Below are 71,001 nucleotides of genomic sequence, written 5' to 3'. Positions count from 1 at the left end.
CCATAGCAGTTGATTTTCCACAGTTTTCTCAGTTTAAATTAAGCAGTAAGAGCCGCTGTTTCTTCTTAAATAAATTTCCTTTCCACAAAAATACATGCCTCTGGCTATGTCAATTTTCCCGTTTGATTAAAGTGCCAGCAGGCAATTAATAACTTAATGCATTTTAAAGTACTTTTGGAAAAGTAATTTGAATAGCCAAACTTGTATATTTGAATTGATTGTTGCAGAAGATTTAACACACATTCTTAAATCACAGAACCTTGTAAAGGACAAATGAAGAGTTGCAGAAGAAGCAGCCACCATCCAACAATGTCTCCTGAAAACAGAGGGATCTTCTAAGTCTCCTTCTCTTCTGGGATTGTCACCCAGATGTTGGTTGGGAGAGGGGTTGGGGCTTGCAAGGGAAGGGATTTGCTGCCTTGGCTGAGTTCACTGGAGATGAGGTCCTTGGGAAAGGACCTGCTCTGAGAAATGATTGTCCCTTCTCCACTGCATGGACTGGGACATTCCCAGCCCCAGTAGAAGCTCCCAATGGAAGCAGGAATCTGCTCTCACCTGGGTCTCAGAGGGTCCTTGTCGTGATTCAGACCTAATTTCATTGCATCCATCACAGAATCACAGAATTGTTTCAGCTGGAAGGGACCTTAAATATCACCTGATTCCATCCACTCCCATGTGGAGGGACACCTTCCACTAGATGAGGTTTCTCCAAGCCCCATCCAGCCTGGCCTGGAATTTGCTGCGAGGGATGGGGTAGCCACAGTTTCTCTGGGCAACCTGTTCCAGGGCCCCACCACCCCCACGGGGAAAAATTTCTTCCCTATATCCCACCTAAACCTACTCCCTTTTAGTTTGAAGCCATTCCCCCTTGCCTTGTCACTTCATGCTCTTGAAAAAGTCCCTCTCCATCTGCCTTGAAGGCTCTCTTCAGGCTCTGGAAGGCTGAAATTAGGTCACACCAAAGCCTTCTGCTTTCCAGGCTGAGAATTCCCAATTCTACCCATCTTTAGCCATCAAGAATTTCATCATAATCAACCTAAACCTGCCTTCTGCCAATTCAAAACCATTGCCCCTTGTCCTGTCCCTATCTGCTTGTGTAAAAATCAATCTCCAGGTTCACCTCCATGCTCATCCATGCTCTTTCCCACATCTGTCCATGGTCAGGCTCAGCAGGAGCAGCTCAGCACGAGCCCCTCCTGTGATTCCAACCCTTCCCTCACACAGGAACAGGGACCTCAATAAGCCACCTCACCCATGCCTGGCTCTCAGGTGGGATCAGTGACCTCCAGCCTGTAGAGATGCTTGTCACTGGCTCATGAGACCCCACCACATCCCCTGGGCACCCAGGCAGGCTTTGCTGCCCTTCCAAGGACTGTGTCCTGGCTGTAGCTCCCGTTGGAGCGGTTTTCCTGGGAAGCTGTGTGCAGGGGTGTGCTGAGGTCACGGCGGGCAGGTGAACGGGGTGTTTCTCCTCCCACACCTGACACCCTGATCCAGCAAAGCCCTTAAGAGCCCTCATAAATACAACCAGATAAACACCCCCTTTGAGTCAGTGGCATTATTCCTCTGCTTGCCTTAAAGCAGGCGCTTAAGGACTTTGTTGGATTGGATTTGAAATGCTTTAGCCCTCGTCTTTATCTGCCTTAAAATCAGTCTTGGAATAAGGGCTGTCTTGTACTTGTTATTCCTTTCAAGACATCAGCAATCCCATCAACGTTTCCTCCTTTTTGCAGAAGTTGAGGAATGCTGTGGCATCGCCCAGCTGCCAGGAGCTGAGGGCACCATGAGAGACAACTGTGAATTTCACCTGGTGCATCCACCAGCTGGAAAGAGATTATTTTTCTCGATGCTGAGCTGACTTTTCTGACCATCTCGGTGTAGACCTGGAGCCAAGTGTGGGGTGGCAGGAGGGGAAGGGGTGGGTGATTCATGTTGTGGCTATCAGTGTTTCACACATCTGAGAGCACGGCGTGCCCCAGCTGAGAACTTCAATCCACTTAGTGCCAGATAAAATGGCAGCTGTGTTGGATTGATAAAAAATAATAATTGTGATGAAATAATGAGATTAATACCAGCTAGTGCTGTTTAACCAAAAGGTCATTTTGACAGAGGTAACTTTCATCAGGAAGCATCAAAATATCAGATTAATTTTTGCTTTTTTTGAGGAGAGGGCACTAAGAAGACAAAGTGGGGATGTTGAACGTGCCAGGACTTTTCTGGGCTGTGGCATTTGGCTGGAAGCAGCTCCCAGTCTGCAAAGAGCAGGTTCTCAGCTCCAGGGACATCGTGGCCAAAGCTCAGCCACGACCAGCACCAGGCTCTGTGTCCCAGCTGAGAAACTCATCCTCAAACCACATTTCTTTGGGTGAACTCTCAAGGGTTTTATTTTTCTCTAATTTCTTGAAACTGTGGGGTTGTTTCTGATTTCTTCACCAAAAATCACATTTCTGCTTGTCTTGGAAACCCAGTTCAGCATCACTCCAGTTCCCACCTGCCCCTGGTGTCCTGTCTGGTCCCCATGGACAGCCTTGGCTCTCCAGGGACTGCTCAGGTGATGCCAGCACTGACAGCTCTGCCTTTCCTCCCTGAACTGGCTTAGTGCCCATCCTAAGGATGATGGGGCTAACAAACATTTAAATGAAAAGGAAAAAAAAAGAGTTGCAAAGCTCTGCTCCTTGCCTGGGGCTGTGGCAGAAGGAGAAAAGTTGATTGGGAGGAATAAGTCTTTAATTGTGTCTCTCCCTTCTGCCGGTGGCTTTGCTGGATCTCCACCTCTCTGCTTTCCCACCAAGCCTGTCCTGCAACCCTGGGTTTGCCCAGTGAGTCTCATGTCCCTCCTGGAGGAGGGACCCTGCTGCCAGGGGACTCTGGGCTCTCCATCTGTCCTTCCTGCACCGTGGTCTGTGCTTTTCCCCTCCTCTGAAGGCCAGGGTGGTGTCTTTGAACCTCCCATGCACCTCACTGCCATGGGCACCGTGTCCAGGGATGTCACTGCTGGCTTCCCCACACCATGAGCAGCCTGGTGAGCTGGAGGTGTCCCTGTCCATGGCAAGAGGGCTGCACTGGATGATCTTGGAAGGTCCTTTCCAACCTAAGCCATCATGTGATTCTGTGATTCCACGGCAGCTTGCCTAGCCATGCTCTGTCAGCCTCAGGCCCCACGTTTTTGGAAGTTCCTTGGCAATCCAGGACCAGAGCTGGGGGGTTGTCTCCTCCTTTCCTGCTCCACCTGCCACCTCCCTGCTGCTCAGGGTGCTTTGTGTCTTTCTGGGTGTGCACCCTCCAGCAGAGCCCAGTTAAAACCAGTGTACCCCAGTTCAATGAGCGAAGGGTGGAATTGCTTTATTTTTACCTTTGGAAGCAAGAAGTGGTTTCCAGCAAAAGCCAAAAGTGGGTTTTCTCCTGGATTTGGTTGCTGAAGTGTGGGGCTGTGCTGTTTCCATCCCAGGAGCTGCTCTCCCACTGCTCCCATATCAAATGCAAACAGGAGCTGTGGGAGGCCAGCCTGTCTCTAACTGCGTGAATCCATCTGAAGGGAAGAGACAAAATCCCCAAATCTCAAAATAATGAAAACAAAGATATCCAAGTAATAAAATCTGTGAGAAGCACAAAGACAACATAACTCAGATCTCAGCTGGCTCAAAGAAAGTGTCCATTAACAAGGGATTAGCAGGAGGGAAGTACACAACCAGTCAATAGGAAGTGAAAACACACCACACAGTCACCTAATATCACAGCCCAATGCAGGGTTAGGATGAAGGATGTGTTGGTAAAGTCAGAATAACAGCTACTCCAGAAATCTATCAAATAAAAAAAAAGTGCTGCCAAACCTGCCTTTGTTGTGGAGCCTGGTTCTTAAGAAACCTAGAAAAACAGAGATTTTTTTTTTTTTTTTAATTTTTTTTTTTTTTTTTTTTGTTGGGGCTATCTCCTCAGAGACTTGGACCTTTGGGGTGCCTTCTTCATACAAATAGGAATCAAAAATCAGTGAGATTGATTGTGTTCTCCCCACTGCTGTTTCTCAGCTAGTCTGTAAGGGTCCCAAACTCTTCCTTCCCAAAATTGCATTGTAATCATTTGTTTGAAAGGCACTGGTGGCTTGTGGAGTATTTCTTCAAAAGCAGGGCAGGAGCAAGTGCTGTGTAATTAGATATGCAGAGAGCGTAGCGTGTGTGGGTGATACATTCATTTGGAGTAATTCACACACTTGCACTTCCATCGTTATTTAGAGATTAAACCAGTTCAGCTCCTTAGTGCTCACATCTGCCCAACACCCCCGTGGACTGCAGGCACTGGGGTACCTCCTGAAGCCACAAAATATTAAACCCCATCCCAAAATGCTGCTCTGATACGAGTGTTCACAAGCAAAGCCTTATTTTAGTAACTGAGTTTTAGCTGCTCTGTGTCAGGAGGATGGGGGAGAGGCTGGGTGGTTCCCAGCACCCCTCCATGGTGATTCACAGCCCCTTGGGGGGGTCAGCCCAGCTGCATGGGAAACAGGGCCAGGTTCTAAATAGAGGCTTAATCTGAGTTAAAATTAAATGGGCTTAATCTGGTCTTAATCTGAAATAATACCTCCGGTGTTCTGGATGTGTTGGCAGAGGGCTGGCAGGACCAGCCACCGTCCTTCAGGAGCCCTGGGCAGTGCTGCCAGCCAGGCTGGCTGGGCCAGCAGCACCCTGCTGCCTCCCAAAATCACCTCTGGGTCTCTCTGGTGGTGGTCACACCCTCATCCCGACCACCCTCTGTAGACCGGAGACTCCTGAGTGCAAGACAGAAATCTGTGGGATTTGTGGGTTGGCGAATGCCTCACAGGCCTGCCCTGGAGCCAGTGGAGCTCCTGAAGAAGTGCAGGAGCTGCCGTAGGTGGCACAGAGCTGTGGGCCCAGCACCTGGGTGTGACACGAGCTGTCCCGGTCCCCTCGAGGCCGTGGCCACAGGGAAATGGAGCCCTGTGGGCTGTGTGAGCCGCCCACCCTGCTGGATGCAGGAGAAAGGATCCACCTGGGCCTGGGAGAAAAGGAAACTGCAATGGGCACAGCAGGGAGGATGGGAAGGAAGCGTGACAGGCCTCGGGGACAGGGTCACGCTGGCAGCCCAAGCACAGCAGGACCTCGCTGGGGCTCAGCCCAGCACTGGATCAGACGCCTGCACTTCAAACATGAGCAAAAATAGCAAAAGGTTTCAGGAGCAGATGAGAGGCTCTCCCACTACCAAAGTCCATTCATAGGAGATCCTGAGCTGGAAGGGGACCCCGAGGATCACTGAGAGCAGTTCCTGGCCCTGCACAGGACACCCCAACAATCCCACCCTGTGCCTGAGAGCGTGTTCCAAACACTCCTGCAGCTCTGGCAGTCTTGGGGCTGTGCCCATTCCCTGGGGAGCCTGTTCAGTGCTCAGTCACCCTCTGAGTGAAGAACTTTTTCCTGATATCCAATCTAAGCCTCCCCTGATTCAGCTTGATGCCATTCCCATGGCCAAAACCCAGGGAAAGGGAAAGGAAAAGGGGAGCTTTTAACTTCCTTATTGGAGCCAGTGTGCAGCTGAGCCCTTATCCACCCCAAAGCAATCTCAGCACCCATCAGAGGCACCAGCAGCTCCTGCTAAAAACCTTTCCCAGCTCTTCCAGCAACCCCCAGCAAGGGTAGAGTATGCACCCCAAGCCTTGCATGCCTTGCCAGAGGACCTGGGCACCTCCAGGTCAGAGCTTTCTGCTCCCTGGGTTTGCAAACTTAAAGCAAAATTGCTTTTCAGGATGTGTGCCCTGAATCCTACTCTAGCCTGATGGATTTAGGTGAGCATTGGTCCGAGTGGCATCATCTGATATCAGCTGGCACCTCTGGTGACAACTCCTGGGCTGGGGAGAAGTTTCTCAGCTTTGCTTTGGTTTTTGCTTGGCAATTGGCATGCAAACACCCCCTCCCCAGAAAATAATGTACATTGTCCTGAGGATTTATGTGTTGCCAGCTGCAATTTATGAGATTCTGCAAGCTCTGCTGGTAGCTTTGTATACTGGAGGTTTCATTTGAGAGTCATCAGACACAGATTATGACTGCAAGGGGTGCCTGTCTTTAATCTCATTTTTGAAGGAATAAATGTTATTAGTTTTGATGAATTAATGGTATTTAGGTGTGCAAGGTTAGCATGAATTAATGTCCACCTATTTCTGTTGTGTGGCTGACTATTGTAAAAGGACTCTGGTAAGCAATCTTTACACAGTCTCTTTTTTTCTTCCCCTTCATTCTTTTCTAATGCTCTTTTAGGAGCTTAAAAATAATGTTTGAGAATTCTTTTTTTCCTCTTTCTTTTTAAGTAAAAAGAAATATTGAAGATTTTCCCCTGGGTAGAGCTGACATTAACTTAGCCACTGCTGAGTCACGGAAGGCTAACAAGCATTTGGGAGCCCAACCAAAAGGCTCTGATTTATGGATGCTGCAGGTGGAGGAATAATTCATGGCATAGCTCAGCTTTCTGGGGAGGGCTGGCTTTGCTGAAGATTGTGGATTTACTGGCTGATGGAAGAGCACCAAGAGAGGAATTGCAGGGAACCTGCAGGGTCACAGGAGTGCAGGGCACTGGGATCTGCTGCCACATGGAGCCAGGGACCACAGTCCCCTTTATGAGCTGTTCACCTTCTGCTAAAACCATTTTGTTTTAATTTTGCTTCAGAATCGTTGAGCCACAGAATGGTGTGGGTTGGAAGGAACCATAGACACCATCCCATTCCAAACCCCTGCCATGGCAAGAACACCTCCCACTGTCCCAGGTTGCTCCAAAGCCTGTCCAACCTGGCCTGGAACAATTCCAGGGATGGGGCAGCCACAGCTGCTCTGGGCAACCTGTGCTAGGGCCTCAGCACCTTCACCCTCAAGCAAGAATTTTTTCTGTACATCTAATCTAAATTTCCCCTTTTTCAATTTAAACCCATTACATTCTTCTTAAACTTCTATGTTTTCCTCTGATCACAATCAGCCAGCCCTGACAATTACGAAACCTCATTTCCCCTGGCTGATTCATGACCATTGTAACCTGGCTTGTTTGTGCTCCACGCTGTCCATCAGATCAAGGCAAGCAAGCTGCTTCTGCTTGTTTGAGATGGTTCTCTAGAATAACATCACTTTCATGGTGGGGAAAAAACAATCAGTACAAAAATTGCATATTTCATGTCCAAATGGTTGTGACAGGTCATGTTTTGAATTTCTCTGCGTGGTCTGAGAAGGTTTAACTCTGAAATGGGTGGACAGTGTGTTGAAGGTCCTCACTGCCACTCCATCCTTCAAAAGTAAGGACAGAGGGATGTATCTGGCTCTTTCTTTGCCCACCCTGCAGAGAGCTTGGCATGGGCATTGCACAAGGTTATGGGGAAAGATTAGACTGGTCTCCTAAGTTTGGCCTCTCAGAAGGGAGCTCAGCACAGAGGTTTCTGGTGGCAGCTTTGTACTTGTGAGTGCAAACAGCCTTTCTGAAAACAGGCAGCAATATTCACTTCCAAACCTTGAGGAATAATTCTACCAGAAAAATAATTTTCTGGCATAAAATAAGCATAAAATTGGGTTCCAAGTCGATGTGCCATGAACACCTAGACCACACATTTATTTATAGATCCCTGGCAATGTTCAAAGAAGGTTGGAGAGGCTTGGAACAACCTGGTCTAGTGGAAGGTGTCCCTGCCCATGGCAGGGGGTTGGAATGAGATGAGCTTTAAGGTCTCTTCCAACCTAAATAATTCTATAATTCAATGATTATCAACAACCTGAGGACTGAGAGCACTGATCATTAAAAACCCAAGATTTCTCTGCCTTCCCTTGGTCCCATCAACTGCAGACTTGCTCTGTTAAAAGATAATAAGATCTAAGATTTGGCAGTGTTATCTGGACGGAAGGAACCTTTAATTGAGGATTTTTTTCTTTCTTAATGAGAAGTCTCCAGGAACAGGCAGGGAATGCTGGAAGGATCCAGGTTTTATCGTGCTTGCCTTTATGAAATTCTATGTTATCTGGTGGCAGCTACAGAGCCTTCCCCAAAACTGGGTTTGTTACAGTGCATTTGCTGAAAAAAATTGCACACAAAAGATCTGAACCCCTTTACAAGGGAAGCACCTGTAGTATGTGATAGGCTTCTTTCTCCCATATAGGTATATTTAGGAATAACAAAAAGTCTGTGTAAAACTGCCTTGAGCTGTTCTTTAAGTTAATTATCACTTCTTCGGGTACTATGAATGGCTGTTCAATGACACTGTCAGCGAGTGGAATGAACCAAATTACTTTAATTATGGAGTAATTGCACAGAGTGATGGTAATTAAATCTTGATCAGTTTAAGTGAGTGAATTAATTGCTCCAACTTGGAATGCACACGGCAGCAAGAGGAGTTGTTTTGTAGTTTAATTAACACCAACCACTAAATTCTTATCATATCTAAAATGCAGACAATTAATGAGTTTGATGCTGCTCTCACCTTAATAGGAACTAGGACAGAACACATGCTGAGAAAGGTAGTTGTGGTAGCAAAATGACAGAAAACTTAATATTCCTGTCAGTGGTGGAGACACATTAGCTATACTCTCTGCTTTGCCTTGCAGTGAAATGTGCAAATAGAAATATTGCCATATAATTAGCTCCTGGCCCCATTTTGTTTCAATACTCGCTGATCAGGAGACATTGCCAAATTTGTTAATGTTTTCAACTTCAGCTGCCTGTGTTTCCAGGTGATTTTTAACCTCTTTTCCCTGTGTTGTCCAGCGTGCTGCTCCCATCCTGGATAAATGAGCTGCTCTTTCCTTGTGCCACGTGCAAAGGTGCTGCCATGATTTCGGGTGTGTGATGGTCACACAGAGCACTCCTTAATGCAATGTCCACCTTCTGCCTCACCTGACAGCCTCCCAAAAGTGACTCCTCTCATAGCAAGGTCCTTGCTCCTCTTCTTTTCACTCCTGCCATGATAACATCTTCCTGAAGGGTCAGGGGACATAGAGGTTGGGATGTTGATATGTTGACAAAAGGGAGGAAAGCAAATGCAACCCACAAGTGCTTGCCATGCTGGTGACTGCTTAAAGGACACTTAAATATAAAGAAGAAGGGAGTTCCCAGCAGATGACGTGTCTGTGGGTTCAGAGTATTAATTTTTAGCTTAATCATGGAGATCAGAGGAGGGGGGAAACTCCCTGGACTGATCCCAAATGAGGAGCTTGGCTTAAAGGTGCTTTTAAATAAAAAATAGCTGTGCTGAACACCTGCCTGGGGCACTTTAACACAGACAGACAGACAGCTCCATCTTTCATTAACAGCATCAGGAGGTGATAATTTACTCTGCAGAGAAGCTGGTGGAGGTGTGACCCTGAGCTGGAGCTGCCATTCATGAGGTCACACCCACCACCATCCCACCAGGGCACTGATGGCCACTGCCAGCATCGTGGAGGGCACTGGCCACAGTGGGAATGCCATGGCTTCAGTGGCACCGAGGTTCTGCAGGTGTCAAGTATTTAACTGGAATTTGCACCCCTGAAGTCTCTGAATTGGAGCAAACATGGTAAATTTTCCAGAACAGAGAAGCACTCAGCGGTGTGACCGGGGACACTGCCCAGCTGGCAGTGCCAGAGCAGCTGTCTCTTCGTTAGCTCTGATTTCTGCCTCCTCTTTAATTGGTGCTCAGAGCCAGCACTCTCATGGATCTGCAGTGCTGCTCTGCCCAAGGCCAGCTCTTGATCAAATTTTCCACATCTCGTCCCGACCTTGGTCATATTCCCTCACTCCTTCCACACCCCCACTCAGCTCCATGTCTTGGACACAGGCACAGCTCCAGGAGATAATTCCCTGCTGAGTGAGATCTCCTCTGATTTGAATTGCTGTCAGTGGCAAAACACCATCTTCTGGAAGCAAAAGAAAGAACCTGCTGAATTAGAGGTATTTCTCCATCCATTTGCAAGATTTCATGGAGTTAATTTGAATGCATGGCTCCCGTGCCTGCCATGACAAAATCAGAGCCTTAGAGATGGCCAAGGAATTCCCATTTGTAGGGATTTTTGATCCCCTGAGGCATGCTCAGCTTCTGCTAAGGACTCAAGCCACGTAAAGGGTTTAGATAGCAGCTCCCTCCTCCTCCAATACCACCAGATTCACAAAATAATTTTCATATATTTCAAAGCATTTTCCTGCTGTTTTCCCAAAATAACAGGGTAGCACAAAGTCTGGGGCTCACTACCCAGCATCCTAGAATTTCTTTTTAATTTTTTTCTCTTCCTTCTTGGTGACTTTGCTCGTGGACTGGTGCACGATGTTTGCCTGGGTTATGTCCTGAAGATATTTGAAGGCAAAAGGGTTTTTTCATTCTGAAATCTGAGCCTCTTGAGTGAAAGGCCCTGTTGTTTGATTTTTGTCGTACTGGAGTAATTGGCCACAGGACTTGCAGCAGCTCAAGGTTGCTGTGTTGAAAGCAGCATCACAACTTATGTCCATGGCAGGAAGGGCTGCCTAACCTGTGTGACAGGGTGGGAAAGGCCAAGTCATAGAGTCACAGCATTCCAGAATGTTTGGGGTTGGAAGGGACCTTAAAGCCCATTCCATTCCACCCCTGCCATGGCAGGGACACCTTCCACTAGACCAGGTTGCTCCAAGCCCCATCCCACCTGGCCTGGAACACTTTCAGGGATGGGGCAATCACTTTGTTTCACATTTTCCTCAAAGTGCAGGAAAACCAAACTTTTGGCACTCATTCTGCTCTATCCACCCCTTTCTCCACCCTTTCTTCTCTAAGCTTTACACAGCAGATTTCAGCCCTGAATGAAGGAGGCTGTGACAGACTGGGTGGCATCATCATCCCCTTCATCCCCTTTGGGACCTTCATTCCCTTTGCCTTTCCCCACAAAGCACCACCTTCATTTTCATTTTGGCACTGGAGAAGAGGCCACACTGTGATAATTTACTTGTGGGGAGTTTTGAATAAGTTAGAGATGGGATTTTTGAGTTGTTTTTAATTATGTGGTTTATTTTCTTAATTTTTACATAGGTAGGAAGGGTGAGTTTGTTTTACATTGTTACAGGATGGTTTAGAAAGTTATAAGACTTTTAGTTATAAGATTTTTTTAGGAGTTATTAACTAATAAAACATTGTTAACAAAGATATTTATGTTTTTAACTTTATCTTTAAATATTTAGTCTTAAAGACTCGTACTACAGTATAAGTTTTCTTAATCATATTATGACACACAAACCTACAGTACTACATTCTAATATCCTTATTTACCTCTGTAACTACTTTTATTTTTTCTATATCTTAAACTCAAAAATTCTAAACTTTCCTTTACTTAACATGTCTCTACTTTAAACTATAAATCCACATTCTCACTTCTAACACTTAAGTTTAGAAACTTTTCCCAAAGTCTCAAATCAAATCTTGTATTTAATTCTAAGCTTCAACTTACAAACCCAACATTCCAAAAATTCTTTACATTTCAAATTCCAACACCACACACCCACTCCACACAGACAGGGCCCTGTGCCACCCACCTTTGGGCACCTGCCTGAAAGACCCATCACAATGTTTGCCTATGGAAAGACAGGGAAGGAAGGAATTGCTTGTTTTTACTCTAGGGAAGGTCTGGACCCACTTGGACCTGGATTCCTTCCCACTGCCCATCCCTATGGCTTTTCTGCTACTCTCTCTACACCTCCTACCTGGATCTTGCATGGTGCCAACCCTCTCAGTGCCACTGAGATAAGAATGACCAGCAGTGACTTGCAGTGATGCTGGAAAGGTTTGAACAGCCCCCACTCCCTGCGCCCTCAGCAATCCATCCCTCCTGCAGGACCCTGGCTATCAGGAAATTCTGCTAATCCCATGCAGCCATAGAGAGCTTTTCTCCCATTTGCTGGATGTACGAAATCCATATGTCATCAATCTCTTTCTGGTGGCTGGAGCCTGCTCATGAAGCTTAAATCTCTGGCATGTGGCTGGGAGCACGAGGGCCAAGTCCTGGTGCCTGCCAGCACAAGCTTCCACCTCCCACTTCTCCTGCTGCCCTCTTGTCTCCCTCCCCTGGCAGCCAGCACCCCCTGCAGCCACTCTTGGATCCGTTTTAGGGGAACCAAATGGTTCCTGCATAAAGCTGGTGCTGGAGCAGCCCAGATGTGCTGCTGGAGCAAGGAGGAGGCAGAGCTGGGCAGCTGCCTGTGTGCTTTCCTCCGGGAGGATATCACCAATGCTCCAAAATCTTCTTCCCAAACCACCTGCCAGGCCTCAAGCTGCCAAAAAAGCAATAAATGAAGTGCAGCAGGGTCAGCTGCTTGGCCTCCACCAGCACTGGGGAGCTGAGGCTGCTTAAAAATGATGGCATTGCCAAATTTGGGGCCGAAAATCAGCCTTTTGTCGATATTGTCTTTGCTTCAGCGCCCAGCTTGGGCTTTCCAAATTCCTCTCCAGAGGCTGGGCAAAGGAAATGGGCAAAGGGGGTTGGTCTGGAAAACAACCCAGCCCTTCACAGTGGGAATGTGTGGCTGAGGGGGTCCTGCAGTTGGCAGGGGGGAGCTGGCAGAGGCTGGGCACCGTGGAGAGGTGACAGACCCGCTGGTGGGGACAGGGTGCCAGGAACACTGCCCCACCACTGCCAAGCTGCCCCTGAGCCCCAGCACTGCCCAGGCACAGAGCAGATGTGGGAGGATGGGGAGTGCTGCCACAGAGAGGTGCACAAGAACAGGGAATGTGGCCCAGGAACAGCTCAGGGTTGGGATGAGGGGAGAATTCACATGGGGTCAGAGCCCTTCTCCCTTTATCTTTGGGAGATTTGGGTAGCTTACTTTATTTTAGTCCCTTGCAATACATTTATATAAAGCTGCTTTGGGCTGAGTGCTTCTTAGTGCTGGTCTCTGCTCTATTTAAACATAAAATGTTTTAAAGTGCACAGATAGGTTTTTAACAGGGGAAAAAATTGCATGTGAATTACATTTATTTCTTGTTTACCCATACGGCTCCAGCCGACACTTATCGACAGATTAACTTTCACTAAACTTTCTGTGTAATATGTTTTAAAAAACCACTTCAAGTACAGATTCTATTAGTTCCTGACCTTATGTTTTAAGAGGAAGAAAGTGGCTTTACACCACATGAAATGTGTTAATGCATGGATAGAAGTCCTCTTATCCTCCTGCTTACATTAGGTCCAATCAGGAGAATGGATTATGTTTTTAATAATCTGACATTAGTCTTAAAAGTAATATTTAAGGCATTAGGATCCATAACTGCTGTGGTGTGTTCAGAGCTTTCTCTTTGTGTGTGTGTGCACACAGGGCTGGGCTAAAACATATGTTTATGAAACAATGCATTAGCCCAAAACCTCCCCAAATATATGGGGATAAATTGGGGCAGCAGATTACTGTTGACATCACTTTTTCAATTAGAGGCAGAGGGAAGATTTGATGGCCATTTTAAAACTGATTATGGAGGGCAGGGATTAGAGGCTGTTAGGAACAGGAGGTCTTGCTCTCCTCTCAGCCTTGGCCTCTTGGAGCTCTGTGGACTTCAGGAGTGGGTGCTGCTTTATGAGGTGGAATAAGGCCAGAGGCACTGCTGGCACTGGTTTTATGTACAGGTCGTCTGTACATAGGGCTGGGCCTCTCTGCCTGTCTTAGTCCCTTGGAAACATTTCATGGGACAGGGGAAGAAATTTGGAGTTTTTATCCACACACTGAATGTTTTAGAGGAAAGCCAAATCTTCCCAGCTGGTCTGGGTGGGTGAACACTGAACCCTGCTAGGCTGGATCTCTTCTCTCTGTCTTCACTCATGGTTGGAGGGACATTTAAGTCATCTCAAGCCCTGATGTCCCCTACATCCCCTGGAAAAGACAAAAGGGAACTGGAAAAGAAACAGGGAACATCAAGAGGAGAAAATTGTGTGTGTGGACATCAGCATGCAGAGGAGTGGACTAGGATCTGCCATCCCAGCCAGATTTCTGCAGTGTTTAATTCCCTCCACTCAGAACCTTACTTCTAGGCGTAGTTTGTCTAATTGCAGCTTTTAGCACTTCAGGCTCTCTTCAGCTTTGTCTGCTCAATTAATCATCCTTCCAGAATCAGAAATCTTCTCCTCATGGGGCACTCACAGCCCACGGCCACGTTACTGCCCACCCTCCTCTCTGCTAAGTTGTAGATTGCTCAATGGAATTACAGAGGGGCTTTTTGCACCCCTACTGGTGCTCACAGGAAATTTTAGACCTGTCCTATGTTTTAAGAATCCTCCTTGGGAAGCCTAACCTGAGCGTAATGCTCCCATCAGTGCTGGACGCAGATGTAACTCCATGACTGATGTTTCCTGTTGGCAAGAATTTGAGATCAAAATGCTTCAGCTTTCACTCCTCAGCTGCTGGGAGAGCATCCTCCCTTATTTTCACATACACCTTTCTCTCTCACACCTCCTGGACAGCAGGAATTGCAGGGAGCCTCTGCCTTTTCCCCCTCTGACAGCAAACAAGGCTTTATCTTCCCAACATATGCGCAGTAACTGTTGTTTGGTGGCAGAAGGGAAATCCACAAGCTATCCAGCTACTGCACCTGCCTGCTTGGACCAAATTCCCCTACTCGTGTTTATTGACTGGAGTTAAGCAGGTCCTGGGCTGGGAGACCAGCTGGGAAATCCAGTGATTACAGGCACAAACAAACGAGCGAGGGGCGGGGATGGGCAGCAGCTCCTGTTTGACCACCACCGAGGGAACCTGGCAACACACCATCCTGACTCTTTATTTTAATTCCAGTCAGGGGAAATTTCAAGCCAGCCAAAGGAGGTGGGAGACAGGATATCCCCCACCCTCCAATCTGGACTGGTGACACATTTTGTCTGGGGGAACGCAGCGGTTCGAGGCGGCCACCCTGGGGTCTGCAGACTGTCCTGCCTTCCTCCTGCTCTGCCACGGCCTTTTCTAACTCTGAGGGGGTGTCTGAGCCGAGCCTCTTTGTCTCCAGCTTCCAGACACAACAGCTGTTTCTGGGGGTCCTCCTGGCAGCCTCTCACAGCTGTGGTTTTGGCCAGCACAGGGGTAAAAAGTGCCAGGTGAAAGGATGGGTTTTGCAGAGCTCGTGGTGTTTAGCTGGAAACTTCCTTCCCCAAAAGTGCTGCAGAGCTGGGTCATTTCTGGGTAGGTAAGAGATGAGACCCCACAGATATCTCCATGCTTGCTGTCTCCCAGGAAATAACAGGAGTGACTCCTTGAACTCAGCACCCAATGAATGTCATCCATATGTAGAGAAATCAAATGAATTTAAAGGTTTTTCTTAGTTTTCCTGGTGTTCTTACCAGCTGGTCAGCTACAGTGGACAAAAACCCAGCCCAGATAAGCTGATATTCATGAATACCAGTGCATATTATTCTGCAAAAGCTTTGTTTGGGAAGGTCAGGTTGTACGGCATTATCTCATATTTGTGACTGAAAAAATCCACAAGGTTCCTAGAAAACAGGAAAAAAGGCTGCAATTGCCTCCTGTATTGCAGAAGAATTATCTGTGCTGATTAAGCTGTCGCTCATTAGCTCATCAGGCTTATCAAGGCCCCAGCCCACAAGGCCTTTGACTCCAGAAGGAATGATAGCACAGAACATTTGGTCCACCTTGGGTCACTGTGCACTCATTTTGCCTTTTTTTCCTGCTAATATCATGTGTAAATATATGCACAGCTGACCCTGCTGGAGAGTCCCCTGTCCCCTGCAAGAGGCTTCAGTTCCCCTGTGCTTCCCTTTGCAGTGTAAGTTCAGGCAGATTTGTGGAAAGCAGGAGATTTTGTTTGCGCCTAAATCTTTTTGTAGGATTTTCCTTAAAGGCCTTAATGCCATGGAAAAACATCAAGAGGAAAATTCTGCTTTGGGTTACACCAAAAGGGGAGTAAGTCAGCTGAAGGCAGTGAGGGAAGCTGGATTTATCCCAGTGGAGGCAGAAGCAGAGCTCAGCCCCTTGCACTTTGCTATTTTCTGCACCAGCAGTTCTGGCCTTTGAAAAATGAGATGCATTTTTCTCATTGTGGCTTGAGAGGAGCCTGCAAATGCCAGATGACAGAAAGCAGAGGAGGGGAAGTCTGAGGCTCCTAAATTAGAAGCTGCAGCAACTTCAGGCACTGTCCTATAGAAGCTGCCCTTGGCTTTATGTTAAATGTTGTTTTCTTGTGATTGTCAGCATTTGGTGTTAAAAAGATGCTCAGGGGAGGCTCATTTTACCTCAAATCCATGATTGGGCAGTAGCAGATTGGAAGATTTGTCTCTTTATGGGATGGGATTTGGAGCAACTTGGCTTAGTGGGAGGTGTCCCTGCCCATGGCAGGGTGTGGAATGAGATGGGCTTTAAGGTGTCTTACAACCCAAACCATTCCATGAAGATTTTGGGGTCCTTCCCACAACATCTCCCACAAGGTAGCTGGTTTGGCCATGGATTTCCCATGGAGTGCTCTGGCCACATGGGTGCTGAACAACTGGTGATGTGAATGGGCAAGCCAGGTCTGGGAATACGCCAGGATTTAATCTGGATTTAATGTAATCCATTTAATCTGTTTCCTAGCCTGGCCTTCCACAGGAAATGGAGATGGAGCCAAAGTATCCTGATTCTGTTTTTGTGCTTCCTGACCTCTAAGGAGAACAACTGCAGGACCTGTGCAGACCTTGAAATGAGGGGATGGAGCATGTTCAGGAGATTACCCTCAGCTGGAGGGTAAAATTCCAGCTGAGCTCTGGGGATGCTGCTGAGCTGGGACATGCTCCTGTCAGCCACCAGCATGCTGAAGGAAACATGCCTGAGGTTTAGCTTGTTTTTTGAGGCTATGGAGAAACCCACTGTCCTAGCCTGAATTTTTTGTGAGGTTTATGCTTATATGGTTCAGCCATTACTGTGAGTGTAAGAATAATATTGTGTCCTGTGTAATAAAAACAAGAGCAGCAGCTCTGGGACTGTCACCCCCTGGGACAGGAACTAGGGCCGAGCCAGGGATCAGCCTGGGAAAAGCAAACCAGCCAACTCAGCCCAACTCAAAATCCTATCCAGGGGTTGACCTTCCTGTTCTCTTCCCTCCAAAACTTGGATTTATTACATTGGAGGCAATAAACTCCGGGTAATGTGAGCTATCCACAAAATGGCACGTCCTGCATGATGGCACAGCTCCATTAGCAGGGCTGCTTGGATACAGGGATATGGGAATCATGGAATCCCAGAATGGTATGGGTTGGGACCTTAAAGCTCATCTCATTCCACCCCTGCCATGGGCAGGGACACCTTCCACTATCCCAGGGTGCTCCAAGCCCTGTCCAAGCTGGCCTTGGACACTTCCAGGGATGGGGCAAGCCACCATCTCTTCTCCACTCCAACACTACCTGCTGCTCAGCATCTCCACAAGTTCATTTTGGCCACGTATCAACACACCACAGTCCTTGTCTGTGGCCTCCTCTGTGCAGAACAGGGGGAGGAGGAAAGGTTCCTATCACAATTTTACCAGAATGAGATTAATAAAAAACCCCTGTGGGAGTACACAGGTTTTGGAGCTGACTCTGGAGCTGCATCAATTTCCAACTGGAATAAAAGACAACCTGGGGTAGCTTAACCATGAGTAGCAGCACCAAGGATTTGTTCCATGGAGGAACACAACAAAGATATGGTGGGGCCAGGCAGGAAAACACAGGTTAAACCAGGTAGAGAGAGCAATTTTGGAGGGTACAGTTCCTGTCTTACTTGACATCCTTTGTGCAAATTTCCTGGGCGTGATCCTCAGCTGACACAATTCTGACAGAAGCTTAAAGAAATGGGAACGAAACAGAGAGGACTGATGGAATGTAGAAAATTCTTACCTAAATGAGTTCCTTGATGAGTTTTATTGGACCTGTGAGCACAGGTGAAGAAATGAGAGTTTTAAACCCTGATTTTCTGGTACAGATTTCCAGCCATGTGGTGTGTATGGGCATTTCTTGGGCCAGGTTGTGAGTTTGGCCACCAGGGTATGGGCTAGAAATTGATGTCCTACACCTGTAATTAAAATAAGGATGAAAATGTGTAAATTAGTAAAAAATGTTCCCTTTTTCCAAACACTTACCAGAGAGTAATGGAGCAGCTCAGGGATGAAGGGAACAAGGCCCTCAAGTGGTGCAGCAGCCAGAGAAGATGATCTGGGAAGTGGTGGTGGAGTCACGGTGCAGATCAGGCACTGCCAATAAGGCATGGGGATAAATAAATAATATTAGTTCAAGGAAATCAGGTGTGAAAACATAGAGATGACTGTCAGAGTTCTGGGAAAACCAGCTGAGACCAATGGGATCCACGACTGCTCAGTGTGACAAAAAATCAGCTGGGAGGCCACTGAGACTGGTGCAGGAAGAGATTGGAATCTCCTACAAGTCAATAAAGCCTTTCTGACAAAGGTGCAAAACTGTGGAAAACAAGAAAGGAGAAAATTAAAAACTGAGCAAAGAAACATGGGGAAATTAGTTCAGTCCATTTTCCTGCTTGGGGAAAAAATTAAGCTGAGCTTTGAAACAAAGAACACTGCTGCTGTCCTGGCATCAGTGGAACCAAATCTGTTTTCCTATGGAACTGAGCCCCTGTCTTCTCCCAGACCTCTGACCCCTTTTCACCTGGGAGATCTTTATCTTTCTTTTGCATTTTGAGGGGTTCACAAGGCACTGGGGGTTTCCTGGTGGATGTGAAGTGCATGAATCTGGATCCCTTGGATGGCCAGGGAGAACATAAGGAACCAGCACAGAGCGTCCCCACGTGCTTTGGGTGACCAGCCACATCCAGGCATGTCCTTGATAGCTGGATGTACCTTGAAAATGTGCTTTTGCAGGATGGGGCAGGGAGAACCCCATGTCTGCTGATTTTTGGCTTCTCTTTTCTGCCTCTGTCCATGTTGGGATTGAAGCTCTCGAGACAGTAGTTTGTGTTCAGGCTCAGGTGTTTATTATTTCTTATCTGTTGTGAATTCTACAGCATTCTACTAACAAGCTACAAAATGGCTAACTACCTTTCTATACAAGGTCTTTTAAGGCTAAACTATCCAATTAAGAAATGACACCTAAATTATTTTCACTTTTAACCCAATAACTAATCACTCCGAGTCCGCAATGCAGACTTTTCTGTCCAATCAAAAAATAGCACCCAAACCCATGGAGAAGAAGGAAAAAGAAGGTGAAGAAGAACAACCAGCCACCACCCTAAAACCTCCATCTTGCCCCACATAAATTGCTATATTCTAAAACCTTAAACTATAAGATTTCCACCCTGTGATATTACACACTTCTAATCAAACTATACACACCCATAATCCCAGTGCTATCAATCAATTTTGGAAGCCTTCTTCATGGCCTCAGGTCAAATATAGTTTTTTATTGTGGGTCTGTGCCCTTCAGCACAGAAAGTTTAAAATTCTCAGCATCCAGGGTTCCAGCACATGTCCAGGGACAACAGGATGCTCTCTGGACCAGGTGTGCTTTTATTCCACTTTATTCCTCTTGGAAACTCCCTCTGCACCATGTCCAGTGCAGCCACTTTGCTGTAGCTGGGATATGGGAGCCTGGTCTTGCCCCCCTCAAGAAGCAAGTCATAAAAAGCAGCTTAGTCAAGCAACTTAAAACCAAATAAAAGCAACATAACCTCCTTTCTCGTGCTTTGCAGGCAGCCATACATCACAGGTGGAAATTCTGCCAAAATTCTTGTTTAAATATAGGAGCTGTGCTTCTTTGTATTGCTGGTGGTCCCCATGAGGACCTGCTCTCCTTGCATGGGGATATTGTTTAGAATGAAGCCTGGGCTGGCTACTTTGCCATTAAAATTCCGTGCCAGCCCAGTGCTGACAATATTGAGGCTTTGCTAAATGTGTGTACATGTAAGTTCATTAAATGGGTGCTGACTGTTGTTACACGAGTACAGCAGTTGAGTGCTTTCTGTATTAACCTTATCACCTGATGGGCAAAAGAAAAGGTTTAACTAAAGCTTAGGACTAATTGAATGGTATTTCAGTATTTTCTTATGTAAAACTGGTTCTGGTCTATTGTTTTTATTTATTTGCAATAACTGTGCTCATTCAAGTTTGTAATGACACTGCCATGGGTGAATAGAATTTGCTTTAAGTATTATTCTCCCTTTTCCTATCTCCTGCCTCCTCTAAACTGTGTCTCTCAGGAGAAAATCTGCAACAGAGCCTGGTAAAAAGACAACTCTCTAAGTACACAGTCATTGTGGGGAGATACGTTCTCAAGCTGTGTTTTTAAAATTACTTCTAGCAGTTCCTGTTTATTTTCTCTGCCTGCCTTGGGTATTTCCTGTCAGGATGAGCACTGAGCGTGGAGCTGGAGGAGATAGGAGAGGAAAAGCCTCTCGAAGAAAGGTGGGAGGTGTCTTATCATCAAGACACTGCACAGACCGGAGCACTTTCTTTGCTCGGTTGCCACTAGAGTATGCTCTCGTGCTACAAGTTCCAAGGATTTTTTAGAAATAAATCACTCTGTGTAGCACGAGGCCCCAAAAGGCTTTCACTTGCCTCAGTGGTTTGGGTTTTTTCCGAAGTAAGACTCTTTTTTTTTTTAGTTGCTGTTGAGCACACACTCAAAGCTTTGAGAAAGCCAAGGGGGTCGCTCTGTGGTGAGGTAAATCTAACTTGGGTTTGGATAACTCCCAGTTACCAGAGCGTGGGTGAAAACAGACAAAAAATATCTTACCTGTCCATAAAAAACAACAAAAAAAGGAGGTTTTCGTGTCCTTCCTATCTTGGTCGAACCCCTGGGTCATGGCTGATGAAGAAAGGGGAGGCAAATCTCACGAATTAATAGATTTCTGCTTACAGAAGAAACATGTAAATTCCCCTTTTCAACATAAAGTGTGCCTGTAATCCCAGCCTTTGAAATGGTGGTAGTTATTCAGTAAGATAAAGGCTGCTGTGAGCCTGCCCTACCACATTACAGCAAAGTACTTTGTCACTGGCACCCTAAAAGTTCCAGCTTCTGCATGACAAAGATATAAAACAACTTGCAGGACAATTAAAGAACAGTTTGTCCTCACCCTATTATTACCAGCCATTCTTCCACGTTTCGATATTTGCCCGTAAATTGCTACCTCCCCCATCAATATAATTGTAATCAGCCACGGCTCACATTTGTCTTTGGATGCCTTTTCCAAGGGAAACACAAAGAAGGAAAAATACGGCAAAGAAAAAAGCCACGCTCCGGATAAAGAGCCTCGCCACCAGCCTGCTTTCACACACAGGCTGCGCACTTTGCTGCTAAAATTACATTTTAGGAGCCCCAACGGGAGCAGGAACAATGATCCCGCTCATTTCCATAGTGACAATGGCTGGCGGAGCATTGGAACGTGTCTTTTTCCTCTCCCCGATGGTGCTCAGCCAACAAGGGCAGAAACCTGCCAAGGAGTTGGGTCCCTGGAAGCTCTCGGTCACCATGGAGCCGGGAGGTTCCCTTTGGAATGGGAGGCACCACCTGGGCCCTCCCATTCCCTTTGGAATGGGAGGGCCCAGGTGGTGCTCACGCTCCAACACCAGCTCCTCCAAGGGACTTCTGGTGGGTGAAAACTTCAGCTTTTCTGCACGGCCCGGCCGAGTGCCCAGAGCTTCCCTAAATTCATAAAGTCATAGATGGCTTGGATTGGAAGGGACCCCAAAACCCAAGGGCAGGGACACCTTCCACTGTCCCAGGTTGTTCCAAGGCCTATCCAACCCGGCCTGGAACACTTCCAGGGAACCAGGGAAGCCACAGCTTCTCTGGGCACCCTGTGCCAGGGCCTGCCCACCCTCACAGGGAAGGATTTTTACCCCAATATCCCAGCTAAACCTTCTCTCTTCTAGTCTGAAGCCATTCCCTCGTGTCCTGTCACTCCATGCTCTTGTGAAAAGTCTCTCTCCGCTCCCTTGGAGCCCCTTCAGGCATGGGAAGGCCACAGTGAGGTGACCCCAAAGCCTCCTCTGAGCACCCCAGCTCTCCTAGCCTTTCCCCACAGCAGAGGGGCTCCATCCCTCAAACCACCTTGGTGGCCTCCTCTGGACTCGCTCCAGCAGCTCGATGTCCCAGCTGTGCTGGGGACCCCAGAATTCCCTTAATGGCTCCCTTAGTTTCATCTTCCAGGGGTTTTGTGCCGCTGTTTCAGCGGAGCCCTTCGGCAGCAGCTTCTCCAGCCCCCAGAACACGACGCACGTTCCCTCAGTTGTGTCAGCCCTTAATCCTGCTCTTTTTTTCCTTAATAAATGCAAACCTAATTTTCTAACGTCTCCACTTAGATCTAATCCATAAGGCTGTTTATTATCCTCGTTACCCTCTCCTATACCTTTTCCATTTGTATTCAAAAGCCTCTCTTTAATCTGTCTCAATTCTGCAGGTATGGCCTCGCCGCTCTTTCGTACAATCCCATAATGATTTCCACGGATGTGTTTTAGTCCTCTATCGATAGGTCTCGGGATGCTATTTGCCTTCCTTAACTGCTTCCCGCAGCGGGAATCGCCGCTTTTAATAATCCGCGCACTGACACCTTCAATCTTTTCCTTCACCAGCATCTTGTGCCACCCCATCCTGGGGTTAAATCTTTATTATTTGTGTATGGGCACACTGGGGCTGTGGTGAAGGGGCTGCAGCCTGCACCCAGCACTGTCCGAGCATGGCTTTGATGTATCTGAGAGCGGCCGGAGGGAGCTGATCCTTAAAAAACCTCGTCCTGAAGGGACGATCCCGGGAGCAAGGCAAAGGCAGGAGGGGCACCGGTCCCCTCCTCCCCCCCGCCTGTCCGCGGTGGTTTCGGCCCGTCCCCCCCGCGCGCGTTGGTCCCGCCCGGCCGCCCGGCCTCACTCACTCTCAGCCACACCCTCTCCGGCTGTACCAACTCCTCTCCGCGGGGGAGGATGGAAGAGAGCGGGAAGCCGCGCTGGATCACCTCACCGGGTTCTTCGCTCTCTCTGCTCTCTGTATGAGATTTTTATTAAGAGAAGCCCCGGAAGGCTCTTTGGGGAGAGCGAGACGGCGAGCGGGACAGGGGTGCTCCCCCCGCGGGGCGGTGGATGGCACAGCCCGCCCGCCCCGCGCGGCCGAACCCGGAAGGTGGCGGCGCACATGGGCGCGGGGCCCGGGCCCGGGGCCGGCATCGGCGTCGGCTCCGGGATCGGGATAGGGATCGGGAACGGGGCGGGAGGAGCCGCCGGGGCCCTGGGCGCTGCCGTGGCTGCTCTCTACACGGCCACGCTGCCGCCCGCCCTGCCCGGCGGGGATGCGGGTAACGTACCGGCTGGGGACCCTCGGCCCGTAGCGGCCTCGGTGCATCGCGGGGGCGGGCGGGGACGAGCCCTTAGGGACCGGAGCATCCCTGTCACCCCACGGGGTTGCTGTCACCCCACAGGAGCTCGTGCATCAGTGTCACCCCTGTAGGGCTGCTCTGGCCAAAGGATCCTGTGCGTTGGTGTCACCTCTGGAGGATCGGTGTCACCCCACTGGGCAGAGGGACTGGTGCGTTGTTGTCACCCCATCGGCTTGCTGCCATCCCATAGGGATGCTCATCCTGAGGGGCTGGTACTTCACTGTCACCCCATAAGAGTGCTCATCCTATAGGGACGGGTGCATTTCTGGCACCCCATAGGGTGACATTGCTGTCACCCCGTTAGGCTGGCTGTCATCGCATAGGGATGCTCATCCTGCAGGGGCTGGTACTTCACTGTCACCCCATAAAGGTGCTCATCCTATAGGGGCTGGTACTTCACTGTCACCCCATAAGGATGCTCATCCGATAGGGACGGGTGCATTGCTGTCACCCCATAGGGTGACTGGTGCATTGCTGTCACCCCATTAGGCTGGCTGTCATCCCATAGGAATGCTCATCCTATAGGGCTGGTATTTCATTGTCATCCCCTGTTATCCTATAGGGACTGATACATTGCTGTCACCCCATTAAGTTGGCTGTCATTCCATAGGAATGCTGATCCTATAGAGGCTGGCATTTTGTCATTCCGTATGGTTGCTGTTATCCTACAGGGACTGGAGCATTGGTGTCACTGCAGGGAGTTGCTGTCACCCCATAAGGATGCTCATCCTATTGGGGGTGGTACTTCACTGCCACTCCATAAGGATGCTCATCCCAAAGGCACGGGTGCATCGCTGTCACCCCATGGGGTTGCTGGTCCCATTAGGTCCCCGTAGCCACTGGTGCAGTGCAGCCACTTTTGGGGCGCTCACCCCATTGGGGCTGGTGCCTTTAAAGCTCCCCAGAGGGGCACTGGCCCCACAGGGGGGTGCAGCAGGGACACCCTGCCCTGGGGTGTGCACCCCTCGGGGCTGGGGCAGTGACCCAGAGGGGTCAGCACAGCAAGGTCCCCCCCGGGCCGGTGCCCTCAGGCCACCCCATGATGGTTTGCCTGTATTTGAGCCTTTCAGAGAAGGATTTAGCCAGGGGACAGCTGGTGGCTTTAGGGGACAGATGTGCCATCCTGCCAGCTGTGCTGTCACTGCTTGGACTGTCACTGTCCTGGGAAATCTTTGGATCTGCCTGTCTGCAAGTGCAGCTTCCTGGCAGTGCCAGACTGTCTGAATTTTGGTGTTTGGCACTGCTGATCCCACAAGGGGACTGAGTTCTCCTGTTTGGTCCTGCTCTGGTTTTACTGATTTAACCTGTTCTTGCTTTAAAAATACTTTGGTTTTTTGTGTGTGGTTTGGAGATGGGATGGATGTATGGCTTGCTTTTTTTTGGGAATATGTTGATAATTTTTATTTCATGGAACAAGGGTCCAGGATACTTTCTTTATGTGTCATCCCAGAACAGTTCAGTGGCTCTGCTTAATGCTGTGCCTCTTGGTCATCAGTGATTTCAAAGCCAAGCTGTGCATGAAATTCCTTCTAAATAAATGGCATTTTAATGGATTCATGTATTTTACAGGCTCAGGATGTGTGGAGAGAGAGAGAGTCACTGGCCAGGCTGGCCATGTGCATCCTGATGGCTTTTGCTTCTGCTCCCAAGTTACTGAAAGGGCTGGGTTTGCTCCTTCTGGGTCTATTAATTAATAAGTCATGATTGATATATTTACAGTTGCTACCATTTTGGCTTTTATTATAATTTTTGCCTATTTTTTTGTCTGTGGAAAGCACCCTGTGCTCTGAGCTGTTCATGTAGCACAAAGCCTCAGGAACCTGGTTCCTAATTGTGCTTGAGCCTGGATTCTCCCTGTGGGATGCAAATAAGCATGAGCAGCCTTTGCAGAGAGGGATGCAGGTTCTCCTGATGGTGGCATGGATGGATTCTGGGATTTGATTTTTTGTTTGATGTGAATTATCCCAGCAGACAGAGCAAGCAGCCAAACAGCCCATGGGTTCACCCACTTTCCACAGGTTATTGTGGTGTTAGAGCAAATTCCTCAGGACAGAATCCCATGACCAGCCCTGTGACCTCGCTCCTTGTCTCTCCTTATTTCTTTATTTTTTAAATTGTATTTGAAATTTGCTGCCTGCCTTCCATGTGTCCACTGGGACTGAGCAGACACAGCCTCATCCCTGCTGTCTCCTTGTGCCTGTCCCAGCCAGCATCGTGTCCCATCACAGTGTCAGGACTTTTTTGGGCATTATTTCCCCTGGTTTCTCATGGCTTGAGCGTGGAATACCTCAGCTGGAGTCTCTGGAATGTCTGTGCATGGCCCTGCTTGAGGTGTTTGATTTGCCTGTGCCTGAAACTTGTGCCACCAAAAGCACTGAGGCTACTTGTGTGAGTGAAGAGCTGCTTAAGGATTTGCTGTATCTGCTTCCAGGCAGGGAGCCTAGTATTTTATTATTTTATTTTATTTTATTTTATTTTATTTTATTTTATTTTATTTTATTTTATTTTATTTTTTTAAGCTGTATGTATTTTTAATTGTTCCCAAAGTTTGCAGTAATCCAAAAATGTCCAAGGCAGTTGGTATTTCCACAGGCAGCTTGCTCGTGTTACTTAGTGTTAGAATAAAGAAATGAATGAGAGAATAATAGGGGGAGATGGAATTATAATTCAGAAATTATAATTCTGAATGTCCACAGATGTTAAAACAGCTTAGAAAGGGATCAGATAAAAAAGAAACCAACCAAATGTTCTCTGTGATGTTTCAAACATCAGCTCCCAAACTTGCTGGGAATAAATCAGAGTTCAGGCAGCATTGGGCCTGTTGCCTGAACACCTTTATGGGGGAGTCAGAAACTCCCTGTTTACATCAGGAATCACAGACTATTCTGAATTAAAAGGGATCCACAAGGATCGAGTCCAGCTCCTGGCCCTGTGGAGATGGAGGGAATAAACATTTCATTTTGAGCCAGTGCCTGAAGATGCCACAGGTCATTCTGTCTTACAAGACACTGAAACCAAGTTTGGAGGTGCTGTAGTTGTTCCTCTGTGATTTTTGTTATTTAATATCAGTGCTCCTCACTCCTCCAGCCCAGGGAGGCTGTAAGGGATGCTCAGGTGTGTGGGTGGGAGATGGAGAATTAACCTTATCCAGAGTAGTGGCTGTTATGTACTTATTTTGAATTTCCCACTGGTATTCAACAGGCCTGCAGCCTGTGAGCTTATCTTTTGCAGGTCTTTTTGGTTTTATTTTTCCCTTAATTCTTACAAGGCAAAGTTGTGCTGTTGTCTTTCAAAGCCTGGCAGTGGATTCCACCAGTGGTTTATTTAAATTATTTTTGCAGCTTCCTGGTTGATTTGTGGCTGTGTTTCTTTGAGGTTATTCTTGCCTTTGATATAAATGTCACAGCAATGTGAATGAAGTTAAATTTTTGCTTTTTTAGATGCACATATTGCTGCATCCCAGGAGGATTTCAGTGGAGGAAAATCCCCAGAGTGTGGTGGGTGATGGGCATCACCAGCTGCTGCACACTGGGGAACCCCACAGTGCCAAATTTAGGGTTTGCTTTATTATCACCATCCTTTGCTGTGTGCAGGAGGATTTATCCCTTCCCAGCCTTGCCGTGCCCTGGAAATGTTGGAGCTGCTGAACTCTGAAGGGCTCAGAATTGGGATGGATGTTTTCCCCTTGCATCCACTTCTTGGGGGCTGTTTTGCAGTTTAGGGTGAAATTTTCCTAAAATAGGAATAGCCAGTGTTTGCAAGGGCAGGAATGTCCGTGTCTGAGAGGTTTTGGTGCAGGAAGTGGCAGGTTTGGCCCCAGTCATTGCCAGCCAACAGCTCTAATTCTGCAGAAGTTGTCACCAGCACTAATGGGTTGACTTGAATCTTCATTTTAAAATGCAGCATTTACTGCATTTTGCTTTAAATCCTGGTTGTCAGGATTTAAAGGTGCCATTTGTACAATCCCCCCTGCCCCCCTTTGCATGGTGTGGTGAGGATGTGACTGTACAGAAATTTAAAATATTGTTAATTTAGCATTTAAAGCCACCAGCACCCTTCGTTTGTGTCTTTCCTATCTAACAATGCTGCCATGACCTTTGTGCTTGCAAAATTAACAGGACAGTAAAATTGGATTATGAAATTTGAGGGAAAGAAAGAAAACCAGCTGTAATTTTTAATTTTGTTTCTCCCTGAACGTGTTGTTCTTATGGAATATATTCAATGTATGCTGTTCAGGAGAGTTTGCTGCAAAATGCTCCAGTGTCAAGTGCTCTAAAAATGCCAGTTGTTCTGCTAACGTGGGTATTTTTGTGGCAGTTATTTGTCCTGGCATAAAATACAAACAAAATGCAAAATCTCAGTGTTGTTTCTATTGGGAGCTGGGTGCAGCATCCACTGACAGGTAAAATAATTACTTGTGGAGCAGAATTGCTTTAGCATCAAGAGAGAGCAACCTTGCCAGTTAAATGGATGCAGATTTGCACGATCAGTGATTATATTTCTTTTTAAAAACTGTAAAGCTCTGGTTTTGTGTTGGTTTCTGTAATTATTTTTTTTTGACAAACAACTGGGTTGTTGAACAGACAATGCAGCTTAAGCGTTGCAAACTGCAGTGCTTGAAAGTTATTGAGTCAGATGGTTTTAAATTAAAAATACACACACAGAAACATCTGCATTTTGAGTGTCTCAGGCCATTCTTTGCCCGAGCCTACCTATGTTTTCACTTATCTGTTCATAAAAGTCTCGCGAAAAACATACAAAAGATATTTTGTGCAATGACATCAGAGGGAGAAAATATTCTTAGAAAATTTCATGCTGTTAAATCTCCACAGATTTACAGTTTTATCCAGTCAAATTAATGCAAAACCCCAATGCAAGCATTTGGATTTTGAAAACTTTGGAGGAGTGTCATTTCCTAATAGTAATTATTGGTTTTACATTATTTTTTCACAGGGGAGCTGATCACAGCCGCATATGAGCTTGGAGTAAGTATTAGTTTTATTGTTTAATCAATGCTCTCATTAACAGTTTTAGGAATTAAGGAAGTTTAATTAAGCATGGAGTAAAGTAGATTAATTTATTTTCAAACCACAGTTTTTACTAACTTATAAGTACAGCACGCGACAATTTACTTCAAGTTTTAAATCCAATTAAACTAAATTATAAAGCAAAGGCTTTACTGTATATACAGTAGCTGGCTTATTATCAACCCAAATTTTGTATAAGCTGGGGAGAATAAAATAAATCGGGTTAACAATTTTAATAAGTTTTATTATTTAATAAACTTTATTATGGTGCATGATCCCTTTAGGCAAGACCTTAGGACTGTCAGCGCGGTGGTAATCCGATAGCAGTGTGGTCTTTCAACTTGCTAACCAATAAAATAGTTGAGAAGCTGCTTTTTTTTAAAAAAAAAAAAAAAAGGGGAAAAAAAAAAAACAACAGCCTTTTGAATGACCCTAATATACTGTGAACCCAAACAAGGAGCCCTTTAAGGCACGTTAATGAAACGTGGCACCTCCTTTTCCTCGCTGCCTTATTGTTATGGGCGAGGCGTGGAGACAGATCCACTGAGGAAAAAATCTTGGTGGGGTCGGGATGGGTACCGGGGTTTGGGGTGGGTATAGGGATTTGGGATGGGCACTGGGGGTTGGAAAAAAAAAAAGGGGTTGGGATGGGTATGGGGATTTGGGATGGGTACCGAGGGTTGGGATGGGCACCGAGGGTGGCTCGGGGAGCGGAGCCGCTCGGGGCTGCCCTGCTGTCATTCCCAGCCTCTCCCCCTTTCCAACCCCGTGTCCCTGTGTCCGTAGGTCGCCCACCCTCCTGGCTACCCCCTGTTCACGCTGCTGGCCAGAGTGGCCACGGGGCTGCCCGGCGGCTCCCCCGCCTTCCGAGTCAATCTCCTCTGCGGCTTGCTGGGAGCAGCTGCTGCCTCTTTGCTTTTTTGCACGGTTTTCAGGTAAAGTCCTCGGGGGTGCTTTTTCCTTGGCTTCGTGGTGCTTCCCTGGCGGCTCGGGACATTCCCAAAGGCTCCCTCTGCTCCCCGCTGGCCTTCGGACCGACGTTTCCCGCCCCCCTTCCCTAATTAGTTCCTCTGATTAACCTAACAGCAACTTAATCTGAATTTGACCTTCTTTCCCGCACAAAAGCCTCCCCCTCTTTTATTTTTTTTCCCCCCCGTTTTCTTTTCTGTTAAATAATAATAATAGCAATAATAAAAAGTGCGCCCTTTCCCTTGCCCAGCCGTGACAGGTTGTTCAGGCTCATTATCACAAATCACCGCTCGGTTTAACTAACCAGAACTAATGAAGTTTGTCGTTCTCGAAAGATGCAGATGGTCTGTTTAAATTAACAGGATGAGCTTCACCTATCGGGAAACCGTGAACTTGGTTTAATTGCAGCTCCCGGCGGAGGTGGGTGGGCAGTTGCCTGCCCGTGGTACCCAAGGAGCAGGGAGAGCATCCCTGCTTTTCCCTGGAGCAGCTCCGGGCTGGGGGGGATGTCCGGAGCCTCCTCTCTGCACCTCTAACCTTGGGAGGACAGGGAACAATCGGGATGCTCACGTGGTTGCGGGGTTTTTGTTAACCCTGCTCGTCTTTGATGTGCAAGTTCTGGCTGCTCTTAACCTCAGCCTGACCCATATTTGAGAGGATTATGGCAACCCGTATAAACAATTTCTGATGTTCTTTTGCAGGGAAAATAGGGCACGTTTTGAGGCTGCGAATGGTATCGGGGCGCTTCGGGATGAGACGGGGCGCTTCCCGACCGGGATTATTTTGACAGAAACCCTTTTCTCCCACCCGTTTCCAGAGTCACCCCTCAGGGAAACCTTCCCAGCAACCTAGAAATAAAAACAGGAATAAATGGGGAGGTGGTGGGGGGCAGATTCTGCACAGGCTGAGAGCCCTGAGCTCGCTTCAACTTTGTTCCACAGGGTTTGTCTTTCTCTGCTGAAGAGGAGTTGCTTTTTTGCACATCACCTCGCACGTAGCATCAGCTCCAAAGCACACCTACTGGAATTGCTTGAGTAGTTCCTAAATATTTCTGTAGGCATTTAAAGTGATTGCTTTCACTGGTGGCTAATACATGTAATTAAGTCGGCGTTATTTAATTTAATATCCTGTATTTCACAGCCTATTTGGGAAGCTGGAAGTCGCGCTGCCCTCCCGTGCACAGCGCTCGGTGCAGCATCAGAGCACAGCTCCATTCTGTTAAAAACTCCTGCAAGCAGTTGCTAAAGGTTTTCTATATTTGGTTCTGATTTCTTTTTTAGTGGTGGTTATTCCCATTATTGCAGTTATTTGGAAGATCTTTCGCAGTTTTTAGTTTGTGTGTGACAGTTCCTTGGGTGCCCGCTTTGTGCTTTGGAAATGGTGCAATCGTTCCTTTAGAGAAATAAGGATACAGGAGAGAAATGACAGGCTAAATTTGAGAATTATTTTGGGAATTACTTTAGCACTTCTGAAGGTTTAGGTGTTTTGTTGGTGTTTAATTGGATTTGGAAGACGGTGCTTCTGTCAAATTTAGAATTTGCATGAAGGCACGGAAAACGTGGAAGCGAGAGATGATAAAAACTATTAAGACTTACAGAAATTATTTCATAGATACTGACAGGATCAATTATTCAGCCTAACAGTGATTGCTTTTTGGTTTTTTTAAACAATTGTAAGGTCGGTTTTATTTCCAAATTACAATGTTACATTTTTCATTTCAAGCACCTTAAAATTGATTTATTTTTTGAGATATCCATTTGGCTAAAAAAAAGAGAAAAATTATTGCTTTTTTATTTATTTATTTTAAAAGAAAAATATTAGAATGTGTTCAGTGGCACTGTCTGCTTGAAGCTGTAGCTGTCTGAGGGTAGTGTGGTGTGTTTTAAACCAGGCTAGTCCGTCCTCACAAAGGGACTAAACAGGTCTATCAAATCCCCCCTTATTTTTGTGTTTAAATAAAATTATCTGATGGGGTGACCCCTACGAGGTACCAGCGGCAAAATCGGCACCTGCTTCTCTTGCCGCGTGAAACGCGGATGTTAATATGAAAATATGTAGATGTTAGGAGTACAAATAATTGATGAAGTACACATCCTTCGGGAGCAACACGGTTCAAGTGGCAAATCTGCCTGCTCAAACAATAGCCACCCTCCAGCGGGGAGGAAGCCATCTCTATGGAAATGGGGCTGACGCTGCCCTATTGATCGAGTGAAGAAGACATTATACAATGTCAGTTGGGTTGTTACGATTTCATTTGTCGTCTGACCTGAACTTAACCTCTAAAACCTTTCTTTTCTCCCCGCCAGCCGGGCAGCGTTGCTGTTTACCCTCACACCCCGTGCCTCCCTCCCTCCCAACATCCCCATACAGCAAATCTCTCCCTTTAAAACAATTTTTTTTTTAAATTAATTTCCCCATCGATTCTTTTTGTTTGAGTCATTTCCCGGAGTTTATTCCTCGGCAGGTCGGGATGATTTTATTGCTTCAGGAGGAGAGTCGTGGTTCCCTCTGTGGTGTTTGGGATGTTGTGGCACGTGTGGGATTAGGGTGGAATTTTTTATTCCTTGAGCAGATTTCTCCTTTGCCAGGTGATGGCTGGCGGGATGCTCCGTGCTGGGGTCGAGAGGAAGCGGCCGCGGCATCACGTCTGTTCGTTAATTTTATTGTGTTGTGATATATGATATTACTCCTTTAATTACATTATTTTTTTAAGCCTGGATTGTTGTTCTCAAAGTGAAATTGTGTCGCAGCACATTGATGCAGAAAGGCTTTTTGTCAGTAATCCAGACTATCGCTGCACGAGCCGTTTCTCCTTTGAGTTACTTCTCAAGTATGGATTTCCCCCCCCCTGCACAGTCTTAATAAATTGCTTGTAATTATCGTAAAATGCCATTTACAAAGAGTTTTCTCGGACTGCTTGTAACTGAAGCAAATAATTCATCTTTGCTTTGAAGGAGGGGGAGATGCTTTATGTTTTCAGGACTCAGCGAGTGCGGCCGTAGGATTGTTTCTTTAAACAACTATTTATTTGTTTTACTGTGGGAGGCAAAGCATAGCAAGTTTACAAAGTAAACCAATTATCTTCTTATAATATGATTGCCAAAGTGTCATTTTCTGCACAGGGGATGCATTCTTTGCGTTCTCTGCTGCAAAGAGAAATAGGAAGCTTTCCCCTGCTCTAAGTGCATTTTTTTTTCAGTCTATACCTTTCGTAGTTTGGCTGTTTTGGGGTTTCTGAATACACAAAGCTGTTTTATTGCAGAAGCAGTAGCAGAGTAGATGGTGTCATTGCCCAAGTATTTGTAGGAAGTTTTTCCCAGCTTCATTTTGGCTGAGTTGGACACAGGGTTTTGAAAAGGGGGAAGATGTTGCATTAAATTAAGCAATTCACATCTCTTTGGTTTGCTGATCTGGGTATCATATTAACTTTGGTACTAATACATTATACAAACATTTATATATATATATGTGTGTGTGTGTGTATTCCCTGTCCACTAAACCTTCCAGACAATGAATTGTGTTTATAAAACCCAGAGCCAGCTCTTCTCCTACCGCCAGCAAAAAGGAGAGTTAGGCATGTTGGATAATGAAATAATCAAAATAATTCCATCATTTTGAAATCATAGGGATGTTTTGAAAGTGCCACTTGACCCTCTTGATGGCACTGAGCTTTCTGGCTCCCAGGGTGTGTGTCCTGGAGCTCTTGTGGGAAGGTCCCTAAGGAGGACCAGGAGGATCAGTGACCTTCATGGCCATCCCAGAGGGACCCCATGGCTGATGCTCCCTTAAAACTGCCCAGTGCTGGGAAAAGTTGTCTTCTGCCCCTGGTGAGTGAGGAAGTGCTCCATGTCCCTGGGTACATGGGTTTGCCAGAGCAGGATTCATCCCTGAGAACAGTTTGACCCCTTTTTTTTGTGGACATGACTTGGGGAAGATGGAGGGATGAGAGAGAAGTCAGTGCCTGCTCAACCAGAGTGGGAAGTTAAGAAATTGGGCTTTGGGGGAGGAGGAATCTCCTTAGAGGGCATGTTTGGATTTTTCCAGGTTCCAGATTATCGTAGATTATCTCTGTTGTAGCACAGCAGGAACATCTTGGGTGTTTGGGAAGCAGCTGTGCTTAGTGAGAAGTAGTTAAAAAGTTTTAGGAGGGAGAGAAGAAAGGAATGTACTCAGGTACTAATTTGCTTTTAGAAAATCTGCTGTGACCCCTGGCTAATTGATCACATATCTATTTTTATTTTTTTTCCCACTTGTCCCCAGAATAAACCGGCACTGAGTTCAGTCTGTTTGAAGATGCTGCCAAATCTGTTCATTTGCATTTGGCTCTAAAGTAGGCACACGAGGCTGCAGCAACTCTGCTTCATTTTGAAAAGGGTTGGGGGGGGGGGGGGGGGAAGAAAAAGCAGGGCAAAAAACCTCTTTTTTTAAAAAAAAAAAGACTGAAGAGTCTTTTCTGACAGCTAGTCAGAGTTAGAATTAGTTCAAGGAAATGTTAATAATGCACTGCCTGGCTTAATCCCTTTGATATCACCAGGTATCCTCCTGTTCATGGGTTAATTGCTTTAAAAGCGGAGGCAATATTCTGAGCGGTGGGCCGCTTCACCTTTTCACAGCTGTTACCATTGAGTGACAACTAAATCCCATGTGTAAGATGAGGAAGAGCTCAATCTCCAATTGGGAGAAAATTTATGTAAACCGCAATCCCTTCAGAATGTGCGGAAGTCACAGACTTTCTTGATTTACTCTGCTTTTCCCAGAAAGCTCCATTGTTCCCTTCCCTAAGTCCCATCAACCCTTTGTAGCAGAATATCACAGCGGCGGCAGATAGCTTGAAATATATAAATGCTATCATAGCTCTGATTAATAGCGGCGCTTATGAGTCAAGTCTGATAACGGAGCAGCTCTCCACTCAATTTCAGATACCGCTAATGGAATCTGTCTCCTGCAATTGTAATGTGAGAAGGGCTAATTTGCCATGGAGCTTGGAGCTGTCACCAGCCGGGGATTGGGGGGTCAGATGGGAGCTGCCAGGTTTTTGCCCTGCAGCTTGTATCTCTCGCTTTGAATAGCGCAGCCCCCTGCCTGCCAGGGAGCTGATAGGCCGCCGGGGGGTTTATGCCACTCGTACAATAGCGAAGGGCTGCATGGGCTGACTTGGTAATTGTGAAGCCAGCTCATTTTTATTTTATTTTATATTTTATTCTATTTTTTCCCCCCCTCAACTCCTTCTTTTCCGCCCCCACCTCTTCACTCCTTTTTTTTTTTTTTTTCTTTCTTTTTTTTTTTAAATTTTTTTCTGCTGCTGCATAATTTCTAATAAGGGGTTTTAACAAATGTCAGATTAGGAAAAGTTTCTGCAATTACCCAAAAAAAAAGCCAACTTATAAAACATTTAAATAGCTCAAGTCGGCTCCTACTGCGGGTTGGGGTTTTTTGGCTGCTGGAAGCAGGCGCTGGTTATTACAGGAGCCTGGGATAAAGGTGTATCTATTTTCCAAGGATTGTGAATCACATAATGGGTTGAACTAATACACCCTTTGCACTTGCAAAGACACCAGGAGAGAATTTCTCATTTGTAATGGCTGGAAGCACAGTTGGTACAACTCAAATGTGAGTATGGGGTGATATTCCTTAAAGCAGCGCAGCTCTGTCTGCATTTTGTGGATCTGTCATGAGCTGTTCCACTCGTTGAGCTGCTCTGGAATAGCTTGGCATGGAAGCATTGAATTTAAATACCAAACTTCCTTGGCAAGGGGCTACTGCAGGCTCCAATGGTGATGGACATCCTGGAGCATGCGAGGCGTGAGATTGGGATGTCTCATTCCTCGCTCCCCTGACAAGTTGTCATGGGGGGCTCTTCCCATCCCTGGTGTCCAGACCCAATGTGGACCCACAGAGGTCCTTGCTGTCATCCCAGAGCAGTTTGATCCTCCCAGCAAGAGGCTCCAAGGTGAGAGTCACCTTGGACACAAGGGATAAGGTGCAAGATGGCTCTTGCACGTGCTGGTGACCTTCACAGGTCCACATTTCCAAAGGGATGGGCAGAGACAATATCCTTCAGAGGTGGTGTCCCAAGTGGACACCTCCAGTCCAGGAGGATGTATGTGAGAGGGTGCAAGGACCAGCTCCCCTTTGCCAAAATCCTCACTGGCTCAGCACTCCTTAACCACCCTGGACCATCCCCTCTCCAAACTGTGGCTTTTCAATGAAAGAACTACAAGAAAGAAGAGTCAGGAAGTGGTGGCAGTGCCTGGCTGCGTGTAAGGCATCCCATGCATGTGGTGGGAGGTGAGGGTGCTGTCTGCTCAGCCCCATCCCAGAAATCACAGTCTGTGGGAATTCTGGGGCTGTGGGATGCTGAAGTCCTGTTTCACACCAAGGACAGCAGCTGGTTGAGACCAGACTGCTTTGGTTTTATTTTATGGTGGCTCTGCCTCTTTGCTCGGTCTCTTTTCCCTTCACTCCTTGTGTCCATGGGGCTCAACCAGGAGAGATGAGCCAAGCCCTGCTCTCTTTCCTCCTCCTCCTGCTGCAGGCAGGGCTTAAGTGGCTATTGAGCTCCAGGTCCTTGAGGAAGAATAAAATCTGGTTTGCTATTCCCTGTAGTACCTGAGCTGGCTCTTCAGTGCTGAGAGCAAGAGAAACCGCCTTTTGTCATGGAGTGTTTGTGGCTGAGAGGCAGGCAAACCCAGAGGGATTGGGGTTTTGGGGGATAATTATTGTTACTTAAGCCCTAAACTCCTGTTTGGATTTTAATTTTTAAATAATTCTTCTATTTCAGCGCCGATGCTCATGCACTCTTAAAATTTATCAGTGGGAAGCTTGGTTGTTGAGTCTTCTACATCCCCTTCTGTTTAGCCTCATCAAAAAAAATAGTTGTTTTCTTTTAAATTGATTGATTAACACGCAAAACTTCTTAAATTCAAATTGTTAACTCTTTAGTGCACTGCCTTGAAATAAAAATACATTGAAGGAATGTATCTTTGCTGCTGCAAAGAGACAGAAGTTGCTGGTGATGTACCTGGAGTCTGTGGAAGTGAACAGGGAGCCACTGACATCAGGGTCATCATCTGCAGGCGCAGGAACAGACAGAAATTTTTTTTTTTTAAATCAATTATTTAGTTAATTAGTGGAGATTTTAAAAACCAGGGAAAAGAAAGATGCAAAGCTAAGATCTCCTGCCTGTAAAGTTTTGGAGGGAAAAGAAGGCAGAAATAATCAGCTTATTTCACTAGGTGCAGATAGGTGTTGCCAGTGTTAAATACATCAGCTTCAAATAAAAACCATTCCAATTATCTTACTTTTCTTAATGAATCCAGTGCACTGAAGATTGCATTTAACAGAAACATTTTAATTAAATTCCAGTTCCCATCCATGTGTGGCTTTATGCCGATCATTTAATATGTTTTGGGGAATTATTAAATAGAGAATGTCTACTGTTTATTTTATAAATAAAAAGTAAAAATGCTGGTGGAGTTTTTTGTTAAAGACATATGACTTGTAACCTTGGCTAAAGGAAAATTTTACTAAACTTAAAAGAAAGGTTAAATTTTAAATTGCAATCTTGAATGTTTTAGTGATTGCCAGCAAATGAGAAGCTAAAAACTATACCTGAAAAAAAAAAACAACCCGGGTTAATATATTTAATTTCAGTTTTCCCAAATGTTCCTGCAAACTCTTAATAAAAACTTGTAGCTAAAATAGTCCTGATTAAGGCAAATTCCTACTGGCTGCATCCTTGGAGCTGAGGCCCAGCAGCACATTCTTTCACTTGCATGCTTGAAAAGGAAAACAAAATAATAATTTTTTTTTTTAGTCTTTTCCTTTTATGTTTAGGGATGCCTTGGGAAAATGTTTCTCAGGAAGGACTGTGTGACCTCCCGTTTGCTGACTCTTTCTGTGCTTTCTGAGTGTGTTTTTAGATGATGGTCATGAAGACTTTTCCCCAATTTTGCCATGACTTCGATTCTTTTCTTCTTCCATGAGCTGGCTCCTGTGTGCTGGAGCTGTTCTTTCTCATACTGGGCCCCAAGACTGGGGAAACAAGCTGGATTTGGGGGATCTACCCTCCCTGCTCCCCAAAATATTGGGATAAAGCTCTCCTGAGATGTTGCTTTTCCATGAGGCCAGTCGAGGATTCAGTGCTGGGTGTCTTTGCCATGTTTAGCTTTGCTTAGCACCTCAACTATGTGCTGGAGCTGTTCTTTCTCATACTGGGCCCCAAGACTGGGGAAACAAGGGGATCTACCCTCCCTGCTCCCCAAAATATTGGGATAAAGCTCTCCTGAGATGTTGCTTTTCCATGAGGCCAGTCGAGGATTCAGTGCTGGGTGTCTTTGCCATGTTTTGTAGCACCTCAACGCTCTTTGAAAAATGTGTTTAAAGACAGAAGCACGAGTAGAAGTTGAGTGAGGATAATTCTCTGCTGCTCTCTGCTCTGCAGCGCTGATGTGCTGTCAAAAGGAAAAAGACAGTGTTAAGCAACTGGAAGGTATTTTCAGGAAAAAACCCCAATGTTTTTTTCCTTCTCCCAACTATGGCATACATGGGAAGCCTCCAGCCAGTGCAGATTGCAGAGTGTGGGGCTCCAGGCAGGGTGGCTGAGCCCAAAGGTTCTGTGCTTCCTTCTTGTCCAGCAGGGCTTCACTGCAGGAAATATTTGTATTGCAGTGCCAGGCCTGGTGTTGATTTTGGTGAGACAAGTGACCACGTGCCATGAAAAACTTCTTAACTTCCACACAAATGGCCTCTTCATCCTGTTCCCTCTATCTCCATATTGGTCACTGGGTTGCTGAGCTCTTGCTGGGCTTATGGGAGGTCTCCTTGAGCTCTTGAATTAACCTTCTTCCACAAAATACTCTATCTTAACCACAAGAATTCTCTATGTGCCTCTAATTAAAGCAGCCATTATCTCTTGAATTAACCTTCTTCCACAAAATACTCTATCTTAACCACAAGAATTCTCTCTGCCTGTAATTAAGGCAGCCATTACCTTCTGGCTCCTTAATGTCCTGCTTCCTTGTGTAACATGTCACCAACATCTCCAGCTGTAGATTGCACTGTGCTCCTTTGCAATTTTTTTTGGTGCTTTTTAGAGAATCACAGAATCCCAGGATGGTTTGGGTTGGAAAGGATCTTAAAGCTCATCCCATTCCAACCCCCTGCCATGGGCAGGGACACCTTTCACTAGACCAGGCTGCTCCAATCCCCATCCAGCCTGGCACGGAACACTTCCAGGGATGGGGAAAAAAAGATTCTTGGCTTTGGGCTTCTTGACCTCATTTTCAAAGCTTTGCCCCATCCCTTTGCTTTTTCCATTTTCCCATCTCCGTTTTGCTCTCGTTTTTGTGCCTTTTCTGGGGAGTTCTTCCATCTCACTCTGCCTTGCACCACTGAACACCCATCAGTGTCTCTTCCACCTTGAGGTTGGTCTTTGGTCCAAAGTGGTGTAGGGGGCTGAGCTGTCCATGCCTCAGGTTTTTCATCACCTCCTTGGACAGGGTGTGCATTTGAGGTCATCTTGGCTCTGAGGCAGGAGAAATGTGGCACATTGTCACTCTGTGCTGGAGAGTTCCAAGAGGCTGCAGAGGCAGAGGAGCATGGAGACCCTCATGTTGATCAAAATGAGCTGTAGAACCACATTACCCCAGCTGCAGGGCAGGATTGATTTAATTTATCCCAAAATCACACTAACAGTCACCTGGGATTCATTTCTACTTGTCCTGCTGGTGCTGCTTTGCACTGTGGATTGTTGCATTTCTTCTGCCAGGTGGTCTTCATCCTCCTCTGGAGATACCTGCTCTGATTGCTTCCACTTCTGAGAGTTTCCCTCTGAATCAGCAAACTCACAAACCCATAATTTCCATTGCTGATAGCAGAACCTGCAGAAAAACCCTTGGTCTCCAGCTTGCACTTCCCAAAGCTATTTTCTTGATGTTCTTCAAGGATGCAACACGTTCCCATTTGGTTTTTTAACATCTGTTGTACTTTAAAGGAGCTTAGTGGGCCCCTGGATCCCTGGAAGTGTCCAAGGCCAGGTTGGATGCGGCTTGGAGCAACCTGGTCTAGAAGAAGGTGTCCCTGCACATGGCTTAGGTTGGAACAGGATGATCTTTAAGTTCCCTTCCAACCTAAGCCATTTTATGATTGTTTCTATGATCTGTGGACAGACAGGTCTGTGGTGTCCAGCTTGCGCTTCCCAAAGCTGTTTTCTTGATGTTTTTCAAGAATGCAACATATTCCCGTTTGGTTTTTTGACATCTGTGGTACTTAGAGGAGCTTAGTGCCCTGAGCATGAAATGGGCTGTCAAAGAGGGGGCTCAGCAGCCTGGCTGAGCCATGAGTTTCTGGGAAAGTTGTTCAGCCTGGAGAAGATTCCAGGGAGACCTTAGAGACTCTTCCAAAACCTAAAAGAGCTCCAAGAAAGATGAGGAGAAATTTGGACAAAAGCCTGGAGTGACAGGACAAGGGGGAATGGCTTCCCACTGCCAGAGGGCAGGGTTAGGTGGGAAATTGGAAGGAATTCTTCCCTGTGCTGGCACAGGGTGCCCAGAGAAGCTGTGGCTGCCCCTGGATCCCTGGAAGTGTTCCAGGCCAGGTTAGACAGGGCTTGGAGCAACCTGGGCTAGTGGAAGGTGTCCCTGCCCATGGCTTAGGTTGGAACAGGATGATCCTTAAGTTCCCTTCCCACCTGAGCCATTCTATGATTGTTTTTATGATTCTGTGGGCAGACATGTCTGTGGGCTGTGCTTGGGCTCCTGACCCCACTCAGGTGTCCTGTGTCCCACATAGCTGGGATAAGCCTTTAAGCTTTGGGTTGAGTGGCTTTTGCTTAAGCCTTGTTTCATAAAACTCAACTCACAGGTTTGAGACTTTTTGTCAAGAGGATGGGATTTCTTTCATCTCATTTGATATGTTTTAGTCTTTCCTGGGAAAGACAAGAATTGGTGAATGATGGGGACATTTGCCTAAAGTGCTGCTTTTCTGAAGATTTTTGGAAAAGGTGTTTCTCCTTTTTTTTTTTTTTTACCTTATTTCCCTGCAAGAATTTCAAAGGGATTTATGGAGTTGTTTCTTTATAACTAAAAGTTTGAACTGTTTAAATGGTTTAGTCAAAACAGGAATATTATGAAGTGGATTTGTGTATTGGGTTTTTAATTATACATGGTCCTGCTGCTCTTTCCTGGTATTTTTCTTCAGGTTTTTTTTCCAGTTCTGTTGATTTTTTGAGACTTCTTCCCATAGTCTTGCTGTTGAATTTGCTGTCACCTTGAGCCTGGCCTGGAGCACCTCAGAATTGTTTCCTTTTTTCCCAGTGTTAACTCCATACTTCTCACCCTTTGGCTACATCCTGCAGGTGCAGATCTCAAAATACTTCACAAAGTAGATAAAAGTCATTAGTCCTATTTTCCAGATATCTTTAGGTACTCTGGCAAACCAAGGAGAAGAGCCCTTGTAGAGAGAGCTCTATCAGGAGCTTCCTCATGTAGAAATCACATGTGTAGCTTGATGAAGAGGTTGGGTAGTTTATAATTTTTTTGGCTTAAACCTGCTAGAATTGTTAGGATTAAATGGAACTGTTTGTGTCTGGGGTGAAATTAGAAAAAAAAACCAATTTGTGGTGGAGACTAGCTGAGTCTTCCAGTGGAATAGTGAATTTCTGGAGTGTAGCTTTGACCACAGCCACAGCTATTTGTATTTTTGGATAAAGCTTGGTTGAGCATGTTGTGGTGCCCTACACTACTTCTTTTCAGGGTGACTTCCTAAAGGAGAGAGCTTCCAGACAGGCAGAGCCAGAGCTGCTCCCAGTGAGGCTGGATGTGAAGAGCACTGTGGTGGAATGGGTTTCCTGAATTCCACCTCGTGGGCTGCCTGTGCTGGCTGCAGCATCCAGCTGAGCTGGGCAGGCAGCTCCGTGGGGAATGTGCCATAATCCCATCTGGGAGTCACAGAGATGGCCAGCTTTAGGCTCACAGCCATCCCAGCTGTGGGTGCTTCACCCTCTCCCTCCCTCTTGCTGGAGCTGGCACCCATTTTCCATACTCCTGACCTCTCCCTGCTGGGACTGTTGGTGCTCCAATCCCCAGGAGACCAAAACCCCCCCCAGGAAAGCCCTGCCAACGCTGTCCATCCTGAATAGCTCTAATCCACTCTTAATTCAGCTCCTGGGTGAATTGAAAGCTGCACCCTTGCTGGCATCTCCTCCAGAGTATCCCATTAAAGCCATGACTCCCTGCACCCTCTGGGCCTTCCCTCATCAGGATTTCTGAAGCAAATTCAATCCTGGAAGTTTTCATGGCAAGAAGAAGCAAATTCTTTGGTGTTGGGTGTCTGGCAAACAGGCTCTGCTCTTCCCAGTGGCAATCCTTAGCAAAGAAATTATTAGGGAGATCTTAACCATATAATATTTTGGCAGGGTGCTGGGTGGCACTTGCTGCTGCTGCTGCAGTATGTTTTTTTTTTTTTTAAAAATTAAAAAAAGAAGGACAATAAAGTAGGCTTTTTTATTTTGTTGGAAAAGAAGATTTCATGTTATCTGTGTTTGCAGGCTTTCTGGCTCATATGCTGGAGGAATCCTTGCTGCGGGGGTGTTTTCATTTTCCCGTCTAACATGGCAGTGGTCCATCACGGCGGAGGTTTTCAGCTTAAACAATCTGTTTGTGGGGCTGCTGATGGCTCTCACTGCTCATTTTGAGGAGGCATCCACTGCAAAAGAGAGATCAAAGGTAAAACATCTCAAGTGAATAGTTCTTTCTTTTTTTTTTTTTTTTTTTTATAATTGGTTAGCACCTGTTTGTTTAATTTCCTGTTTGTTTACTGCTGATTTAGTTTTGTTTAAATAAAAAGGCCAAGTTTTGGGTCTTGCTTCAGCACCTGTTCTGGGTGGGGTCCATCCCTGACCTACCTGGATGTTCAAAAGTGATAAACATTGAAAAAACCCTGCCCACTTTGCTTAAGGATTGAGTTGGGACCTGTTGGATGGGTTTGGGATTGATTTATTTAATACTCACAGGATGGAAGCAGGAAAACCAAAATCATTTCTATCTAAACATTTTAGTTCATCCTGCTTCAAAGACACAAACTAGGCTGTGAGTGTTCAAGGTTTTATTTTAAGAATTGATACTTTTCTTGGGGGTAAATGGATATATTGTACAGAAAACTTAATCTAATCAGAAACCAGGTTCCAACTCAAAAACGGGAACGAGCAAATTTTCAATCAGTTTTTCTTTTGAAATTAAGTGTGCCCCTAAAATAATGGCATTGTTAAACACAGAGACTTTAAATTTCATGCTGTATTTTCTACTTTATAAACAGACTAGTCAGCCAAATGATATTTTTGCTCAGCAGTCTTGTTCTTTCTACTTTTGTTTGCCCGAACATCTGATCTCCTTTCCTCCGACAGACTTGCCTGCTGTGACTCCTGTAAATTGTGTGAATAAAGGGATTTTTGTCGGGCTAGGCTAGAATTTCAGGCGTCTGCAGTGGTAGTTTACTCAGCTTCATGACTTCTCAAATAACATGTTTTATCAATGGCTACAGAGACCTTGTTTTACCATTGGATTTAAAAAAAATTATTATTATTTTCTAATGAGCAGCGTCCCAAGATCCCCACAACCTGAACTCCACAGACATGGAGCTGGGCATTTTCCAGCTTTCTCCCATGTTGCACATGCCCAGTTTCCAATGGGATTTTCAAAATTAGATTTTCAGAAGCAGTTAAGGAGCTTGTTCCAATGGTTTTTTGAGTGTCTGGCATCCCACGCCTGGAAGAAGCCAGGCTGCCAACAGCAAGCTTGCAGTGCTTTTCATAAATCAGATGGTCATACAGACATCATATTGGAGCTCATCCATGTACTTAAAAAATGTCTGAGGTGGTTCTGAGCCCTGCCAGGCAGCTCTGAGACCCACAGAGGTTTTTCTGAACTTACAGCAAGGTGCTTCCATGGCAGGGCAGTGTCCAGCATGGAATGCTGTGCACTTAATTTAAAATTACAACGTGATCATTGCAAATGCAACACTAGGGCAAGTGTTGGCATCTCACACAGCACCCTCACCAGGGGCTGAAAGAAGCAGGGGATGTTTAGGGATATCAGGAAAAGGTTCTTGCCCTAGGGAGTGGATGGGCACTGGAACAGGCTTGAGGTTTTAGAATAATGAGGGTGTCACCTTTAATTCTCTTGGCTTAGGAAGTTTGTGCAGCCCTGACTTTAGCCCTCTGTGCCTAACAAAGAGGAAAAAATCGTTCCTGCTACAAAAAAATTAGATATCTGTAGATAATGGCTTTATTTTAGGACATTTCTGAAAAGTCACTCAGAGTGAACTGCTGGGCAGCCTCCCCTGTGCAGCTGGGTTCAGGAATTGGACTCATCCCATCATTGTGATGTGATGATGCTGCACAGGATCTCTGTATGCATGGAGGCATGGCTGTTCAGCTGGACACTTCTTAAAGAATGTTTTCTGTTAAACAGTTGAAATCTCCCTGTAACAAATCAAAAATCCCCTGAGTTCTATGTTACAACTGACCACTGCTCACTGGTGTATTTGCCTTTCTCCTCTAAGGATGCTGCGCTGAATCTTTTTAATCTCTGGATGGTTTTGCAAACTTGTAAATAGTAATTGTGATTTTTATTTTTTTTTCCCTCCCAGATCTCTAAATTGGGTGCCTTTTGCTGTGGGCTCAGTCTGTGCAATCAGCACACCATAGTGCTTTATGTTGCTTGTGTTGTGCCCTGGGTTCTCTCACGGCTTTTCAGAAAGAAGGTATGTATTTATAGACATTTACACACTCACACCTCTGCTTTTCTAAGGCTGGGATGGTTTCTTCTCCCCCAGGACTTGTGTCACTTCTAAGTTGATGTATGTGATTAATCATGACCCACTGAAGTTACAGTCTGACACCACAGCCACTGATCTCAAGGGGGTCTGATTTAAAGAGGGGCTTTTGACAAGGGCATGGAGTGATAGGACAAGAGGACTGGCTTTAACTGATAGAGGGTAGGGTTAGATTTAGATATCAGGAAGAAATTATTTAGATATTAGGAAGAAATTCTTCTCTGAGAGGATGGGCGGGCCCTGGCACAGGGTGCCCACAGAAGCTGTGGCTGCCCCTGGATCCCTGGCAGTGTTCCAGGCCAGGATGGACTGGGCTTGGACCAACCTGGGATGGTGGAAGGTGTCCCTGCCCATGGCAGGGGTTTAAAACAAGATGGTATCTAAGTTCCCTTCCAGCCCAAGCCATTCTGGGGTTCTGTGATCACAGTTTAGGTCTTTGCTCATGCTGGTGATCTGTGACCCCCCTTGTCCCTGGCACAGGAGTGCTCTGCCCCAGCTGCTTGCAAATATCCTGTGAGCTAAAATAATAGTTGGAAGTAAAAGTTCAGACTTCCCCATGCCATCAGCTCCCCTGGAGATGAGTTTCTGTGTGTTGGCTCCCTGGTGGTGACCAGCAGAAGCCACATCCACCCTGTGTGGTTTTCAGTAGTGGCACAGGGCATAACTAAGCCTGGGTGAAGCGCATGAGCTGCAATAAATGTGATGCAATTCAGACAAGCTTGATCCAAAATCTCTTCAGCGTCCCCAGCAATGCCCTTTTCTGGCCATATATTTCCATTAACACAATCAAGAATCACTTCTGCAATATATTTGTTATGTTTATGTTCTTTAAACAGTTTGGTTTGGGGTTTTTTTGAGAGAGACCTCTGTGATTTCCATCAAAAGCAATGCTGTGCCAATGTGATAATCCTGGGAAATACTTTGGACAGCCCAGTAGTGCCTGCTGCAGGAAACCACTGAATAAGATGGAAATGGATGGAAAACTGCCTTTTTAAAGTACAAATGAGCCACCTTTCTTCTGAAGGCGCTTTGACCACCATCATTATCAAGCTCCTTTCTCTGCTCCATAGATCATCACTCCCAGTAACCCCAAATGCTGAGGAAGTGCTTTGATTGACAGGGCAGTGGCTAACAACAAAGCAAGCGTGCAATATTCTAGGGTGGGATTTTCCAAAGCACTTAAAGGAGTTAGGCACAGAAGTCCCTTTGAAAGTCTTGTCTCCCTGACCCCTTAGGCAGTGTCGAAAATCCCACCCCAAAAGTTGGCCTATCCAATTTAGCCAGCGTAATCACGATCAAGGAAATGGCAAAACTGACTCCTGATGATGGTGATGATGTGTGCAGTTGTACTAGAGCAGCATTTATGTGGGGTTTTTTTGGTTTTTTTTTTTTTTTGCCAGATGGAAAACCAGCCAACTCTTAATCGCTGCAAAGTGGGTTATCTCAGCCTTGCAGTGCTTCAGCCATCTATGCATGTCATGCCATGATTTAAATGTGAAAGATGCAATGAGTATGATACTCATGAGTCCTAGCTAATATTATTTGCTTCACTTAAATTTCACCCTGCCATGCAAAGGAGATCAGTTTGATGCAGTTTCCTAGTAATCCACAAAATCGTAAGGTTTAACATAGCATTTTGTAGGGACTTACTATAAATTGAGAGATCAGCTCTGTGTAAATATATTTGATGTTTTTTCTTTATCTGTTCTTGAAGTTCCAGCGTGATTAAACTAAAATAAACATTGTTATGCAATATGACATATTTTGGTGCAGGAATTGTCCCTAGGCCATTTGCTGAAGTTGGGTTTATGCTTTTTGGCTGGTTTGCTGCCTTATCTCTATCTGCCGGCTTCGTCCTACCTCAATCGAGCCCGCTGGACGTGGGGAGACCAGACGACTTTTCAAGGATTTTTGACCCACTTTCTGAGGGAAGAATATGGGACATTCAATCTGGTAAACAAGGGTCACTTCCTAAATTGCTTCCTTTTCACTTATGCAACAGCAGAAGTGTTCTGTTTGTGACGATTAAGGGCTCGCGGGGAAGGAAATTGAAAATGTTTCATTTTTTAAGCATTCATTTTGGATTTCGACCTCCTGACCTGTCAGGTTTTCTGGGAATAAGTCACATGGCTGGGAAAGCAAAGAGATAATTCTCATTGCCTTATGGAGTGAGCCATATTATTTCCTGGGAGCTGTATGAGTGTCTTGTGTGTGTTGGAGCCCAAAGAACAAACTGTGCCAGAGGGAGTTGGTGACATCAATTTTGTGGTGTTTTTAAGATGAATATGGTCTTATTTTTCTATTTTTAACTCAGACATTTAAAGAGGTCACAAGCAGTTTTCCTTTAAAAGCTATTCCTCTTTAATTTACTGATGTTGAATTTAAGTGAGTGGTTGGTTTGAGGGCTCTAAATTATTTCTCTTAACTTACTAATGTTGAATTTAAGTGAATGGTTGGTTTGAGGGCTCTCAGGAATGTCTGATCTGAGTTATTGAGGTCTCTGCTCTTGCCAAGAGAGGGAAGAATCTGTGGCTTCTTTCAGAGTGTAGGGTTTGCATCTTCCTCCTCCAGCCCTGACTTGGATGTTAGGCTCTGCCCACCCAAGGAAATCACCAGCCATCACCCCAGAGTCTGTCCTGCTTCCAAGTTTTCAGAGCAGAGGGCTGGGAAATCACACCACTGGGAAGAAAACAATAAAAAGGTGTGGTCTACATGTTCTGTCACTCCCTGGAGTCCAGGAGCCCAAATCCTCAGAAATCACCCTTCTCATGCAGCCAGTGTGACACAGCATCGCTGTCACTGTGCCTTTCCACCCTTTTCAGAGAGCTGTGTGGATGTAGGATGTGTGTCAAAAGACATGAAAATTCCTGCTGCTGCCACTAAATCTGCCCAAAAACTCCTGCAGAGATCAGGTCCAGCCTCTGAAGGGCTTGTGAGACTTGCCCTGTTGTCCTGTTCCCAGCTGTCTCCTGAGAATCAGCCTCCACTGGGCAGAGCAATACCAAGGCATGCAAATCCCTTAACTCCTCTCTCCATCAAATGTGATGAATTCAAGTTGATGTTCAGGAGGCTTAGGGATGGACTGTGTGTAATCCTGCACCACAAATCACATTTAGGATGAACTTGTCTGAAGCAGGAGCAATAAATACAGCAAAATCCAAGTGTTTGGTCCTGGTGCCAGCTGGGATAATGCCAGAGCACTGCTGGATGGACAGACAGCTTTTACATCCCATAGCTCTGTTTTAAGGGTAGGCAGGGTCAAAAAAAAAAGCCCAGAAAATATTTTGGAGAGGGTTCCACCTGTAAGCCATGGGTCAGAAATGTCATCTCTGTGATGGATGTGTCCAGGGCCATCAGCTGCCAGCAAGGTGGGGCTTCAGGAGCTGTGAGCTGGCTCTCCATCCTCTAACACTTATTTTTTAATCAAATCCTGGATGCAATTAGCTATGCCATTTTTACTAAGATTAAATATTCCTTCCAGACCTCTTGAATCTGTTCACCTTATCTTTAATCTGGTAGCCACCACTTTTCCAACAAGCAGCAATGAAGGGAATTCCTCCCCTCCACACAGCATATCTTTTTCCCAGACATGTGGCATGGATTGCAGTTGTCTGCAATAAAAATTCTCATTATCTCCTAAAGATTTTGTACAGCTCTGCATTTGTCAGGGCAGAGGAGACAGGGGCAAGTCTGGTAAGCAATGAAGAATTGAGCTTGTTCAGGCTGTGGGGAGATGTCACAGAAAATAATTGCACCATGAAGATACAGAACATGGCCTCAAGTTGTGGCAGGAGAAGTTTGGATTGGATATTAGGAAAAAAACTATCACAGAATAAATGTTTGAAATCTGTGTGGATGTGGCACTTGGGGACATGAGTTAGTGGTGGCCTGGACAGTGCTGGGGGAATGGTTGCACTCAATGACCTCAGAGGGCTTTTCCAAGCCAAATGATTCCATGATACAGCAGAGATCATGGTTAAACCACATGATATGCTCTAATCACAGGATAATGAGTTGCCAGCACCTTGAAGAAATGCTTATCCAGGGGGTGAATCCCTCAGTGGCATCATATAAAACAGGGATGTCAAGGCTTGAGCAGAGGTTGATCCTTTCTTGCAAACAGAGAATGAGAAGATTTTCCTTGCCCTGGTGATACCCAGTCAGTGTGTGGGTTCCTCATGGGTTTCCTTTGTTTTTATTTCAGGCCAAGTCCGAGACAGGATCCAGTATGGGGGAGATGCTGCTGTGAGTAACACCTTGGCTGTGCCTTTCACCTGTTGCTGCTGCTGTCCTTTGGGCCAGAGTGGCTCCTGTCCTTCCTTTCCTCACCCTGTCCAGAGCTGGGCCATGTCTGTCCAGCACAGGGACAGCATTCCTGCCCTCTGTCTCCCCCACTGAAGGAAAAACAATGAATCCTCCATCCCAGTGATTTTCCCTTCAAAATTCTACCATATAACCCACCATGTCCCATTTCTGGTAGACTCAATCCCAGCAGAATGGGAATATGTTCTGTTGTGCTTATTCCCTCTCTCTCCTGACACTTCAATTGAGTGCAGGGATGATTTGGGGTGACAAATCCATGCTTTAATTTCTCCACAGTTTCCAGCTGGCACAGATGAAGTCAGAGCTCTCCCTTCCTGTCCTTGCCCTGGCACTGGTGGCCTGTGTGGGCACACCACTGCTGTAAGTTGAACAATATTTGCTTCAATTGGCATTTTTTGTGCATTTTTCTTACTGCCTGCATGCGCAGCTTGTTTTGCCTTCTGCTTGCTGCTGCAGAAATTGCAGCAATTTGCTGTGGTCATCAATTATTAAGATCAAAATATCCCTTACTCCTGGTTAACCCTGTGGCTTGGTAGGTGGCAAGCTTAAAACTCCTGAAGTGCTGATGGCTTTGTGCTTTGAAAACAGAAGTTTCATAGATGGCAAAGGTAAAGAAGGACTCATCAGCTCCTTGTGTTAAATGCATTTAGGTATGCAAGTACAAGCACGTATAATTTTTGCTTTGTTTTCCATCATGTCTCAGGAGTGACACTTTCTTATTTTAATAGGAAAAAGCAGCAGAAATCACATGTGATCTGGCTCTTCACTGGAATGCTCTGCCTTTATTCCCTTTTCTTTGCTTGGAGAGCAAATTTGGATGTTACAAAGCCTCTGTTTCTAGGCGTGGTAAGTTGCACTCCCAAAGTTGCTCTGACATGTTAACATGTTAACAGAAACATTCAAAACCTTAAAACCACCTGACCAGCAGCAGGCATTTGTCTTGAAACTGCAGAAGGTGCCAAAATACAACTCCAAGGCCAGGTTGGATCGGGTTTGGAGTAACCTGGTCTAGTGGAAGGTGTGGGATGTGGGGTGGAATGGGATGATCTTTATGGTGCCTTCCTACCCAACCCCAGTTCTGGGATGCTCTCTCCTAGGTGGAGCGGTTCTGGCTGCAGAGCAGTGCTGTGGTGGCCGTGCTGGCAGGGCTGGGGCTGGCCACACTGGCCAGCCTTGGGAGGGGCACTGTGCTGGAGGGCTCCTGGCTGCTGCCATGCCTGGAGTGGCTTCCTGCTCTTGCCCTCGTGGCTTCTCAGCTTTGGGCAAATTACAGGTGAGAAGTTCCTTCGGTGCTGCCTCGCAGGGTGACCTGGGGTGCTGCTGGGGTTTCTGTCCTTGGCTGGGAGTGGGAAGGGCACTTTTCACACCCCACTTAAGCTTACATGGTCACAGCCTCCAGAACCTCCTGGTTTGGTCTCCTCAGAGTCACCAGCTCCAGGCTGTAAATGAGGATGTCACGGAGGTTGAGGGAAAGAAACTCTGCAGGTACGTAAACTTCTGAAAAACCCTTGTAAATCTGTGCTTTTTCTCCTAAGGAGGTTTGCAGAATTCATGTGGCCCAAAGTTCTCTTGCTTTCCTTCAGGCTACCTTGTGCCCTGAAGTTTTTTCTGATTTTTTCCCCATTTTTGTAGATTTAAATCTGTAGTTTTGGGCTTCCCTATCCCATAACCTATGCAGTCACTTGGATAGGAATGAGTGTCCTGGTAGGGATGCTCAGGTACAGACTGGCCAAGGAAGTGTAGACTTCCTCCTCAGGAATCCTTTTTTTGTCACACCTTTTCCAAAGTCTTGTCCATTGGTGAGCCAATCCTAGCTCCTGTCCTCACGTGTCATCTGAATCCATACCTGGAGTATGTGGACACAACTTCAGTGAAAAGGATCCAGCCTCAGATCATGTAAACCAACTTCTGCCTGATACTACAAAAACTTGGAGTTTTCAATCTTAATAGAAACATTAAAGGATAAGGAGGATTTCAAATACTCTATAGAACCTTTGTTGTACTGGCACTTCCAGCACCAACTAATACATTTTTAGATTTAGCCCAAAAAGAAATCAGAATTAAGGTGAAAGTGTGCAGTTAGTGTGTATTCTGGCAAAACCGTAGTGGGTGGTGCTTTCTGCAGGGGGCCTGTGCTTTAAATGCTTTGTTTCTGCATCTCATTTTCTCTGGAAATGGAGATATTAGGTTGTTGTAGTGATTCAGTTGTTGACACTCTCCATCCCTGGAAGTTCAAGGCCAAGTTGGATGGGGTTGGAGCAACCTGGGAGAGGGGAAGGTGTCCCTGCCCATGGCAGGGGGTGGAGTGAGATGTTCTTTAACATCCTTCCAGCCTAAACCATTCTGTGACTCTGTGATCCAGCCTGACCAGGGTGGATTTCCCCTGTGGGTGCCCATTGCATATAATTGTTCTGAATTTCTGCAAAGCCATGCAAATACCTGGTTTAAAGATTCTGTTTTCCCTCTGTTCTCTTCAGCACTTGTGATCAGAGCAACAACTACGTTATTGATAAGTTTGCAAGGAACGTGCTGTCCTCCATGCCAACGGGGGCAGTGATCCTGCTAAGAGGAGACCTGCCTGGGAATGCTCTTCGTTACCTTCATTATTGTGAGGGGATGAGGCCAGATATCACCTTGGTGGACCAGGAGGTGTGTTCAGAAAGTGCTGTTTAGAAAGGCAGATTCAAACATAAGCTGCAGAAGTTCAGTTGTTCTTTGAGAAGGTCTCTTAAAACTCATTGGAAATTATAAAATTGATTTTTTTTAAAGAACTGTGGGTAACCCTGGGATGGAGTGTGGTGTGCACATTCCTTTTTCACTGAGAAATGGGAGAAGGGAAAACAAACAGTTACAGGATGGGTCACCCACACTTCCACTGCCACATCATCCTCACACCTGGCTTTGCAACTTTGCATACCCAATTCCTGGTGTTTAACCAAACCAAATCCCTGTTGCGTGTCTTACCAGCAGTGGCTATTTTGTGGTGGAGTGAGGAGCATGTACCTCTGATCAGAAGGCTCTGGTGGCCCAGTTTGACCACGGTGATCCAGTCTGGTGCTGTGATCTCACCATGGTAACCCAATCTGGCCATGGTGACCCAATCTGGTGCTGTGATTTAACCATGGTGACCCAGTCTGGCCATGGTGACCCAGTCTGGCCATGGTGACCCAGTCTGGTGCTGTGATTTAACCATGGTGACCCAGTCTGGCCGTGGTGACCCAATCTGGCCATGGTGACCCAATCTGGGGCTGTGATTTAACCATGGTGACCCAGTCTGGCCATGGTGACCCAGTCTGGCCATGGTGGCCCAGTCTGGCCATGGTGACCCAGTCTGGCCATGGTGGCCCAGTCTGGCCATGGTGACCCAGTCTGGCCATGGTGGCCCAGTCTGGCCATGGTGACCCAGTCTGGCCATGGTGGCCCAGTCTGGCCATGGTGACCCAGTCTGGCCATGGTGGCCCAGTCTGGCCATGGTGACCCAGTCTGGCCATGGTGGCCCAGCCTGATCTCGTGTCACTGCTGACGTGGTTGGTGACATCCCTGAGTCAAATGGTCATTACTCCTGCAGAAACCATTTCTTCTGGATGTAAATCTTCTGATTGCTGTTCAGATGGTGACAATAACTTTCATTCCAGATGATGACTTACGGGTGGTATTTACCCAAGCTGGCAAAGCATTTACCTGGCGTTTATTTTCCCGGGAACCGATGGAATCCTGTGGAAGGAGCATTACCCGACGGGACACTCGCCTTTAATCTCCATCGTTTCCTCAAAGTAAATAAACAGTAAGCATTTCTTTCATATGTAACAGCTTTCCTAAAATCTCTGACCTTTTTTTTTTTTCCTCTTGAAATTGTTTATGGAACAGCTTGGTACTGCATCCAAAAGACCAATTTTCTCCACTGACTTCCTCCCTGGTGGCGAGATTATTTTTGCAATTAAAGCAAAATATCTCTGCAGAAGTAACTCCATCCGGATATAATATTGCCTGTTGTTTTGAGGTTGGTTTGGTTTTTAGGAAGGAGAGGGAAAAAAGGTGATCTGCAGAGTGTTTACTGATGATTTTTTTGTTGTTGTTTTCAATACAGTTCATCACAGAGAATAGGAACGTTCCTGTGTGCTCAGAACAACAATGGTTGGAGAGCAAATTGCTGCTGCTTCTCCTTTGTGAACATTGTGGCCAACTGATTAGCATAGAATGAATGTATTCCAGGAATAATCATCATATAAAAATAGCTTAGTAAGAGTGGAGAAAGGATTAGATACTCACACGAATAAGAATAGCATCTGCATTTAGACTAGCTGGGGTGAGCCCTGCGAGGGTGGGGAGGCACAGGAGCACAGCCAGGTGCCAGTGGGCAGAAATGGGCTTCTCCTACAGCTTCTGGCCTGTTTGGGAGGTCCAGGAGAAGGGGACAGGATGTGCCAGCTGCTCAAGATGGGCAGTGCCAGATGGGGAATTCTGTTTTCCAGACTGCCCCAAAAGGTGCCTGTGCTGGTGGGAGATGTGCTGGGTGGGTGTGTTTGCTGCACAGTGTGGTGTGGTGTGGTTTGGTTTGCTCAGGGACACGGGGTAGCCCATGGTCCCTGAGGTGGCTTCACCATTGCTCTCTCTGTTGGTTTTTTTGGCAGTAAGGAAGTGTTTGTCTGCATAGGTCTTCATGAAGGGGACTCGACCTGGAGAAGGAGCCACTCACTGTGGCCCTGGGGGACGTGTGAAAAGTTGGTTCCTTCTGGAGCTGTGTTTGACCCAGGAGAGTGGATTCGTCTCACAAGGAATCTCTATAACTGGACTGAAGACTATGGCAGGTAGGAGGCAGAGGAGCCTCTGCTCCTTCCTGCTCATCATTTTCTGCCAGCAGCATTGCCACACCCACTGCAGTGTTAGAGGAGTCAAACAAGAGCCAGAATCTCAATATTTTGTGTTCTGGAGAGATAGCAGGGAGAAATTCTTCCCTGTCAGGTTGGTGAGATGCTGGCACAGCCCAGAGAGCTGGGCTGCCCCATCCCTGGCAGTGTTCCAGGCCAGGTTGGATGGGGCTTGGAGCAACCTGGGGTAGTGGAAGGTGTCCCTGCTCATGGCAGGGAGTTGGAATGAGATGATCTTTAAGGTCCCTTCCAACCCAAACCATTCCATGATCTGTGATTTTTAAGAGTGTGAAAAACAGCAAGGACATCTCTAGTCAAGTATGAGGTCCAATTCTGACCTTAGAACTTAATCAGGATCTAAAATTATTGAGACATCCAGAAGTTTGAATGTCATAGGCTGACCTGTGGTGGTAAAAAACATCTCTGGCTCTGAGATCTGGGATGCTGTGAAACACCTGATATACCAGAGGCTCCTTCTGTGGAGAGAGAGGCACAAAGTTTTTTGAATGACAGAAAATCAGTTGAATTCCCTCCTGTCAGAGCCACAGGCTTCATGACAGGTTTTCTTCTGCCTGGGGGGTCTGTAGCTGGGCTGGAAGGGTTGTGGGGGGTGAAACCCAGCGACGTGGATCTGATGACTGAATTTTATTTCCATTCCCATTTAGTTTCAGCCCCTCTTCCTGGGAAGCTGTTGCCAACGAGGAGATGTGGCAAGCCAGGTAATTTTCCTTTGCTCTCTTCCAACAGCCAGTGGGCACTGCCAGCTCAGTGGTGTGGAAACACACACCAAAGCAGGCAGCTTGATGGGCCGTGGCCTTATTGGGTCTGCACGTGCCAGGCTTTAGAAGGAAAAGGCTGGCAGGATGAGATGAACCATGCAAGGCTGCCAGCAAAGCCTTCAGGAGAGTGGCTGTTTTGTTCACCAAAAGGTTCTGCTCAAAGGTAGTTGGGGTGTAGGTTGAGGAAACAGGTTATGGAGAGACATTTATATCACTGGTGGCTTTGCTGTCCCACATGTGGACGTGTTGAAGCTGTGTATAACCCTGTGATGGGAGCTGGTTGCATGAAGCAGTTACCACATGGGAGTTTTTCTCCTTTTCCTAGGATGAAAACAGCTTTCTTCATCTTTGACCTCGCAGAAACGGCCAGTGTGACCGCAGAGATGAAAGCACAACTTTACACATTTGCATACACTGTAAGTCCTGGGTTTGGGCTAGGAGTGCTCCCTGCATCCTAATTTTTTTTTTTTGCCCCCTTTTCTTTTAAATTTCTGGAGTCCATGGAAATACAGTGTTTCCATGCAGGTCCTGCAGTCTGCACTCCCCTTGTTTATCCAAACTGGGAGCACAGCCGATTCACAGAGATTTGTTCAGGGATTTGATCCATTCCTGCTTGCCCCCTCGGTCACGGAGGATGCCAACAGCAAACCAGTCAACACCCTGCTTTTGCTATAATTATGTTGTCTGTGCTGGGCTCCAAACCCATGCCAAGAGATTGCTTGTCCTGAAGTCCCCTCTATGCACTTGTCCCCTCTGTCATTACACAGTCGTGCAGTCTGAGCCAGCAAGTGTAAAATCCGACAGTCTTCTCGCTGCAAATTAATTCTGCTGCATTTCACACCAAAGAATAACACCCATAAGCTGGTGTAGGTATCTCTGGAAATACTGGACTGCCTGAGATGCCAACAGATGCACAAAGTGATCAGTGTGTGTCAGCAGAGAGGAGCAGTATTTCATACTCCAGCACAGAATCAACAAATGGTTTCCTTAATTCTTGCCCGTTTTGCTGTGATTTTTGCTGTTCTGCAAAGTTCCCAGGCACATGCCTGCTGTTGAGCTTATGAATATTCTCACTCAAGTCAACAGACTGCTTAAGTCCTGTGGAAGACATCCTGATCTCCTGAAATATTGAGTAAATGTCTTGCAGGCGCAGCAGTTAAATCTCTTTTTTCCCCCAGCTTGGTGTAACACCTCTCTGGGGGAAGCACATAATGTGCTGTGGGGTTATCACCATCATCTGTAATGTTTCTAAACAAACAGCTGCTGTTGGAAGGGAAACGTTTCAGCCCCCCTTGGATTTCTGATTCATGCAGCTGAATGGCAAACACAGAGCAAATTACAGAAATACTCCAGCTCTGGACTTGGACATCTAAATAGCATCTGTTTCTTTCCAGGCAGTTTTGAAGCACTGTTAAAAGCTGTTGCTCCGACTTTGTTCAATTAATTTGCTGCCCCTAACTTCTCTTTCTTTTTTTTCTTTTCTTCTCTTTTTTTTCTTTTTGTTCCTTTAACAGTCATACAAAGAAATTGTCAGCTCCCATCCCCATCACCCGGTGAACTGGCACAAAAACTACGCCATCGCCTGCGAGAGGATGCTGCGCCTGGGCCGGGGGGACCCCGAAACGCTGCTCTCCCAGACTGTGAAACACTTCCTGCTCTACACCCAGAAGGCAGAGGATGATCCCCAGCGCCAGGACATCCTGCAGGCTGTGCAGCACCTCAGGGAGGAGCTGCAGGGGCTGAGGAGGAGGAAAGCGGAGCTGAGGCGCAAAGCTGGGTAGCTCCTGCTGAAATGTTGAAGGCGGGACTTAAAATCTGAATTAGTCCTTGGCTGTGTGAGAGTGGTTTTAAAAGGTGGCAGAAATGGCAGCAGAGAGGAAATCCAGTGTGATCCCCTCTGCAGGAACATAGGGATGTTTAATTTCTGTTGCCAAATGAACTTTTTGGGGGGTAGGGGAGAAGCTCACCACTAAATAAAATGTCAGGTTTCAAAAAAGAGAGTTTTCTTTCACAAGAAAACTATGAGTTTATACTGTGAATATATATATATATTTAATGACTGCAGCATCCATTCTAGATGTAAAAATGTATTTAGCATTTTACTGTTTCCTCTGTTGCTGAGCCAAGAGGTTTCCTAAAACCATTTTTCATTAGCTGTGCTGTGTCTGTGTGTTTTTGTGGTCGGTTCCCAGCAGGACAAGCTGTGGGATGGTGCCCTCATTCACCAGGAGCCTGGTCATTCACTGTTTTGGATGTGCTCTGAGCCCTGGCTGTGCCTGTGCCCAAGGGCATTGCAGAATCATCATCACAGAATCCCAGAATGATTTGGGTTGGAAGTGACCTTAAAGATCATCTCATTCCAACCCCCTGCCGTGGGCAGGGACACCTTCCACTATCCCAGGTTGCTGTAAACTCTGTCCAACCTGGCCTGGAGCATTGCCAGGGATCCAGGGGCAGTCACAGCTTCTGTGGGCACCCTGTGTCAGGACCTCACCACCCTCACAGGGAAGAATTTCTTCCCAATATCCCATCTAACCCTGCCCCTCCTTCACTTTGAAGCCTTCCCCCCTTGTCCTGTCACTTCATGCCCATGTAAACAGTCCTTTTCCAGCTCTCCCTTCAGGTACTGGAAGGACAGGATGTCCTGCTGGAATGGAGTGGATAGAGACCAACCCATTTTTTTCTGCCTCCCGTGCTTTTCAGAGATGCCTGCTTTCCTTCCCTTGGGATTTTATGGTGGGATGGTCTTTATTGCTTAGAGTTCCAACAGTGAGCAACTTGCAGAGTTTTTCCTTGCAGAGGATCTCTGCTGCAGCAGTGTGACATCTCCTGCACTGGGGTGGGATTTTATGGTGGGATGGTCTTTATTGCTTAGAGTTCCAACAGTGAGCAACTTGTGTGTTTTCCCTTGCAGAGGATCTCTGCTGCAGCAGCGTGACATCTCCTGCACTGGGGTTGGGGGACTGTGGTCCTGAGACCCACATGGGATGTAAGAGCAGCTCCCCTGGGATGCTGCTCCCCTGGGATGCTGCTCTCTCCATGGCTCATGGCATCCCTGCTGTGGCCTCTGTCTGGGCTCTCCTGGGGATGCCAGAACTGCAATTTTGGAAATGCTGCTCTCTCCATGGCTCATGGCATCCCTGCTGTGGCCTCTGGGCTCTCCTGAGGATGCCAGAACTGCAATTTTGGAGATATCAGGGCTTTAACCAAAAGAATTGGGTGTGGATCCACCTTCCTTTTTACCCTGCCCCAGCAGCCAAGTGACTTCTGGGGTTAACAAGAACTCAGCTTCTTCTTTTCAATAAAAAATACATAAAATGTGTTTTTCAATATTTGGTCAGTTAACAGTACTTCAAATGCTTAAAACAGACCCAAAACTCTGGGGGTGTTCCTGTAAAGCCCCGTTCATCTAAAACTTCAGATGTTATTCTGTGGTTTTGTGATATCTCAGCCCAGTGTTTTGCAGGAGACAAATTGCTGCCAGGTCAGGATTTCTTTTGGACTGGTAAAATTGTCAGAGAATAAAGAAGTACTTCTGTAAAGATCACATTATGAAACAGCATCTCTGGAGCAGGTTGGGATGGGGGCAGGGGAGAGGGGTGTTGCAGGTGGATGCTCTGCTGGTCTGGAGTTTGAGGTGTGTAGGGACACGTGGCTGCTACTCCTAACAGATCCTTTTAAAAGTGGATCACTTTCTCTCCAAGTGCTGATTTTTCCAACTTTCACTGAATGCTTCCCATGTAAAAATCAAGCTGCTGTCTGGGAATCTCTAACTCCAGTTGTAAAACAACATCCTTTATTTTTCACTCTCTCACTCTTGATTTATTTTTGTAGTATATGACTTCCATAGCAATTCCCCCTTAATTCCTGTGAGCCATTCCTGTACGAACAGCAGATGGGAAATGAGCAATAAAAAGATGGAAAACTGTGGCTTCTGGGTTGCAGAGCCACAAAGCAGAGGGGTGAGAGGGAGCAGGAGCAGTCCAGGGGTGTCATTTTAACTCTTTGTGTTGTAATTGACTACATTTCAGGTCGGCTGTGCCTCACTTAAATCTCTTCCCTCCTCTCAATCCCTGCAGAAGTGTTTGTACAGAGAGAGGGAATATCACACATTCCTCTGTTCAGCTTTCTCAGGGCAGGCTTTCTCCTTCCCTTCTCCAAACCAGTCCTCCAGCCCTGGCAGAAAAGCACTAGGAATCCAATTTTTGAATGCTTTTGCTACCTGCATTATTGCAAATCCATTCAAGCAAATATACTGAGCTGAGGGTTTTCTTTATCTTGATTAGATGCCCCTCCTTAGCCGCATAGTCTTGAAATAATTGGAAGCTCTTGTGGATCCCACTATCTGCTCTGGGAGAAAAGAGGGGCTGTGCTGAGTAAAGCATCATCCTGTATTGTAATAAACAGTGGTGGTGGCTACAAAAAGGACTTTACCACTGGCAAAAGCCTTCCCAGGTGTGAAGAGCAGTGGGATGGTGATGCTTTTTTTTAGGGAGAAAATCCAAACCGTGCCGTTGACGTGCTCCGTGTCCTTACAAATCCTGCTCACGCAAGATGCAAGGGTCTGTGCTGGGTGCTCAGCACGAGATATGCCACGGAGGGGGAAATATCCAGCACTGATGGAACTTCCAAAATTCCTCCCCCTGAACCTGTTCAAATGAGATTTGCTGGTGCTCGCAGACGGAGCCGCTGCGTGGATGTTGCTGAGCCTGTTGGCTAAAAGGCAGTGCGGAGGGATGCTGGCAGAGTTTAATTTTTATCAGCTCCTCTTAGGTGGCACCCTGAAGTTTATCAAACAAGCAAAGCTGATTTGCTCTTCGTTAGTCTCAGTTGCATGAATCGGTTGCCAAGTAAACAGGATTTTGCATTTTCCTAATTACTTTCATATTTGTGTTTTACCTCTATTTGTTCTCTTGCAAAACGGGTCCTAATAATTAGTCAGGCTCCTGCTGCCTAGACCGGGGGGGGGGCAGAGGGGAAAAAAGACTTCTGAGGGTTTTTTCTCCCTTATAAATTCATTTTTGTTACAAGCATCTTTTATACATATTACTAAAGGGAGCGCACTAAGAAATGCAAATAATAGTTCTTTATTTTATTATGACAGTTAATTAATAGCAACCTGTTTTAATGAATAAAGTCACTCAGAGTCCTTCAGCACTTCCTAAGTAGAGGCCAGAATCTGTAGGGATTCTTTTTTCCCCCCCATTGTATAGCTCCAAGACTCGGCGCACTATATAGGGGCTGTATAGAAATGCTCGCTAATGAAGAGGGAGGGTGAGGAACTTGTCTGCATTCAAAGATCACTGGTGAGTCATTCAGCGAGAAAAGGCCCCTTGCTAGGAATAGTCACAGTTCCGCGGCATTGTGCTAGCAAAAGGGTTTGATCAAAGGTCTCCTGCCGAGCTTGCATGGTTTCCTTTCATACGACGACCATAATTAAAACCACTAATTCTCTTTTAAAATGCTGCAGGATGCCATGTAGGCATCTGTCTGGAGTGTCCTTTGTGCTGTCGGGAGCTGTTAAGGACCAGCGCCGAGGGCTTTTCAGCGACATGCCAGTCAGGAAGGTGATTCGACATAAGGGTGCCTCTGAAGGCTTGACAGGGCCTTGACTACACAATTCCAGCTGAATTTGCCCCTTGTCAGCTGCCAGTAAATAAATCTCAAAGAAGAAGGAGGAGGGGTGGGGGGGAAAAGCTGAAGTTTCATTACCTGATCCCCGGGGCTTTGTTGGTTTTGGCATCGCCCAGGGGGAAGCCCTCGCCCCTCAGGGCCCGGAGCTGGAGTCGGCCATTGGAGACCCCGGCGCCCGGCGTTTGAAGACCGTCAATACTTGTAACAGTTCAGCTGTTAGGAAGACAAATAAATGGAAGAGCCCATTAATCCCCTTTGGGTACTCGGTGCCTTTTGCCCTTTTATCACAGCCTTATTAGGTTCCTACTCATCTTGAACCAGGAGGGATGAATTGAAGTTGTTGAGCGCTAATTGGCAAAGACTTTTCATTGCGGGCCAAGAACTTTCACTGACTTGAAAGTAACTTCGCCACGGGGAGGATCAGCAAATTTTTGCCTTGCCATTAAAACAAAACCCCCAAAATCCCTTTGGGATTTGATGCGGTGTTTAGGAAAAAAATTAGAAAAATATATTTTAAAAAAAAAGAGGGAACTGCTAAATTGTTGGGCTTATCCTTCATGAGGATGTTGGCAGCTTGTGTTTGCTCTTTAAAAGAGAGTGATGGAAGCAGATGTGGCTCAGGGAGATCCACCCAGAAATGCAGTTGGAATTCATGTATCCCATAGGTGTGCATTACCCAAACCTACTCATGGGACAGGCTTCCCAAAAGCAGTGGGAGATGGTCTCTGCACCACTGTTCTGGGCAGTTTGGAACCACTGCAGGGTCAGGCAGAGCTGTGCTGAGGTTTCCATATGTCAGGAGACAATTCTGGCTGACCTAGAGTTATCCCTGCATTTAGTGGTGGGATTTATAGATGTATTTCAGCATGGAGGCACATGGATGTTCTCATGTAAATTGGATTTTGATGCTGATTTTGGTAAGTGCTGCATGAATTTGAAGATACTTATTGACCTCTCTCCTCATGTCCCCCACACCGAGCATTTTAAGAAAGACAGAAACTTTTGCAAAGTTGTGAACGCAACTTGTACATGAGAAGTGAGAATGTCGTGGGCAATATCCACCTGGAAGGCATTGAGCTGGGGGTTTCAGAGCACAAGATCCCACTGATGTGTCCTCCAAACTCTGCATTTGAGGGATTCATAAACCAAGGTGTCCACACTAAGGATGGCATGGGATGCCAGTGCGTGTACCCTGCAAAACCCACACGTTTTTCCAGGGACTTCCAGGACAGGGAGCTTGGCAGGGTGTTACCTGAGCAAAAGAGCAGCTGAAGCTCTCCCATCACACCGTGGGGAATGAAGACATCACTGTCAGTACCCTTGGAAAGGCTGTTTGGATCTGCCTGATGGATTTGGATTGTTGCTCCTGCCAGGTGGCTGCGATTCACTGCCCAGCCCCACGGCCACCAAGGGCCACACAGTATTGGAGGGTGCTGGTGGCACCACACTGTCCCTTCCAAGGAGCACTTGAGTGTTCTTGGTTGTTCTGGAGCTGCAGCACACTGCTGCTGTTCAGATAGAGCAGCAGCTTGCTGAAATTCTGGGGAAAAAACATGTAAGAGGAACATGGGTTTGGGTGGTTTTGGGGATCTTTTCTGTCATGTTCTTTGATTTAAGTAGTAAAACCACTTAAAAAAAAATATAAACCACATCTGAAAAGACCTCTGCTCATGAAGCGCAAGGAGGATCTGCTGCCTGCTTCAAGCCTGAAGGATTTGCCTGCTCAAATTTTTTCCCAAAATTTATTATTTCTCCTTTGCTGCCTCTTGAAGCTCCTGTTACATTCCAAGTTGACTTTTCAATAAAGGCTTTTTTTGAAACAGTGTGAAAACAAAGAATCAATACAGAATCACTTTATTCAGATGAATGGAGGGAATTTGTGCTGGTGGAGGGCTGGTTGGAGAGGGTGCTGTCATTGACAGCATCCATCCATCCATCCATCCATCCATCCATCCATCCATCCATCCATCCATCCTTCATAGCCTGCTTCTAACAAACTGGAGATTTTGACTTTTGTTGGTTGAACAAACCCAAGGCAAACATAATTTTCCCAGTGAATTTCATCAGTAAATCCTTGATGTTCCCATTCAAATCTGGGCTTTGCTGGTGAATGAGGATGAGACATGATGGCCTTGAGGAAGATGAAGGTCAGCCCTGATACTTGGTGTACACGAGGGTTGCCATTTTTGGAGAAAGAGAAGTTCTTTGGAAGTGATTATTTCCAGCATTTGGGAAAGAACAAGTCAGAATTTACTACTGAGTTACAAGCTGTAAGGTTTGGCATCGAGAAAGCGGGGTTTTTTTAGAAATCCACAATCATAATTTTGATCTTTAAACTTAATTGAACTAATTCAATTAGACCATGCCAGTCTTGCATTTGATTGAAGACAGCAGCTTGGTTTTGCTAGAAGGTAAGAATGAACCATGGATAATTCTGACTAGATATGAAAGAGGATTTTTCTGTCTTGTGGGGGCTCAGGAGGGAGGTCGGAGCCTTCTTTGGCTCAGTGTATCAGCTTTTGCTGATGTTTGGTCAATACACCCTGCTCACCCATCCCATTGACTCTCCTCCAAACCTACTGAGACCTGCTCTTTGTCACTTAAAAATTGGAATCTGTGACATGACATGAAGCTTCTTCACTTGCTGTTTTATTTAGAGCCCTTTTGGGCAACAGTCACCTTCAAATAAACTTATTTGCAGAAAACATGAGAAAGGTGACCAATATGGGCTACGTGTTTTGTCCTCAGTTTCTGAAGGCCGTGTCCTATCAAGGTCTCCAGCACATGGGTGACCTCAAATATCATTGAAAATATTGGGGTTCATTGTGCTTTTAAATTCAGTGACATCACTCACAACACTTAAATTCTTCCAGTTGTCCCTGGTGCTAAAACAACAGTTTGAAGAAACCCCAGGAACCCCTAAATACCTTTTTTTTTTTTTCCCCTCTCCCAACCAGGATCTAGCTTTTTACCATTTCCTTAAACACTTAAATTCTTCCAGTTGTCCCTGGTGCTAAAACAACAGTTTGAAGAAACCCCAGGAACCCCTAAATACCCTTTTTTTTTTTCCCCTTTCCCAACCGGGATCTAGCTTTTTACCATTTCCTTCATGTTTGCAGCTAGAAATACAGCTTAAGTGGCATTATGCTAAGTAATTATTCTTACAGGATGTGGAATGAAACAAATTTTGCACAGCATGAAATTATTCCTGCCATGGATGGCGTTCGGCGGCAGATTTCTCCGTTTGGACCACAAACAAGGCTCGGTGGCAGCGACACAACGCAAAGCCAGAGGAGGGGGGTGAGCAGGGTGGAAAACACTACCAAAGGTAAGTCCTTGTAGCAACAAAAACATATTCTTTTTTTTCTTTTTTTTTTCCTCTTTTTTTTTTTTTTTTTTTGGCTGGATCAAATATTAAACCTGCTACTACAAATTTCACGCTTTGCATTCCTAACGCAGATGCCAAGGGATGATGCCAAAAATTAATTGGAAATAATATTCCTTGCCTTTGTGTGCTGCATCCAGCAGAGGGCACAACGGATAAGTGATGGGTGAGACGCCGGATCCGCTGCCGCCGATAAGGCTGCTCGGAATTATTTTCTGCAAAAATATGTAGCAACATGCTTTGGTGCTTATTTCCATTTGGGGATGTGGTCTGGAATAGAGGGTTTAGATTTATAACCCTTCCTCCCCCATCAGCCCTATAAGAGACTTTCGTGTTTTGCCCACTTTGTATTTTGTTAAATTGCTGGGGTTGGTTTGGTAAAGTGTGGGGAGCTGGTTTGGTCTTTGAGTGGTGTCTTCAATTAAAAATTCAAATCTTGGCTGCTGACAGGGATGTATCTTGTGGTAACGTGTTCTTCCAGCAGTGTTTTTGTGTGGGTTTCTGTGGGTAAATGAAAGTGTTACAGAGTGAAAAAAATCCCTAAAGCAAAACAGGTTGAAGACAATTATAAGGAGGGAAATATTGTCACTTTTATTTATGGTAAAGTGTGAGTCACTGGTTTATATATAACAAAACGGTGACTGGGAAGAGGAAGTTTCCCATTAGTTTCGCACACTATAGAATAAATCCTGTGATGGCACTAGGCAGGGAATAGGTGGGGAGAACATGTAATAGAAGCCTAAAACAACAGATTTTTTAGAAATTTGCTATTATTTGCATTCAGTTAATTATGCAATTAGAAAAATGGACCATTGGGGCACAGCAGTACTTTCACTAGTGCAGGGAAGGCAGATATTCCTAAGTAAAGTCAGTATTCAGAAGCACATCCGCAGGAACCAGGGAAAACCATAAACCACAACCCTTAAATCAGCCTCTCTGATTCGGGGAGAATTTTTCTCATAAATAATACAGATAGGAAAACCACCCTGTTAACGTTTTCTTCCCACCCATCCTCGTCTGGAAAGCCTGATACTTCAAATTGTTCCCACTGCTTCCAGCCCCCTTTGCACAAGTGGGAAGGAAGGAAGAGAGGGAAATGTGTGTGAGGAGAAATACAACAGCACAGTCTTTCTCAAAAAAACTGAAAAATGTATTTCACACTGGTTCCTTCCAGTTTCCCAACACCTAAATAGATGCTGCCCTGGAACAAGTCAACATTTGATGCAAACAACCTCAGAGCTCAATCTCTGCAAGGAAAAAAAGGAGTCTGTTTTCATGTTCTAGTCTCTCCCTATCTTGTTTCAGGCTTTTTGTTTAAATCAACACTTTCCAACTGTGTAGATTTTAGCTGGAGGTTTTTTTGCTTGCTTGTTTGTTTTGGAGAGGAGGGGGGTTGTAATTTCCCAACGTATGGGAGATAAATGAGATGTTTAAAGCGCCTCAGTGGAGTGGCATAAAAGCTGGGAAATCAGAGAGATTGTAAAGCTATGTTTGTTTTAGAAATAAAATAAAATAAATCAAGCAAGAGCAGGTTAGAGCTGCTAATACTGAGCTGATTAAGAGCAGCAGTTACATAAAAAGCAGCTAGAGTCCATATTGTAAGTAAGTATTATTGCAGCCATGAGAAATGCAGCTCCAAAGCTTTTAAGGGCTGGTGTGACTTTTTCTTTTTTAATGTGAATTAAGTGCTGATGAAAGTTATGGGATTGACAGCTTTGCAAACTCAGTGTTGCTGTTTAATCACATAACCCGGGGTAGTGCCTACAAGACCTGCAGGAGCACGTTGTCCCAGACTTCTGTTGTCTCTGATTTAGGGACAGAGATCAGAGTCCCCCAGTCCAGGCTAGGAGGATCCTGGATCTATTTGTAGATCTCTACAAGGAAAAAGAAGCATCCACAAATTTGTGAAGTTGGGAAGTGGTGGAGTCCCCATTCCTGTAGGGATTTGAAATCTGTGTGGATGTGACACTTGGGGACATTGGGTTGATGGTGGCCCTGGCAGTGCTGGGGTGTCACAGTCATATTTTCTGGAAAATTCCCTGTGCCCAGGATTCTTCTCCTGGGAAGCTGAGAATCCCCAGAGAAAAAGGAAAACAAGTATTATCTGATTGGCTTCTCCTATGTTTTGCTGCTTTGGAATGAGTTTGGAGATTGTTTACCCAAAGGTGATTGTTTCATTGGATTCATGTGAATTGTTTTGACTCTTTGGCCAATCAGGGCCAAGCTGTGTCCAGACTCTGGAAGGAGTCACGAGTTTTCATTATTATCTCTTCAACCTTCTCTAGGTATCCTTTCTGTATTCTTTAGTATAGTTTAGTATAGTATTCTTTAATATAATATAGTATCATAAAATAATAAATTAGCCTTCTAAGAGCATGGAGTCAGATTCATCATTCCTTCCTCTGTCTGGGAACGCTGCAAATACAACGCTGGGGGAATGGTTGGACTCTGAGAGGGCTTTTCCAACCTAAATGATCCCTGGTTCCAACTCTCATAATCCCAAGCCGTTGTGCAACCACTGTGCTGTCCCTCAGACCCCAAATTCCTCCCACCCCTTCTGCCAAGCCTGAAGCTGCTGAGAAGTGCAAACCTGCAGCTCCAGCAAGGCAGGAGAGCAAAGGGTGCTGCTGTTCTGGTGGGACTGAACCAAAACACCCCCTGGAACTGGATGTGCAGGGTCTGAGCAGGAGGGAAGGCTGCTCTTGCCCTGGGTTTCACGCAGTATGTTGGAATTGTGCAGCAGCCCTGGCAGGCAATTCCTTTTCCCTTTAGAGGGAGTAAAAGCCAAGGGGATTGCCTGAATGCAGTGAGGGAGGCTTTGTGTCTTTGCTAAGAGCAGGGTGGTTGCTCTCCACAAGCTGATGGCAGCTTGATGGTAGTGGATATTTCTACAACTCACAAGGCACTGGTAAGCAGGAATTCCCACTGGGAAATATGGAAATTATTTGAAGCCAGTTTAGATTAGACTAGGTCACTTTTTTTCTGCTGTTGAAATATTTCTTTGTGATGCCTCACTCAACAGCAGTGGAATAATTTGCCCTATTTTTAGAGCATTATTTGAGCCTTTTGATTTCAAAGGCTTCTTCCTTATAGGACCCTTTTAGAATGAAAACTGTTGAAAATGAGAAGTCATATATTTTGTTTAAAAACCCAAACAAAAACCCCTCACCCCTGAATTTTCAGACCTAAATTCTGAAAATATAAAATCATGATAAACACATACTTGGTAGGGAAAAAAAAAAAATCTCATCTCTGTAGGTTCCACTGGAATTTCCTACAGTTCCCTCTGTTTCCTCAGCTTCACTGATGTCTCATGGAGCATGGCACACATCCTGACCTGGCTCCTGAGTGGCTCTCCAGGCTGGGGCAGCACAGGACGAAGACACCTCTCCAATTCCCCCTTTGCCTCTCAGCCTTTCCCAGGGAAGACTCTCCTGGAAGGGCTGCACAGTGCCAGGTGATCCATCCCATCCTAAGGCAGCAAGCCTGGAGGATGGAGAGGTTGGGGTCCTGTTCTCTCAGTCCATGCCCAGGTCGGCAGCTCAGGCGTTGGCATTCACAGTGTGGGAAAGCCCACACAAGGTGGCAAAACCTTCTGCAGCTGGAATTTGCATTTTCTGACCACAGCAAACAAGAAAATAACCCCATTTAGCTCTCTTCATGCACAAGGTTTTGCAAAAAACAGGATTCATACAGATGTGTATAAGCTAAATATTGAGATGTGACTGAAACAACATTTTAGAGCTCAGGCCCACTGGTATATTACACTCCAAGCAAATGTGCAGCATCAATTGGCAGCTGCCTGGAAGAAAAGATATGAATAGAGACAGCAGGAATAAGTTGCAATGGGCCAATTGAGCTGTTTTTAAGAGAAGAAAATAAGGGCAATTGCTGATTTATTTGGCCTTGTTCTCAAGTGCTCTGTGCCATAGCAAAGACTTGTGATGAATTTGCACAGGCTTAGCTGAATGTAAGGAAAATAAAAGGCCCTTCCACTCTTTTATTGGCAGGAAAAACCCATCTCTCCTGTGCAAGATGGTTCTAAGGAATAGAAGAAAGAGGAGAGTGATGTCCCTGAGCACTGCAATGAGCAGCCAGAGCAGGGAGTGAGGGTGATTGGAGGGACACAGAGTCCAGGGAGGTAAAGCCTTGTCTAATGCATAGGAAAAGTGATGTGTGGTCAGTGTTATTGTATTTGCAGGAAGCTTTGTGGCAGACAGGAATGATGAATCTGACTCCCATGTTTTCAGAAGGTTAATTTATTATTTTATGATACTATGTTATATTAAAGAATATTATATTATACTATACTATACTAAAGAATACAGAAGGGATACTTACAGAATGCTAAAAAGATAATAATGAAAACTCATGACTCCTTCCAGAGTCTGGACACAGCTTGGCCCTGATTGGCCAAAGAGTCAAAACAACTCACAGCAGAATTCAATGAAACACTCACCTGTGGGTGAACAATCTCCAAACACATTCCAAAGCAGCAAAACACAGGAGAAGCAAATGAGATAAGAATTGTTTTCCTTTTCTCTGAAGATTCTCAATTTCCTATAAGAAAAATCCTGAGCAAAGGGATTTTTTCCAGAGAATATGAATGCTACACAGTGGGGAGGCAAAGGCAACTTGTGTGAGTCCCTCCTGTCACACAGCCCTGTCCCTGGTGGCCCTGAGGAATTCTTGGTGTGCTGAGAGCTGTCCAGGGTCACAGAGCTCAGCTCAGGATCCTGGGATGAGTGCCTGGTGTGTCTGGGTTTGTCACCGTGGCTGATGAGGAGAAGCTCAGTTCTGGCTGTGTAAATGTGTAAATAAATGCTCAGGGGTCTCCTCTGGAGCTCACCATCAGACAAGAAACATTTTCCACCGTGCTTCCCACTGAGGTGAGGTGCCACAGCATTATCCTGGAGGAAACTCCTCAGCTCTCCCTGCAGGTGCAGAGGGTGTTGAAGGACATGAGGGTGGAGCAGATCTTTGTGCCTGTGAGCAGTGTCACCTCCAGGTGACAGAAGGTGTGCAAGGATAAGCCACACCAAAAGCCACTCTGGAAGGTCTGTCCACGCCTCTGTGCATCCTTGCCCATGCATTCCTCACTCAGCTGCCTGTTTGTTCCTGTGGCTGCATGGGGACAGTCTAACTGGGCTTGTTTGTGTGTCTCTGAGGTGACATCCCCACAGACATCAGAAATGCCACAGAGCCAAAACAGGAAGGGGATGGTTCCAAATGCAGCATCCTGGATCAAGGCAGCCCTAAAGCCCTGATGGCTGCATGCTGGGGGGTGTGGTGAGGGAAGGCTGCTCTGTGCTTTTTCCCTCATTTCCAGAGTGTGGCTGGTGCTGGAGGTGGAAGAACACACCTGCTGGACCCAAAACTGGCCAGCAGAGACGTGACCTGTCCTCACAGCTGAAATCAGCTTGCTTTGGTCCAGGCTCCGAGCTCAGGCTTCCCTATGGATCTGCCTGTCCCTCGTGGTGTGACCTGTGGTAGGGGACAATTCCCCACTTTCCCCAAGCAGATGAGGGGACAGCAAAGCTGCACCTCCCATGAGGGCCAACGCCTCCAACAATTCCAAACAGGACCAGTTTGGAAGAGCCATAAGCACATCCACCTGTCTCAAACCTTTCTGGCCAAGTCCTGGCCAACGTGGCCACATGCTCTGGAACCCCCTGAGAGAGGGGATGCCTCTCACCCTTCAATGCTGGAGTCCTAGATGCTGAGAATTTTAGAATTTTAACTCCTCGGAGAGCTCTGCATTTGACCCACGGTGATAGAAAAGGCTTCCAAAATTAATAACACTAAGATTACAAGTGTGTAGTTGATTAGAAGTGTGTAATATCACAAAGTAGAAAAGTGTGGGGGTTTAGAATAAATAGTAATATAGCAGAATAGAGGTTTTAGGGCAGAAGCCAGTATTTTGGAGGAGGAGGCCAACACCTCCAATTCCAAACGGGATACCAGTTTGGAAGAGCCATAATCACATCCACCTGCCTCAAACCTTTCTGGCCATGTCCTGGCCAATGTGGCCACACACACTGGAACCCCTTGAGTGAGGGGATGCCCCTCACCCTTCAATGTTGGAGTCCTAGATGCTGAGAATTTTAGACTTTCTAACTCCTAGGAGAGCTCTGCATTTGACCCTAGGTGGAAGGAAAGGCTTCCAAAATTAATAACACTAAGATTACAAGTGTGTAGTTGATTAGAAGTGTGTAATATCACAAAGTAGAAAAGTGTGGGGGTTTAGAATAAATAGTAATGTAGCAGAATAGAGGTTTTAGGGCAGAAGCCAGTATTTTGGAGGAGGAGGCCAACACCTCCAATTCCAAACGGGATACCAGTTTGGAAGAGCCATAATCACATCCACATGTCTCAAACCTTTCTGGCCAAGTCCTGGCCAATGTGGCCCTGTGCCCTGGACCCCCCTGAGCGAGGGATGCCCCTGACCCTTCCCTGTCCCGGGCAGTGCTCCGTGGGCTGGCAGGAAGGGCTGGAGCCGGGCAGGGAGCACGCACTGGCACCGCACGCAGCCCTTCCGCTGCCTCTCTAAGTCCCTGACACATAATCTTGGTCCCGATTTGGTCTCCACCTCATCTGGCTTGTGTAAGCTGCTTCCCGTGACCTTTCCTCAGCGCAGGGAAGGAGGGGGAGGGATGGGGGGGCATGTTAGCAGAGCCAGACCCTCCTGCCAGCGGGCAGAGGGTGCTCTTGCCTTGCATATCCCGCTCCCTCCGGATGGCCGAGGCTGTTCCCCTATAAACCAGCCCTTCCCAGACGATGCTCGGGTCCAGGGATGCCCGAGCATCCCCGCTGGCCCAGCACGGATCTGCTTCATTAATATTCCTGCTGGGGTGGGCGGGTGGAGGGAGCGCTGTGTCTAACCTACTTTATTCAAATAGAAAATGCGTGTGGTGGAGTGAGAGGGGAGATACAGGCTCTGCCATAATTCCAGATTTAATTGGAAATTTAGTAAATCTGCTAAAATATTTAGTGGTTTCAATTTTTTCCCCCTCTTCTGTAAGAAACAAAGGATCCCGGTTTATCGTGTGTCTTTCAACAACTTTAATTTCATTTGTAGATTAAGGATGGAAGTAGCATTTCCACTCGATTGCATACTGGGCATTAAGGAGACAAAAACGTTCATTGTTTGCCCGAAGTCGGAGGGGTTTGTGCAGACATTAAGCTGTAGGTGGCATTCTTTATACCTGACATCAGGAGCTTTTGTCAGCCCTTCAGCTGACAGGATTCTCTGCTGACCCCTCTGAGGTGTGTGAAGCAGTGAAAACAACCAAACCATTTCTGCCAGGTGAGGAGGAGAAGTGGGACAGTCTTATCCCGACCCACTGGGCAGCGCCTGCTCACAAAAATCGGTAATTCCTTTTTTTTTTTTTTTTTTTTGGAGAGACTGTCTGAGAGAATTAAAGAGCCAGGACTTGGTGGCCTTTGCTATAGCACAGTCAATAGGAACCCTGGCCCAAGAAGTGAACATGAAACCCTTGGGCATATAAAAACTCATATTCATGTTTTTGGAGCAAAATCTGTCCCATTGAGCAGTTTTTGGGGTCAGATCTGAGGTTAGAGGGTGGGATCCTGGGCTCAGACCCTGGAGAGTCACTGGTTTGTGGTTAAAACCAGCACCAGGCCCATTTCAGGTGATATTTGTACCCATCCAGGACAGGGGTGAATGCAGATAACAGAAGTTGTATTTCCATGTGTGATTATACAGGTAAGCTCCCGTTTTGGTCTTAATTGTCCAGCTTGGTCTTAAACATCCATCATGCATGAAAGTAATCTCCCAGCCAGAGATGTTTTTGGGGCTGTCTTTCAAGTTTTTGTTGTTTGTTTCCCAACAATGACCATTGCTCCCATGAAAATTAGTGGGAGTTTGT

The 71,001-nt window shown here is 46.2% G+C and overlaps 1 protein-coding gene across 1 annotated transcript; it reads left to right on the top strand.

The window, feature by feature from the left end:
• The first annotated feature begins 23,036 nt into the window (after nt 1-23,036).
• Nucleotides 23,037-56,089, top strand: TMEM260 (transmembrane protein 260). Its single transcript, XM_041413231.1, has 16 exons — nt 23,037-23,214; nt 28,249-28,280; nt 29,109-29,257; nt 41,839-42,016; nt 43,938-44,051; nt 45,897-46,076; nt 48,328-48,368; nt 48,723-48,806; nt 49,175-49,292; nt 49,544-49,719; nt 50,924-51,095; nt 52,082-52,230; nt 53,078-53,254; nt 53,980-54,033; nt 54,419-54,509; nt 55,608-56,089. Exons 1-16 carry the CDS (start codon nt 23,055-23,057, stop codon nt 55,872-55,874), a joined length of 2,142 nt encoding a protein of 713 aa, XP_041269165.1. The 5' UTR covers nt 23,037-23,054; the 3' UTR covers nt 55,875-56,089.
• The last annotated feature ends 14,912 nt before the right edge of the window (nt 56,090-71,001 follow it).

Source organism: Onychostruthus taczanowskii, unplaced genomic scaffold, assembly GCF_017590055.1.
Source record: "Onychostruthus taczanowskii isolate IOZ18803 unplaced genomic scaffold, ASM1759005v1 scaffold103, whole genome shotgun sequence".
Taxonomy (NCBI): Eukaryota; Metazoa; Chordata; class Aves; order Passeriformes; family Passeridae; genus Onychostruthus; species Onychostruthus taczanowskii.
Note: the sequence above shows the minus strand (reverse complement) of the source record. Positions and strands in the feature narration are given on the sequence as shown.

Excerpts from the sequence above, each read along its gene's own strand:
- TMEM260 (XM_041413231.1), top strand. The coding sequence starts at position 23,055 with ATGGGCGCGGGGCCCGGGCCCGGGGCCGGCATCGGCGTCGGCTCCGGG. Across the intron at positions 23,215-28,248 it reads CCTGCCCGGCGGGGATGCGG|GGGAGCTGATCACAGCCGCA; the intron begins GTAACGTACCGG and ends ATTTTTTCACAG. Across the intron at positions 48,807-49,174 it reads TGTGTGGGCACACCACTGCT|GAAAAAGCAGCAGAAATCAC; the intron begins GTAAGTTGAACA and ends TTATTTTAATAG.